Source organism: Tachypleus tridentatus, chromosome 11 (assembly GCF_004210375.1).
Source record: "Tachypleus tridentatus isolate NWPU-2018 chromosome 11, ASM421037v1, whole genome shotgun sequence".
Taxonomy (NCBI): domain Eukaryota; kingdom Metazoa; phylum Arthropoda; class Merostomata; order Xiphosura; family Limulidae; genus Tachypleus; species Tachypleus tridentatus.
In genome coordinates, this window is record NC_134835.1 from 51,118,609 (window position 1) to 51,188,268 (window position 69,660).

Genomic DNA, 69,660 nt, shown 5'->3' on the forward strand with positions numbered 1-69,660 from the left:
TAAAAAAATATTTGAAATAATGATAATGCACAGGACATGTGAAACTTCCAATTATTAAAAAACAAATATATAGCAAAAATGTTTTAGGAAAAATGACTATTCATTTATTAAAAACAAGTACACAGATAAAAATATTACAGGAAATATAGCTATCTATTTATTAAAAACAAAAGCAGAGAAAATACGAAAGGACAAGTGACATATTCATCTATTCAAGAGCTCAAATAGAGAAAGAAAATGTTAAAAGACAATGTGACTGACTATCCAATAATTCAAAACGGAGACAGACAGAATATGTTATTGTTCAAGTGGCACATCCAATCTTCTAAAAAAAAAACACAAGAAAAATATGAAAGGACCAGTTATTTAAAAATCACAGATGAGCATGTAATACGTCATAGAGGAATTGATATTGTCTGTTATTAAAAGGTGAAGAGAGAAAATATGATTATTTTTGTTTATTATTAAGCACAAAGCTAAACAAAGAGCTCTTTATGCTCTGACCCCGACGGATATCTAAACACTGTTCGTGTCAGCGGAAGTCCGCAGACATACCACTGTGTCACTAGGGGATGAAAATATAAAAAGACAAGTGACATAACTAGTCATTAAAAATTACAAAGAAAATAGCAGGGCAATAGTGACAATCCGGATACCAAAAATACAAATAGATAGAAAATATGCGAGAGAACAGGTGGCATATCCAATTATATAAGGAAACACAAATAGGCAGAGAAAGTATTAGTAAACAACTGGCTGGTACAATTATCAAACAAACAAATGCAAAGAAAATATTAGAAGACAAGTGAATACACACTTATTAAAATTTTAAATATACGAATAATGTGTTAGAGAACAAGTGACATATCCACTATTCAAAAGAGCAAATAGACAGCGATAATGTTAAAAGACAAGTAAATATATAGTTATTGAAACCTTAAATGACCATATGTACATGTTGTTATTAGTTTTTTCGTAAATCTTTCAATAAACGTTATGTACTTTATTATTTTAATACAGGTATTTTTGTAAATATTGTTGAATATTTAAAATAACTGTCAATTTTAAAAATACACTTCATCACATTGAATAAATGATTTAACAGCAAATCTAAATGCAGTTAAAATCTGTATAATTTTTCACAGTCTGCGTTTGTATGGTTCGAATCTCGTCATCAAAAATTCTTTCAACAGTGAGGCATTAAAATTTAACGGTCAAGCCCATTGTTCATTGGGAAAAGGGCAGACCGAAAATTATATAAATTCATGATTAATAATTGATTATCTTAGGACATGAAAAGTTGCTTTCCTTATACGTAGTTGTGAAAAAAAGCGGCCATAAAAAGCGCAAAACACAAAATGTAAAACCGTAAATTTGCATGTACCACCACATGCCTGAAGAAACCTGCATAACCAATTTGGTAAAGATTCATCTGCAAGCAACAGAGACAAAGTATTGGAAAACCACAAAAATTACCATAAAATCGCAAAACGCAAAATTGAAAATTTGTTTGCGTCATCATATGGATCCCATAGACCTTCATTCAAAATTCAATTAAAGTACATCAACAGGGGACAAAATGGTGATAAAAATGAAAACACGCCCATAAAAGTCGCAAAACTGAAAAAAGAAGAAAAGAAAATGCAAAGACAAAAACTTCTATGTACCTCTGCATGGACCTAATGAACCTCCATACGAATTTTAATGAAAATCCGATCAAATCCTACGAAGTACTGACAACAGACAGTACAATTATATTTATATAGATGAAGGTTTGTTCTAGGCTTTTATTTTGATTCTTCTTCCTAGAAAGAAGAGCAAAAATATAGTTTCTGAGTATTCTTTTCAGACAAGAGAACTTACGTACATCTCTCATAGGTAAGACAAAACGTAAGTGAAACCACTATTTAGGCTAAAATCCCAGTTTCATTTCTCTCACTGGGCGCCGTACTCACAGCTAGCCCATTACTTAGTTTTACGCTTAACAGCAAATAAACCTGTGAAACCTAAACATTTCTACTAATACTTTGACTTTTTTTTTTCCATTTCGTTATTTTCATTGACATTTTATTAAATTTAATACGATCTTGTTTCTTAAAAATTCTACTTGCATAATGAAGGTTAATTGGACGTATGTCTACCAGTTTAGTGATAATATTTTTATTGAATTGAAAATATGAAGGATTTAATTATTTATGGTGCCAATGTGTAAGATATTTTATTACGACTGTTTATTATCTTCAGGGATACCATTTTCTAATTATATACATAGAGTGCATGTTTTATGTTATATAATAGCTGTTAAACCTGAGAAGTTAAATATAATTATACTAATGAAATCAAATCACTTAGAAATAGTTAAAGATATTTAGTTTCTACTAAAATTTTGGATTTCAGACTTCAAAGATTTTACACTTAAAAAAAGAACAAAAAACAAGGACCACAGACAATCACACGGTAACTGTAACTTAATATAACGAATATATTGGTTTTAGCATAGAAAAATAACAGGAATAACATAGAAAACTGGAGTTTATACAGTTTCCTGGCCCACATTGTTTGATGAATTTGTTAAAATCGATTCAGTAGTATTTTCCTTATGAAATTAATCTACGCTTTCGTAAACGAGAAGCATCAAATCCGTTTTCTGTCACAGTAGATTTGGATCCTGATTGATTGCCCGAACACCAGTGTTGGGAAGCGTCTCCAGTTTTCCAAGATCAATAGCCAGCGTCTCAAGGAAAGCTTCAGGTGTGAGGTGGTACGTCTTACTATGGTAAGACTCACAAAACGGCATACCGTATCCTTCCAGCTATTGAATTTTCTAATACACCCACTACCCCATAACAAAGGAGCAACAGCACTGCCATCTGACGGTTATTGTATCATATTTAAACGCGTGTTCTTCAGCAGAGAAGCTAACGTTAAAACAAAGGTGACCAAGGACAAAGTTCGACAAAGAACACTGCGTGGTGTAAATGGTAGAAGAAACAAAAGAGAGAGATGCTAAGTTTCGAGACATTCATTGAATCAAATATGGGACAAACTTCTTCGTCATTCAAGGTAGTAAAACATATCTATCTGTCTACCTGTTACCTTACGTATGAAAATTTGAACTGTAAGACATATGTCTAAATGATATGAAATAAATTTATAAAGCAAAGCGAATGAGTTTAGCGATGAACTTAATGGACTACGTTTTTATTAATGTAGTTTTAATTACAAACGAATAAGGAAAAAAAATCATACACTTTAGTTTTCTGTTTGCTATCAAAATGTAGTGGTTTTTGTTAGATTTTTTCCTTAGTTCATTTAAACACGTTAATAAGTTAATTTCATAATATACACGATGAATCATATATTATTCAGAATCGTCTAAATACTTACGAGCTTAGGATGTACTAAATGTTTAATATCTTACTGGCCTCGATGATATAAGGTAAGAACTTCAAAGGTTTCCGGTACTATTTTGTGCAATTTGCCATTAAAAACATTAGTATTTGTTGTTATACGTTCTGAGAGCTACCTTCTGAGTTTCACAAATAATGGCTTCTGGTAATTTTTAAACGATTTTTGCTGTGCAAAATTATTTGTATACATAAGACACAAATTCATTAATATTTGTCCCCAACCCCTGTGTTTGAGCGTGAAGTTCGAGTGTATATAATACGTAAAATCACGTGTCAACACTTGTGGGGCAAAGCATGGCCAAGGGTGTTAAGGCGTTCGACTCGTAATCCGAGGGTCACGGGTTCGAATCCCCGTTGCACCAAACATGTTCTCCTTTCGGGCGTGGGGGCGTTATAATGTGACGGTCAATCCCACTATTCGTTGGTAAAGAGTAGCCCAAGATTTGGCAGTGGGTGGTGATGACTAGTTGCCTTCTCTTTAGTCTTACACTACTAAATTAGGGATGGCTAGCGCAGATAGCCCTCGAGTAGCTTTGCGCGAAATTCAAAACAAACAAACAACACTCATGGTTGGCAGTGCACAGATAGCCATTTGTGTAACTTTGTGCTTAACCTTGCGCTCAATCAATCAGCATCTCATTCATTCTTTTGTATTGTAATTAATAAAACTGAGAATTACACATTTCATGAAAATGTTTGAGTTTTAGAGCTAAATGAGTTGATTTTGAATAGTTTAATAAAATAATTATATTGCTATTTCAAACTAGTTTTTATACCATACACATTTTACCATTTTGTTTTTATGAGATTGTTAATTTATATTCTATGCTCCCCAATGGTTCAGCATCAAGCTTGAAGGTTTATTATGCTAAAAATTGAGCTTCGATACCGTAATCGACACAACACAGATAGCCCATTGCGTAGCTTTGAGGTTAACAGTAAACCAGCAAATTATATTTAATACGAAATTTAATTTTTCTGTATTTTACGGAATTAGTTGTTCGCTTCAACTGTGAAATTTATTGTTTTTATATTTTTATGTTCGTGAAACTTTTCTACCGTTTACGTAATTCATGACGTTCAGGTTATTTCATGTTAAACGTAATTTTAACTTCATGTTTTATTATTCTTAGCTTACTCTACAATGACTAAAATTATTAATTTGTTGCTATATGAATGTGACTAAAATGTTCTTGTTTTAACGTATTCAAAATTTATTTCATTTATTTTCATAGTTGTTAAGAAATATAGCGCAGCAAAAGGAATTTTATTGTTTGATAAGTTTTAATACTCCACTAACTAGGGCCCTGCATGAGCAGGTTGTTGAGGCACTCGACTCATAATACGAGGGTCGCGGGTTGGAATTCTCGTCGCACCAAACATGTTCGCCCCTTTAGCCATGGGAGCGTTATAATGTGAGGGCCCATCCCCACTGTTCGTTGGTTAAAGAGTGGCCCAAGAGTTGGCATTGGGTGTTGATGACCAGCTGCTTTCCCTCTAGTCTTACACTGCTAAATTAGGGACGGCGAGTGTAGATAGCTTTGCGCGAAATTCAAAACAAACCAAATCCACTCACTACAATTTAACTATCGTAGAATCTTTTAAAAAGACTAATATGAACCCTGTGCTATGTTTTTAATGGTTTTCGTAGACACGTTTTATTAAATACAGTGTTTGGTTATTTTTCATACTTATCGAAACTTTGAAAAAGATATTCAAGGGCCATTGTGTTAACCGTCCATAAATTAAAGTAATGGTAAAGGAAAGATGACTAGTTAATTAGTGCCATCCAGCGTCAATGTCTGGGCTGTTATAATTAGATTATTGGTTTATTGGTTTAACCATCACTTTGTAACCCCCCACGACTTCGACCCTGTCATCGGAAGATAACTGGGCAAGTACTCTAATCATCATAACATATCAGGTATTTGAAGTAAATATTACGAACTACACTAACTTGATTGGCTAGAGTTTGAGCTTCAATATACATACAGTGTTTTAACTAACAGGCGGCCTGGCATGGCCAGGTGGGTTAAGGCGTGCGACTCGTATTTTAAGGGTCGCGGGTTCGCATCCCTGTCGCACCAAACATGCTCGCCTTTTCAGTCGTGGGGGCGTTATAATGTGACGTTCAATCCTACTATTCGTTGATAAAAGAGTAGCCCAAGAATTGGCGGTAGGTGATGATGACTAGCTGCCTCTACTCTATTCTTACACTGCTAAATTAGGGACGGCTAGCGCAGATAGCCCTCGAGTAGTTTTGCGCAAAATTAAACAACAAACACACTAACACGCACAATTATGTAATCACTCCTAACACTGTTTTGTTTGTTTTAACTGAATAACAAAGTATCTGTGCTCCTTCCACTAGTGTTGTCAGTCCATAAACTTACGGCTGACCCTGTGAGCGGGGAAGGGGAATTCTAGCAGAGAAGTTTCGAAAAATATACATAGTAGCATAATATCATATGTTAGCATATAAGAGAGTGTGCTATCTCTCTCTTCTAGGAATGACACTGACGCCCGTATTGGTTTGGTTTGGTTTTTGTGTTTCGCACAAAGTTACACGAAGTTACCTGTGCTATCCGTCCCTAATTTAGCAGCGTAAGACTAGAACATTACAACCCACAGATAACTTGTAGGCTACTCTTTTACCGACGAATATTTGGATTAATTGTAATATTATAGCACCCTAACGGCTGAAAGAGCAGACATGTTTGTTGTGACGGGGATTCGAACTCGGAATTCTCAAGATTACGAGTTGAGCGCCCCTAGCCAACTGACCTTGTTGGGCGAACGCTCGTATTAAAGCAATACAAAAGTCATCTGTATTCCCTTCTCTACAGGTTATCAGAAGTTAGATATTGAAGAGTTACCTTGTATAGACTCTCTATCGTCGCTATACATGCTGCTTTTCAGCTATTATCACAATATAAAAAAAAACAAAATATGTAAAGCAGGTCATTGAACTTGAAGAAAAGAAACCAAACAAGATAGGGCTGGAAGTGAACATATCACTTGGTCAGGTTAAATTAACTAAAATAAAGTATAATGATGAAAGCTGAGATTCTATTCAAACGTCAAGCTTTCTGTGGACAAAGTGTTGAAGCCAGTAATGTAGGGATTTTTATTTTCCATGTAAAGTTGAGACGTCTGAATCTGCTCTTAGCCGATCAAGTGGTAGGTTCTCTTCCATTCTTATTTTGTTTAGCTCCTTATTTAAGTTCAGTAGCTAGCCTGACATATCTCTTTTCATTTAGTGCTAGAACACAGAACTAGTGATCGCTCTGAAGCAAAAAAAGTTGTCATTGTTATAAAATGGAGAAAACAAATAGTTCTAAAGATATGTTATTAAGAGTGATATTTAATTATCTTTGTGACCACAGGTGGGGCAGTGGCAAGTCTTCAGATTTACAACGCTAACAGCAGGGATTCGATTCTCCACGGTAGACACAGCAGATATTAGAAGTGGATTTGCTGTAAAAAAAAAAACACATGCATGCGCACACAAGCATACTTGTCGTTGCTGTAACGAAGGCGTTCTCCGTAAACATAATTTTTATACGAAACGAGCATTTTGAAAAAAAAAGGCATTTATGCTCTGTTACATTTGGCCGACTCGTTACGCACAGATTCACTTCACACTGTCTGAAACTTTAACAACGCCTCGATACAGCTTATAAATCATATATACTCTCCAACTTTGTTTTTTTTTTATTTCGCGTAAAACTACACGAGGGTTATCTGCTCTAGCCGTCCCTAATTTAGTAGTGTAAGACTAGAGGGAAGGCAGATAGTTATCAACACCAACCGCCAACTCCTGGGCTACTTTTTTACCAACGAATAGTGGGATTGATCGTTAATTTATTACGCCTTCTCGGCTGAAAGGACGAGCATGTTTGGTATAACACGAATTCAGACCACTACCCTTGAATAACGAGTAGAACACCTTAATCACCTGAGTTAGATAATATAAAAACATAGTTCTCCCAAAATATATCTTACCAATTATAACTGACAATAGACGACGATGAAAAAAACTAACCAGTGAATGTCAATTATTACGTGTACTTTGTATGGTGCTCGAATTAGCTAATAAACATTTACCTTCGCCAATATAAGCAGGTGGACAGAAATAGTTATGTTTTGAACCTCAGTTGTTATACACCTTCCTAACTATCGCTCATTCACACAGAGAGACACACATGTAAAATAATTTAAAATGGCTTCCAATTCATTCAGGATAAAAAAAAAACTTAAGGGGGGTGTTTTAATAGATTAGTTTGTTTACACATTTATCCTTCGCCCAGTATTGTTCTTTATAATGCTTTCACCTTAGTCATGTAATGCAAAACATTCAGACAGAAAGTCGATAAGGTGACAAAAGTTATGTATGTATGTTCCACGGTGGATCAGCAGAACATTTATGGATTTAAAGCGCTAAAAGCAAGGATTCGGTTTCCCTTGGTGGACCTATGGTGTAGCTTTTCGTTAATAAAAAAGCAACAACAATATATATATATATATATAATATATGTCTGTTTTTCTGAGAAGATACTTGTCATTACTATATCTAGAATTACAAAACTCAGTATAGTCCTTCTCAGTAGGCTGTTCTGGTTCTTAATGTATACTGATTGTGTCCGAGAAACAGAAAATAAATCCTATTATTACTAAAAGAAGCCGACAAACAGAACACTAAGAAGTCTTTTTACAGTTATCAAGATGTGATCCTAGTCCTAATGAATCACATTTTATCCTTACTGAAATATAATCTGATTCCAAGGATTTAATTATATTAAAATGTATATATTGATGTCGGAACCGGAGGGGGGAAGAAACAGCGTCCCTAATAATTGAACTGGGGGCCTAGTATCGTTGTACCCCCCAGTATTTCGCTGACAACTGTTTTTGTATGGTCTTTTTTTTTTTTTTCTCCATGTAGTCGGCTGACATTGCCAGCCGAAATCAAGGAATATTTTAGTTCTTTGGCAACTTCTAAACGTAGTGCTGTTTGTAACTTTTGTGTGTCTCTATATTAGTTAATAACTGAAACATTTTTATTATTTGTATGACTTACGATTTTGTAGCATACAGCCAACAATTTGGCGTATGAACAATACAGTATTTGTTGTGTGAAATGGTTGAGTAATATTTTAAGGCGGTTTAATTGATTGTAAAACAGTTTTTATTCATTTACGACTGTCTCCTCTCAAAACAAATTTGTATAACTCTGTTACGTAGTTGTTTACTCTTTTTTTTAACAACTGTTAGCAGGTTTTTCTTTTTACTTGAAATAAGCCTTTCGAGAGTGAGTGTATGCAATGTCTTTAATGTTGTGCTTCTGAAATTACCAAAGATAGAGCAATTACAAAGAAAGTTGAAAACGCTAATAACTAAATGTTTAACATTAAAAACTATAATGATATATAATGTTCGTTGACATTTACAAGCAAAGCAACCATTAATACTCTTGATTTTAGCTTTTCCAGGTTAGAAGACAACTCTTAAACATTTTCCATTCATTTCTAAAAATGTGTCAGTCTCTAAATTACCTTACACGCGAGTAATTTTTACCTATTCATTATTATTATTTTACTAGACATGTTTTTTTTTTTTTACTTGACAATATAACTAATTATAAAATGTTTGGATGTTTGTGCACATCTTTCCAGTTATGTCTAAAAATCAAAAAATAATACTGCGAACGTGACAGTTAAGGAAAATTGTCGTTTTAGTTACAATGTATTATTCAATAAAAAAGGGAGAGCGCTAAGAAATAGACTAGCAGTGGGTTTGTTTGTTTGTTTTGAATTTTTGCGCAAAGCTACACGAGGGCCATCTGCGCTAGCCGTCCCTAATTTACCAGTGTAAGACTAGAGGTAATGCAGATAATCATCACCATCCACAGTCGACTGTTGGGCTACTCTTTTACTAACAAATAGTGAGATTGACTCTCACATTATAACGCCCCCACACCTGAAAGGTAGAGAATGCTGGATGTAACGGCGAATCGACCCGCGACCCTCAGAATACGAGTTCAATGCCCTAACCATTTGGCCATACTGAGCCATGACTGCTAGTTCCCGTTATTTATTACGCAGCCTATTTTATTTAGTGCTTGTAAAGTGATATCTGTGATAGTGCTCTCTTTTAGTTATATATATATATAGTTACATGTCAAATGTTGTTACATAGAGGGCTACATCATCAAGTCTTCAAATTGTACACGGACAATAAGTGAAACTCATTATTATTGATAGTAACGAATTTAGAATTATATATTTTGCTCTTAATTAGTGCATAAACAACCCTATATCTATTCACAAGAAAATAATCTAAGTTGTCCTCTCAGGCTACCTGTATAAGATATAGAAATATTTTGGTTATATTTTCACTCTTTTACTTATGTATAAAGGACAGCATGGTGCATAGTTTGTAGCTGATAACACAGGATTTAAATACATATTTATAGACAGAAATCTCGAAATATTTTTATCTGATAGTTTCGCTTGGCTAAGCGCAAATGTACACAAAAACTATCTGTGCTTTGTCAGTCGGAGGGGGAACAAACTCCGAATTTTAGCGCTATAAGTCATCTAGATAACCGCTAAGGCATCGGAATAGTTTGTTTTGAATTTCGTGCAAAAGTACACGAGGGCTATCTGCACTAACCGTCCCTAATTTAGCAGTGTAAGACTAGAGAGAAGGCAGCTAGTCATCACCACCCACCACCATCTCTTGGGCTCCTCTTTTACTAACGAATAATGGGATTGATAGATCACATTATAACGCCCCCACGGCTGAAAGATCGAGCACCTTTGGTGTGACGAAGATTCGAACCCTAGACCCTCAGATTACGAGTCGAGTGCCTTAACAACCTGGCCATGCCGAGCCGGGGTACCCGAAAATATCTTGGTGTAGCAAAAAAGAATACATACTTTTCTCGAACCATATACATTTATGTTACTGTTTTTTACCAAATTTCTCCTCCTTTGATTTGAACAGGAATAAAGTACCTTAATTATTTATTCCTGTGAAATTGTATTTCAAATATAGTTATTACTTAGTTTTGTTTATTAACGAATAAAAGAAAACTAAAAATAAGAAACGTATATATTTATTGCCACAATATACTCGTGTAACTTCATGTTAATTAAATCATTGTGAGTTTCCTGATTTTATATATACAAACTTGTGTTACTTTCTGGTGATAAGACAGAACGTATTTTATTTCATTTTTATGCGTTGGAGTAGTGTGTGATTTCTTTTTGTATTTGTTTTGACCTTTTATTTTGTATGCAACAAAACTGTTGATGTGTCATTTGAGTGAAAACTTTAAAAAATTTCGATTTCATAAAACAGAACAAATAATTTAATAATTGTAAATAATTTTGTTTAAAACATATCGTATTTAAATCTATAATAAATAGTATTTAAATAAGGAACTTATTACCGTTTAATAATCGAAAAGTTTTAATGAAATGAATAAAGGTATAGGCCCTTTATTTTAAGTTAGTACTATTTAACTTCTGGAAAAGACATAAACTTTGCAATATATATTTCAATAAACCTGTTTAAAACGTTCGACGAAGTAAAAGACAGATAAAATATTTAGTTTATTACGCCAATGGATAAAAGTATTTCAAAAGAATATGCCATTTTATACATTTAATTTGATGGTTAATTTTGCTTGAAGCCACTCCAGCTGTTTTCTGATAACCATTCCTAATTTAGAAGTTAAAGACTAGAAAGAAGGTAGCTAGCCAACACTACCAATCATCAACTCTTAGGCTACTTTTTATAAAAGAAAAATTGGATTCACTGTTACATTATAATGTCCCCATGCCTGAAAGGAAAAGCATGAGCGATGATGAAAAACAAACATCTAATGGTTAATCGCATTACATTAGACCCACGCTTTTAATTTAAAACAGTTATAATAATAATACAGTAAAGAATTGATGTAAACTTGTATACTAATTTTGCTTTAATCCTATTTATATATGCTGCACGATAGAAGGAGGTATATCAGAGTAAAAAGTATCTGAGTATAAATATAACTACCTCTCTTAATTTACTCCACCCCGTCGCGCCAAACATGCTCGCTCTTTCAGCCGTGGAGGCGTTATAATGTGACGGTCAATCCCACTATTCGTTGGTAAGAGAGTAGCCAAAGAGTTGGCGGTGGGTGGTGATGACTAGCTGCCTTCCCTCTAGTTTTACACTGCTAAATTAGGGACGGTTAGTGCAGATCACCCTCGAGTAGCTTTGTGCAAAATTCAAAAAAATAAACAAACAAAAAAACATTTACTCCACAATTCACAGATATTTGTTATCAATGCACCAAGCTGAAAATAGTGACTAATTTACTTTGATAATATTTTTACTTTTGAGTAAAATCTAATTTCAAAGATATTTGGTCATTAGTTAACATAATTCTTATTTTTTTGATACCTCTCTAAAACGGTGACGTCATCTTTGCGAACCAGTTTAAATAGTTTTAACAGAATAGTTTCAAAACTATCTACTAAATTGCGTCTGAGTGACTTCTTGAGCGAAAAATAAAATGAAATAAAACATATATGACATGGTACTGTCTCTTAGTATAACGCGAAATATATATAAGAAGCAACGAAATACAGTTTCTTATTTTGTGATAAGTAATGATCCGGTTATTTATTTCCATCACGATATCCAATAACAACAACAACAAATAGATAAATAAATAGTGTTCACCAAATAAAGAGTGCTTTTTACACAGAATATGATAGTAGGATTAAAAACTCTGATTTCGTGATTTTCGTACTTTATATATATATATATGATATATTACTGTCTTGCATCTCCATGTAACAACTTCGCACGATATAAATGGAATTTCACTAAAATTGGTATGGAAGTTCAATAAGTCCATGCGAAGGAACATACAAGTTTTCAATTTTAATGGGTGTTTTACCAATGCTTCGTCACTGTGTTTTAATATTTACGAAAATTGATATGCAGATTCATTAAGCCTATATGGGATTACATATTAATTTTCAGTTTTTTAGGATTTGCGGTTTTTAATGGTGTTTTTGCGTTTTTTACCACTACTACGCCCCTGTAAATGAATCTTCACCAAAATTAGTATGGAAGTCCATTAGGTCAATGCGGGGGTACATAAAAACTTCAGTTTTTCATTTTGCAGTTTTAGAAGTGTGTTTACATTTTTTTACTTCTCCCCTTAAAGATGTATCTTTATCATATTTGGTATGGAAATTCGTTGGACCCTTCGATAGATACGTAAAATATTTTTAGTTTCATATTTTGAGGTCTTTATGGACATTTTTGCGTTTTTTACCACTACTTTACCCATTTTTGATGGATTTTCACCAAATTTGGCATGAGTATTTGTTGGATCCATGCAGAAATACACGAAAACTTGCGCTTTCTTAATTTGTATTTTGCAGTTTTTATGGCCGTTTTGCCGTGTGTTTTTTTTTTTACAATTACGTATAATGGTTTGATTGTTTGAAGTTAAACACAAAACAATATAATGGGCTATCTGTGCACCACAGGTATTAAAACTCGAATTCTAGCGTTTTGAGTTTGCAGACATACCGTTGTGCCACTGGGTGGCACATATGAGAGAAGCAACTTGTCATGTCCAAAGATAACCTTTCATTAATAATTATTTATCGGGTACTCCAGCTAGTAGATATATACATATTGTAATCCAAAGAAACATTTTTTGGCAGCCGACCAAATTTTGTGAGATTAACATAACAAAATGCTATTCTCATTTCAATTAATTATAGAAAAATAACTCAAAATTCTTTATCACATAGTGAGTTGAGTTATTTTTTTAATATATACTTGTACTCCATATCGGGCTATCTGCTGAGCCCACCGAGAGGAATCGAATCCTAATTTTAGCGTTGTAAATTTGTAGACTTACCGCTGTTCTAGCGGGAGCGTTGTATGAAAGAACCATAATATAATTACTAAGATAAATTAAAATTTTGTTTTTTAATACATAAAGAGCTAATTTATCTGACACTGCAGAAAAACTATAACATATAATATTCAATATGCGTAAAATATATATGATCTCACAAAGTAAAATAAAACTTTCGTATAATTAAAGCGGTTGAAACGCGAACGCACTTATTTAAAAGTTAAACTTAAGTAACACAATATTTATCAAAGCTATTTAAGAAGTTAGTTTAGTTAGTTATCACCATTAGATTCCATCGAGGAACGTAGGGCCGCAATCGCTTGCGGATTCTTCAAGAAGTATTTAAGTGAGTAGGTTGTTAGCCCACTGCACCGAGCCGTCCCTAATTTAGTAGTATTAGACTAGAGGTAAGGCAGCTAGTCATCCCCGCCCACTCTAGGGCTACTCTTTTACCAACGAATAGTGGGATTGACCGTCACGTTATAACGCCCCCACGGCTGGGAGGGCGAGCATGTTTGGCGCGATGCGGGCGCGAACCCGCGAATTACGAGTCGCACGCCTTACGCGTTAGGCCATGCCAGGCCCATTTAAAAAGTACGTCACATCAATTTTCCATTTAGAGACCATCTCATGAATTACATATCATTATTGTTGAAAATCGTTTTGGAGAGAGTATAGTTTATCTTTTAAGTGAAATCAGCGTAAAAAATATTATATCAGTGGCATGTTCAAGTAGGAGCTGGAGGGTGCCCAACCCTAGGGCCCATGGTCTTAATGGGTGCCCATCGGTAATTTTATTATATGTAAAATTAAATGGGATGTAGAGCTTATTAAAATTATTAGCACCTAGGCCCATACAGCCTTAAATCTGCCGCTGTATTGTATACGTAATATAAATTAGTAATTTATGTTCTAAAAACAAAAATAAATTTCGTGTAATATAATAATGTATAACTTTGCTTTGAACCATTAAAACAGAGCTATAAACATGTTCTGAATGATAAATTGAATTACGTACTATATAAATATCACCACACATTAAGCTTAAGACGATAAAGTTATTGCGTCAAAAGCACGAGTGTACATTCTCTTTGTCAGAAAATATTATATAACATTTATGTTACCTCCACAACTCAGGAAAAATATGGGCACATTATGACACTGATGATACAGATTTCAGGTAATTACAATACATCTGTATAGATTACCGTTATGGTTTGTACGGATGATTTCTCTAGCTTTTCCATGAAAGTACATGCTTTTTGGTGAATTAACTTCTGAAACTGTAATATGTTACACATTTTTATTTATTAGTATAATGCGTTTTCTTTAAACTATGATTTATAAAAGATAAAACCTGTTCCAGTGAGCTAATGTGTACTCCGATTGTTAACATACAATTCGGTTTTTCGAATTCGAATCACGTTGTATGCCAAACGACATCCGAACATACGATGAGCACAGGCAATATTCTAAACTGTTCTCTGGCTGTTTATGCTTCAGGTATTATCCTTTATGTAACACACGCATTACGTCAGTTGATTCACTAATGCACTATCTTTACGATTGTACTAAAACATAAAATAACATTTAATCATCAAACCGTTTTTAACTTATAGGTTTTCTCGGTGTAATCCGAGTGATACCTCTAGAAGAACTTTATTAGATATTTTTGTGCTGTGAGTACTATTTTATGATTTAGGCCCGTCATGGCTAGGTGGTTTAGGCACTCGACTCGCAATCCGAGAGTCGCAAGTTCGAATCCCTGTCACACCAAACATGCTCGACCTTTCAGCCGTGGGAGAGTTATAAGATGACGGTCAATCCCACTATTTGTTGGTAAAAAAGTAACTCAAGAGTTGATGTTGACTAGTTGCCTTCCCTGTAGTCTTACTCCGCTAAATTAGCGACGGCTAAAACAGGTAGCCCTCGTGTAGCTTTGCGCGAAATTCAAACAACATAGTATGATTTTACAAATTCTCTGGCTTCAGACATCAATATTAAAATCAGTGTGTTTCAATACCGTTTTGTATTGTTCATCTAAACACTTTCCTTTTGATTCATTTAAAGGCTGTATGATGTACAGGAACTCTTCTGCCTTTTAATATAATATGTGATTTTCTCTTTATTATTATTAATCTAAATAAACTACCAGGGGTTTATCGTAGCTATAAGATTATGATATTACTCTACTAGAGTCACATATATACATCAACACCAAAGTTTCAAAATAAATAATATTTCTCTTTCGCAACTGAAAGTGCTTAGCAACAAATAACTGTAATTTACCTCTAATAATTTCGGTACTTTTTCGTTTGTCCCACGGATTATTGTTTTCTACTATGTTTCAGTCTAAGAACAAATTTCCTACAATCTACTGAAATCGTTAAAGGAAGACTAAAATAATAAAAAAAGTAAAAAAAAGTAGAATTCCAAAAGTACCGGAGTACATGTGTCTCGGTGGACATGTTGAAAACAATTGCTTGAAGTGAGAGCGAGCTAAGCTGATAGGTATGTAATATGGATTATCGCAATCAAACTGTGATAGAAAGTATTTATCGTTTGTTTGTTTGAAAGCAACACAATGGGCTGTCTGTGCTTTGCCCCACTGATATCTAAACCTGGTTTCTAGCGTTGTTAGTCCACAGACATACCGCTGTGCCACTGTATGTATATGAGGGGGCGTGTGTTTATCAAAAATAGTTTTAGCAAGTTGTAGATCAAAACTTGTTAGCTTCATACGAATTTTACAGACTATTTCTGAAGTAATTATTAAGATAGCAATCAAGAAAGTAAAACTTGTGATATAGAAGACAGCAACCAAATACGATACGTTTCTCACTTTAAACTAGAAAAACAATGATGATGATTGTTTGTTTTAAGAACTTTGCGCTAGCCATCCCTAATTTAGCACTGTAAGATTAGAGGGAATGCAGCTAGTCATCCTCACCCACCGCCAACTCTTGGGCTACTCTTTTACCGATGAAAAATGGTATTGACCGTTAAATAATAACTTCCCCACAACTGAAAGGGCAAGAATGTTTGGTGTCACGGGAATTCGAACCGGCGCTCCTGAGATTACAATTCAAGTCCCTTAACCACCTAGTCTTGCCGGGCATGTTTTTAGTATAAAGCTACACAGTAAGTTATGTTTGCTCACGTCTACAGAATCGAGCCTCGAAATTTAGCGTTGTCCATCCGTAAACTTATTCCTGATCTACTGGATGACTAGAAAAAGTAACAGATAATTTTAAAAATTAACGAATGTATTAAGTCTATTTATCTTTATTTAAATAAAAATTGCTTTGGTTCAAATTATCATCTCAAGTTACCTAATATTAAAAGCTCTAAAATGTTATTTCCAATTCCAGGTCAACCAAGAAATTGCACTTCAATTTATTATTCACCTCTGAAAGAAAGAATTCGTGTTCCACGTGAATTTTTCTCAAATATTGACTTCGTAAAATTTTTGAGTTTGCACACAAACTCAAATAGTGTTGTCGGTTATATGATTTTCTTTACAAAGGGAAAGTACCATTCATGTTCAGTGTTTGTATAGAAAAACTAATACAAACATCGATGCAAGGTCGGTCCTTGTGTGGAACGTTTCGACTACTATTCGAGCTTGAATAAGTGAATTTTGACAGGTAATGTTCGAAGCACGGTAAAAGTCATGATTCGGGTGTTTTTTTTGTTGTTGCTACTGGCATTCGGTTCAGTAACGAAAACCTTTAACACCTACCCTCCAAACCAGAGAAACATAATCAATCGCATAAACATGATGGTGCAGCCAGAAATGACAGATGAAAAGAGCGGAGCAGAAAATCTAACAAAGCAACACTGTGAATATATATTCCAATCTATTGATATTCAGGAAAACATTTTCAAAGAAGGAGGGTTGTCTGCAAGACTGGAGCATCCTTTTTTAGATCTCGCTAAAGGAATTGTTCCTGGGATTTCCTACAGCGGTAAGTAATTTATTTTTTGGTGTTTGGAGTTAACGTATTAATCTAAAGGTGTATTTCCTTAGTGTTTTATGAATAAACTTTCAAAACAGTTTGTGTTAAAGATAATAATGAAAATAGTGCGATGAAATAATTTGAAAACAAACAGACTGTCATATGCATTGTGAATAAATAAATCCTTAGTTTGAAAATCTGCATATGATTTTTATATCTTGCGTGTTTGTTTGAATTTTGTATAGAAAAAACTTTGTTTGGTTTGGTTTGAATTTCACGAGGATTATTTGCGCTAGTCGTCCCTAATTTAGCAGTGTAAGACTAGAGAGAAGGCAGCTAGTCATCACCATCCAGAGTCATATGTTGGGCTACTTTTTTGCTAACGAATAGTGATATTGACTGCTCATTATAACGCCCTCACGGCTGAAAGTAGCGAGCATGTTTGTTGTGACCAGGATTCGAGCCTGTGACCCTCAGATTACGAATCGAGCTCCCTAATCACCTGGTTGTACCGGGCCTCGCGAAAAACTACTCCACAACTACCTGTGCTAACTGTTCTATGGTTTGAAGTGATAGTCTAGAACGAAGGTAGCTAGTTAACATCACTAACCGCCCACTCTTAGATTACTCTCTACCAATAAGTATTAGGATTTACCGTCACACATAACGCCCTCATGGCTAAAAGCGTAAACTGATTATGTGAAACACAGATTGCTGACTGAACACCCTAACCACTAGGCCATGTCAGACCCCGCTTTCGATATATCTTTTATAATTTTACCTTGAGAGCTTTTGTAACTAATTACCGATTTTCCTGGAACTTGCCTGTCAAATAGAAAAGCTTTATTATTGAACAAACAGTTGAAATGAACATTAATCTTAGATTTGTTTGTTTTATTTATTCTCTTTAAATGGAAACCTTCTCTTCATGTAGCGTGACACAACAGACATAACTAATATCCAACTTTTAAAAAATATTATATTGTTTCGTACAATTTAAAAACAGTATATGTATATATATATATATATATAATTCTAGTAAAAGTAAATAATTATATCTAAATGAAGTTAAATGAATAAACAAAATCATGAGGAAGGACTGCGTTAAAAACAGTAAATCCCAACCTCTGATTAATTATATTATAACCATAAAATTTTCAAGCCATAAACCGCAACACATTAACATAATTTTTCTTTACAATTTTGTTTTAAATACACTGCGCATTTTTTTAAAAATGTGCAGCGTATTGTAAAACAAAATTGTAAAAAGTTTTATGTTATTGTGTTTTGGTTTATGGCTTGAAAATTTTATGGTAATTATATATATATATTATATGATGTTTGTTTGTTGTGTTTTTTGTTGTTGTTGCTAAGCTCGTTTTTAGGGTTACAGACCCAAAAACTTTTCAATGAGCTATTGGGGGGGGGGACTGTTTGATGTCACATAAATAAAAAATAAGAATAAGACATACATTAAATGGACGTATGTTAGCTTATGTTTATTAGATGGGTACCTAACATATGAAACAGCTTAAAAAGAAATGAAAACCCACACCATAATGACAGTTTGAATTATTCACGATGACACAGGGAATTTACTATCACGTAAACATTTATTAACATTAAATATGATATGAGAACAATAAGTCAGATCACGTCAACAGAGAACAGTACAGTTTGAATTATTAACTGTAATTTCAGGGATTTAATATTTATATGAAAAACTATTAATATAAAATATAATATTTAGAATCTATATTTTGATCGATACCCTTTAGTATGAATTCATAGGTTACAATACTAAAATCCTAGATTCGATTCTCCACGGTGGACACAGCAGACAGCGATAATTCACTGTAGCTTTGGTTTCAAACAATCATACAAATTAATCCATAACAAAACTGAACGCTTAGATTATTTTTGCACAGTTAGTACATTGCACAGCTTGGCGCTTGGAAAAAAACAAAACATTCCATCTATTTTCATGAGGGTTAAATAGAGTAATGCGGTATATATACATACGCCTATTTATTATGAGAGTTAGTTCAGTCTCTTGGGCCAACTTTTCATACGGCGTGAAAAGGCACGTGGCTGTCTATTCACTGCAGTGGAACTTTTTAATTACAGTAGAAAGTTTCTATTATGATGCAAATAAATAAACAAAGGAAAATCCAAAAATCAGAATAAAGTGGAGAAACTAAAATTACTTTTAGTTTCAAATAAGAAACAAAACGACATAATAAATTGGTGTCTCATACAGACTCTGTGCAAGTGTAATATGTTTAAAAACAAATAAAAAACTTACGAAATAATAAATCTAACCAAAATGTAGCCATTAGTGACACAGTGGTATGTCTATGGACTTATAATGCTAGAAACTGGGTTTCGATAATCGTAGTGGACAGAACACTGGCAGCTCATTTTTTAACTTTCTGCTCAACTACAACACAAGAATATATATAGAAAAGCTGGAATAGCAACTACGTATAAAAACATAGTTCTAACGATTTTCCAATCAACGACAAAATTTCCAACGCATAAGACGGTGTGAGATTTTGTTTCCGCAGCTTATACCTTTAAATTAGGCCTAGGAATGACATAGCAGTTCAACAAAAATATTTCAGTTGGATCAAAGCGCACTCCACAAAGTGAGGCCGTGAGTGCATTACAAGAGTGAAGGTCAAATCATACTGCATGGTCAGAAAGAGTAACCCAATTCTTGAGAGTTACTGCTGTTGGTCAGCTGCTTTCTTTTCATTCTGTCGGTCAACATGAGAAAAGGCTATGCGCAGTTAATACTTTTATAACCTTACGTGAAAATTTTGAACAGGCGAATTATGTAATTAAATTAAAGCGAGTAACTAAATTCAGTTCGTGCTTATGCTCCTGCCTAATTCATGTTTACTACCAGTTTTATGTATTTTAACATTTTAATCTTGAATATTACTTGAATGACAGTCATTATATAGTATTTTATGGCAGAGATTTTTGCTTGAAACTGGTTGTGAAATGTGCTATTATTTATATAAAATATTTAATTATTTAAACAGCTCTATATGTTGAAGTCTTCTGTGTTGGTAATGCCTCAATGTATAATGATTTTGTTGTTTGTTGAGAGGCCCCGTAACGTTTCCTAAATATTAATTATGCAACAGAAAACGACGCAAGACGCGCTAGTGTGAACACTAACATTTTACACTGAAAGTGTTAAGCTGCGACACAACCAGTTGAACATGAAACTTTGATTTTTCTATCATATGCAATAAGTGATTGATTAATGTTTCATAGAAGGTGACCATACTGATCCATCGATTTTATAGAAGCAGCAAGTTTATTATTGAAACTCGACGCTGCCTTTTCTCTGTGCTGTGATCAATTTCACGACACCAGGTAGACAAAAAGCCTACACGTTCTGAGAAATGTGTACTACTTGGACAATACGAATATTATGATAAATACCTAAACTAAAAAAAACGTGTGCGGTACTTTAATAATCCTATAATGTAACTCTTTCACCTGAGTTTAAATTATTTGAACACACAGAAATAACTTTAGTTCATAATTTCCTTCATCATATGTTAATAACATCAGAATCAAATATGAAATATATTTATAGTTACTTATCTTACTATTTTGTTCTCTGGTACTGTGTTAAAAGTTAAGTGTTTGACCTTATTTGAAACATGTCAATATTTGCATCTAAAAAAACATAGATGTATTTTAACAGTCGGTTTTGTTTGAATTGTCTTTTCGTAGTCATAATACCATTTCCCAGGGTAAGATACCTGTAAAAATTTTTAAACCAAATATTCTTAACTTGCTTTGATGTGTTTTTATATGTTCAAATCTTTATGTTATGCTAATATGTTCATATCCTTAAAATGTTTTGGTACGTTCATATCCTTAAGATGTTTTGGTACTTTCATATCCTTAAGATGTTTTATGTGTTTATTTATTTACACCTAAGTTGGCATGCAGTATTCTTGACTACTCGTGTGTATTATCAAGTACCTTAAAGTCATGTTAGCACAAAGCTGTTATTTTTTTAATAAGATTGCGACGGGCCCGCAGTAGCCAGATGGTTAAAGCACTCGACTCATAATCTGAGGGTCGCTAGTTCGAATCCACGACATACCCACCAGGCTCGCTCTTTCAGCTGTGGGGGCGTTATAAAGTGATGGTCAATCCCACTATTCTTTGGTAAAATAGTAGCTCCAGAGTTGGCGGTGGGTTGTTATGAGTAGCTGCCGTTTCTCTAGTCTTGCACTACAAAATTAGGGACCGCTAGCGCAGATAACCCTCGTGTATGTTTGCGCGAAATTCAAAACAAACAAACCAAAACTAGTGCAATTATTTATAAATACAAAGTATAAATATCAGAAAAAGAAGTGAAAATGAGTTTATTATTCTTTTGTTAAATTTTTCATAACAAAATTGAATATTGAACAGTCTGTTGAATTAAAAACATGCTATTTTGTTTTTTTGTAATCATTAGTCCAAAACAGCTTACTGTCTTGTGAACGAATTGTAACCTCTACTGACATATATTTCATTAATGTCATAGATTGTCTATAATACACGTAAGAAGTTTATTTTCATATATAGATAGCTAACAAGCTGATTTGACCTTTCTGGTCGACATGACACAACACTTGAATGATCTTTATGTTGTTGAGAAAGATTTGTGTTACGTATTACAATTTATTTCGGACGAGTCTCCGATTTATTATGTAATGTACGTTACGTTTCACTATTTTAAATAATCAGAGATTTGAACTTAAATTTAGTGGTTAATTAAATGTTAATGTGTTTTAAATTTACGTTATTTACTAACAAGATTCATATACACAATTTTTCTTTTTAACACAAATATATTGTAAAAAACAACAAAAACAATACAAGTTATAATAACGGTTATAACAAATAATTATTATATATGATGGCTTACATACAAGAGTTTTACGAACTTACAAACTATATTGAATCTTATATCGGTCTAGAACTGAATATTGTTTCATGAACCAAGTCCAGGACGAGCAAATTATTTCTGATTTAATATTGTTACGCCTTGCCTAAGCTAACACAGTCTTTTTCTTGGCTGGCCTCACACCATCTATAAGCCTACTCTTTCCAATAATCACAATTATTGCATCTTAGGCCTATAGGACACTGACTGTAGATAACAAATAATAATAATTATGTTTGTCTCTCAACGTGTCGGTCTTTAAAAACGAATCATGCGAGTTTCTGAAATTTTCAACAATGATTGTTTTCGTAAACAAGTATTGTTGATTTTAACTTTCCAGAATTTTCTACAAGTCTCATGAACAGGCGGGACTTGTGCAATACACAGTCAATAATATATATCACATTCAAAAAAGAAAACTATACAGAAACAAGCGTAGGCATTAAAATAAATGTACAACGGTAAATCTGATTTACACTTATAACCCTTGTCAGTATATTTTTCGGGAATGTCATTGGTTATTTATACTACATGCCAGAAGTATATTTTCATTTATAAATAGATAATACTCACAGATAATCTCACCTAACCAAAGAAATTGTTATATAATTATATAATTAATTACAACTCAAAATTTTAAGCTTACACGCGTATACACACATTAAATTCAATACTCGCTTTTTTAATTCAGAAATTATTAGTACATTATACGGATTTGGAAAAAAATAACTATTAAACTTTTTTTTTATAAAAAACGCAGTACTGACTAGAATTTTGATATACAACACAATCTTTATTTCTCTAGAAAGAGGCAAAAAGGATACGAGCATTGTAGTATACACTTTTATCTATATATTGTAGACGACTTTAATGGTTCAAGTTAATGTATCACTTCAAAGTTTGTTCTTTATGTATGGGTTGTGATGGCGTTAAACAATTTACAGACGAATGATGTACAACTGATGTGTGGTTCTGAAATAAAGCGATAAAGAAAACTCTTACAGAATAATGCTCGAAGCCTACCAAAGCAAATCCAAATAAATCAGTAATAAAAACTACTGGTAAGGCTTAATTACTGATTAAAAATATTGGGAACATTGATATGCCATAAATTATTTTAATGCCAGAATAAGACTAATGCAATCTGGCCGCAGGCCCGGCATGGCCAAGCGCGTAAGACTTGTAATCCGAGGGTCGCGGGTTCGCGCCCGCGTCGCGCCAAACATGCTCGCCTTCCCAGCCGTGGGGGCGTTATATGTTACGGTCAATCCCACTATTCGTTGGTAAAAAAGTAGCCCAAGAATTGGCGGTGGGTGGTGATGACTAGCTGCCTTCCCTCTAGTCTTACACTGCTAAATTAGGGACGGCTCGGTGCAGTGGGCTAACAACCTACTCACTTAAATACTTGTTGAAAAATCCGCAAGCGATTGCGGCCCAATGTTCCTAGATGGAATCTAATGGTGATAACTAATTTGTCCGCAAGTTAAAAAAAAATTATTGTGTGAAAGTTTTATGTGAACGTAATAATTAACGATACTATTAGTTATGTTTATTTATTTTAACGTTCCCCTTTATAACAATTACTTTCGCGTATTTCTTTTTTTCGAATACTTTTACTCAGAGATAATACCTAACATAGAAAATGAGTTATTATCACATTGTGAGTGGTCTTTCTAGACAATGTTGATGTGTTGGTTTTATATGACACATTGAAGTAATCTGAGTCTCGTTCATGTGAACGTTTTTGTATTTTACCATATGTATATACATCCCTAAAAACACCACCACCAAAGTTAATTAGCTGGATTGTAATTCAAACATCTATGACATGCATAATTAATATCTGCAAAGCACGTGTTTTCATAATTAATGTTAGTGTGAATTAGTGAGTATGAAATAAAACTTCCTTTACCTTACTCACTGGATTTAAATTATTCTGATTGATACGTGGGAATTTCCAATCGTTTCGTGATGTTAGTTGCAATCATATTACTTGTGAATGAAATGATTAATATGGTTGTGGATTTTTATTTGCTCTGGGTGTTCATTTTCTAAAACTAGTATCCTTGTAATGCAGTTTTGCGAGAAAAAGTTTTGATGAACTACCTCTGGTCTGCTTATTATAGTTTTTGCCCTGGATGATGTGTAATATTTCGAGAAGGAGGTTACATTTTTTACGAATTATGCTGAACATGAATCTGTGGATTTGTGGATCGTTTATTTTTAATGAAATGTTAAGAGAAAGTAGGCTTCTGTTCTTTGTTTTTGAATGAGCAAGCTTAATTGAATCTTACAACATTCTTCAGGAAATTATGATATTTATTAAGGTTACCAAGCAAGTGGTTACAGATAATAAAAAAAATCATTATCAGTCCTTCACTGTCTCTCTAATTGATAGAAATATCTAGAAAATAAAATATATTTGCAAAGCCATTAGTAACACGTAGAGATACAACAGATACCTTTGTAACTTACAGTGATATAAGTGACACCCATAAAACAAAACAAAAAGCAACGTCGGAATAAGGAGTAAAAGTCGTAAAAATCAGTAGTGCAACGTAAAAAAATCTTTATGAAACGCCCAGAGACTCGTACATCATTATAGAAAAATAGTCTTTAATTTTCGGTCAAAGAAACTCTACGAGACTAAACATACAGACAATCCAAAAGTGACTCATAAAATTCAAAGAGTAGCAGAAAATCTGAAAAGAAACAGTTTCTACCGGTTTCCCAACTCCACACCATGACGTCATAAAATACAGATAACTACAACTAAATATATATCTTAATATCATACAGTGTGTGTTTTCTTATAGCAAAGCTATATTGGGCTATCTGCCGAGCACACTAAGGGGAATCGAATCCCTGGTTTTAGCGTTGTAAATCCGTAGACATACCGCTGTACTAGCGGGGAGCAATATCATACAGAAACAACCCTTTTGGTCCAATAACTACCACCAAAAGTGTCAGCCATTATATAACAAAACATACAATCCATACAACACCAAATAGGAGAAAAACAGCTACAGAAATCTAACAAACAACCTTTCTTCCAATTTAATGATCTAATGAAACGAAAGGAAAATGTTTTGTAATCCTTTCACACCATAATTACAAAACTAAAACAGAAAAATGTTTCCAAAACACAGATATGTACGTGAATATCACAATAATTCAAACAGAAACCAAAACATAGCTAAAGAAAGAATTTTTTTCAGAAACATTACTGAAGCTCGCAGCCGTACCTAAGGACGAAACACTAAATTTGCCTCTGACACTCGGTAACAGAATTATTACTTTAATTAGTTGATCAATTGTTATGACCATATGCCGTCTACGTTAAACAAACCTTTTGATCTGTTAGAGAAACTTAATCATATAAAGGCTTATGTAATAAAACGCTCGAGACTATTCAGTTTTCATGTCGTCTTTCTTTGCTCATCAATTTCAATAGGTGTTAGCTTTACTGCAATCAAGCACGAAGCTCCCAATGGGCTATCTTTTCTATGCCCGCCACGGTGATCAAAACCCAATTTTTAGCGTAGTAAGTGAATTGGAGCATTTCCATGGAAGAAAATATAAAAAAATCTAATTGTAGCTCCTTAGTTAGTTTGTTTGTTTTTGAATTTCACGCAAAGCTACATGAAGGCTATCTGCGCTAGCCGTCCCTAATTTAGCAGTGTAAGACTAGAATGAAGTCAGCTAGTCGTCATCACCCACCGCCAATTCTTGGGCTATTCTTTTACCAACGAATAGTGGGATTGACCGTCACATCATAACGCCCCCACTGCTGAAAGGGCGAACATGTTTGGTGCTATGGGGATTCGAAGTCGCGATCCTCGGATTACGAGTCGAACGCCTTAACCCATCTGGCCATGCCAGGCCTAATAGCTCCTTAGAGAGTGAAAACTAACCCAACTAACGTTAGGCAGAACTCCATTACATCAACATTTGTTGTGAATTTAAATATAAAAGGTATTAAACAAAACGAGTTGAATAGAACTGGGATTGTTTGTATAGAATTATGCACAAAGCTACACAATGAGCTATCTATGCTCTGTTAATCACGGGTACCCAAACCTGGTTTCTAGCGGTGTGAGTCTGCAGACATACCGATGTGCCACTGGGGAAGAAAGTGGCAGGTTTGTCGCCACTGTATTATATAACTATTGTATTCCTCCTGTTAAACATCTCTAGCACTATAATTATCCCTTGCATGACTTCCCAATCGAAAAGAAATAAGCGCTGTCTTTATCATGGTCGATTGTCATGATTTTAAAGACAAAAATAAAATCTGACTTTCCTAACGTAAGTTTTTAATTTTTATCATTGCCGGCTGCGCTGAAAACTTTATCCCAGTGGTGCACAAAGTCCAGCCCGCGACGAGTCGCCGAGCGGCCCGCGATGTCCAACGGGAAAGTCAAACATAGAGAGTTCGCGCCTGCGCGAAGATTAAGCGCTATAGAAGAATATGCATTAGATTAGATACTGGATGGTTTCATATTTGTGTAGAGCAATAAAGAAAATTTAATAAGCAAATCTCGTTGATGCATAGGCATTTAATCATTGGCGCAATGACGTAATATTTCCGTAATTACGAAATCTCACGCGTTCCAATTGTTCTTCGAGATTTATTTACGAGCCCTATTTTGATATTATTTCGTAATAAAAATGGCAGCTAATCGTTGAGGAAAATAGAAGGTGAAGTTGCACTGTATTATTCACCAACAGAACCTGTGTAGAAAAAACTTGGTTTTCAGGCACTGATGGCATTAGTAACGAAAAACCATTAATTTTTCAAATCACGAGGGCTCAATCACCATCAGTTTCGAAGTTTTCTTGAAGAAATTGATTCAGACTATGGCGACCTTGTGTATCACAGTGAAGTATGCTGGCTGAGTCAAGAGAAGATGCTCAGAAGATTCTGGGAGTTGATTGATGAGGTGATAGAGTTCCTCAGAAGCAAGAACAAAGACACAGAAGTGATTTCCATGATTGATCCAGCATGACAAGCTGATTTGACCTTTCTGGTCGACATGACTCAACACTTGAATGATCTGAATTTGAAGTTGCAAGGCAAAAATCAGCTTGTCTGTCAGCTTGCAAATCACGTCTCAGCTTTCAGGACAAAGTTGCAGTTGTTCCGGCAGCAAGCAGCATCAGGCAACTTCGTGCACTTTCCCATTTTTCAATCACAGCTACAGAAGAATCAGGACATTGATACACAAGTTTATGTTGGGAAGTTAGATACCTTGATTCAATCCTTCAACTCACGGTGTCATGACTTTGACCAATACGGATTATTGATGAAACTTTTGCTGATCCGTTCAGTGTGTCAGTGGATGACTTGTCAGCAGAATATCAGCTCGAACTTACTGATCTCCAGGCATCTGATGAACTACGTGTTATTTAACGAGAAAACAGTTTGTTTGATTTCTACAAAATGTTACCTGATACATTTGCTAATCTGAAAGAGAACGCATTTGTCCACACCAGTATGTTTGGCAGCACGTACTGCTGCGAACAGGCTTTCTCGCATATGAAACTGAACAAAAACAACACTCGCAATCAGCTGAATGATGATCATCTGGAAGCAGTCTTGCGTCTTTCAACGTCAAACATCAAACCGGACATTTCTAAGCTCGTAGATGAAATGCAGCACCATCCGTCGCACTGACTTTGTGACAGTTGACGTATCATAACATTTCTTAGAATAATGTGCAAACTCTTTGATGTAATCGTTATTTGTGTTCTTAAATGTGATGTCTATCTTGTGTGTAACAACTGTGGGACGATTTTAATCTTCACTTTTTTGTGGCCCCCAACACGAGAAGTCTGTTTGTGACCCCTGAGTCAAAAAGTTTGTGCACCACTGCTTTATCCGACATGGAAAAATATTATTATTATTATTATAGAGTCGGGAATTAGAGCATCCTGTACCTTTTTAGCGGGTTGTATGCAGAGACTAATGAGTCAGCCGTAGAAGTAATAAATGTCTTTTTATTAGCATCCTTTTCTATAGAATTATCTAAGAGCCTGCTGTGTTTAACAGGAATTACACCCTAAATAGAAAAGTAATAATAAACGAAGAATTAAATAAAATGTATAACGTAAATCAAGTATTTTTGGTACTTCCAAACACTAACTCGAATGCTTTCAAAATGTTTCATATTCTAAATATATTTAACTTTCATTCAATTTCACTTCATAATTTAAGAATCATCTGCGCTAACTGTTCCTAATGAGAAACTGAGAAATTAAAGAAAAGCTAGTCAACAGCGCCCACCACTAACTCTTGAGTTATTATAGTCCAATAGAGAAATTTGATCACCAGTCTTATAACGCAACTAAGGCAACAGAACGTGGAACAGAGATTGATTACCAGTCTAGCACACTATTCTCTATATCACATGAAATTCCAAACAGGGACAGAAGGAAGCTCACCTATCCTATAAGTTTCAACAACAACTAACATTCTATCGACACACAGTTTTACATACAGCGAGCCTTACACTTTTTCGGTATTGTTCCCCGATGTGTCAGTGATAAGTTTACAGACTTACGCTAAAATCCACGACCAGCAGAGTGTAGATATCCCAAGTGTAGCTTTCAACTAAGACAAACAACGATAGATAAAAAGATAATTGTTTGATATATAGTCACATCAAACGTTTATATTGTAGCTGTAAAATGTTAGTAAACTCCATTTGTGACACCAAGTCACATCAGCCGTTTCATTCATTATCAGCACAATCACAGCTAAAACCATAAAAGAGTTCTTAAAAATAACATAGCAATCAGAATAACACACAAAATTAGCATAATTCTCATGAAAACTTTTAGATCAAACTTAACTAATACTATCAGAAATGCAACCTCACGCCCATGTTATGGAAGATAACAGCAGGCAGAACAAGGGATTGATCACCAGGGTAAAGTATGGTAGGGTAAAGGGTATATCAGCTCTGATCATTACCATATCTATGAAGGTCTTCTTGAATGCATCAACCACTGAGGCTTTGGTGAAGCCGTGACTGGCCTAGCAAGTTTACACCGTATTATTACGTATTGATTGCAGACAAAATGGAAGATGTAATAGGGTGACTACCTGCGTAAAATGAATTGAAAACGCATATAAACAATGACGTAGGACAGTGTAAAGTATTTCCACAGACTGGAAGTTGCAACCCCACCCGAAGAAAATATAACATTATAATATGTATTAATACGAAGAAATGAAAAGCAGATATTACGTTTTCTAACAAGAGATATATCAAAGCAACCAAATATCTATTGGTGGCAGAATTACATACGCTCCTCGATAAATTTTCAGGAGCGCTTAGAAGATGGGACTGAAAGATAATCCTTTCGTTCTTGTGACCATAATCAATGAGAAAAAGTAAAATTATCTGAGTGAATCTGAGGATATCAAGAAACAATGAGAACAATATTTTAATGAACTGCTCAAACGTAAAGTTAATGACCGAACCCAAGCTGTCTGTGCACCCGGTATCTTCAGTCACCCAGAACTATCCATATTTGAAGATAAACACAGAAATGCCATAGAGTTCACCCCGATTAATAAAGCAGCAGAAACAGGTTGTGTTGCAACAGAAACAATTATATCCTGTTGGGAAACAAGTATTCAGTAACAAGCAAATAATGTTCAGTTCCAACCTGTAAAAAAACTTGCGTTTATAAAGACTGTTTGAAAGCAATTGTTGTTCTCACCTGAAATTAGAGAAGAAGATAGCATATGATATTACAGAGACATGTCCTTAGTGCTTCACAATAGAAAGATATTTACCAACAATATTGAGAAGAGGTTCTATTTCGGAATAATTTAGACTTAAAAGTGCCATATTTGTACAGCATTAGCTGTGTGAGAAAGCTATTAAGTTTAGCTAAGATGTAAGTATGATATTCCTTGATTAAAAAGATATTTGGCAAGGTGAATTGAGAACAAATATATTTATTTACATACACACAACGTAAACATACCAATATACCATACAGGTTTGATATCCTGAATATGAAATATATCCTTCTTATATAATACTTTATATCCGGTATATTGCTATACTTTATTTTTTGTAAGGATACAATCTTTGACCTCTTTAACCCTGCATCATAAGAATGTCGTAGCTTCCTTATGACTACCAATGATTAACTGTATCTGTAATATCATTGTTTTGTTTGGCCGTATCAATTTTAAAATCTATCTTATCATACACTGCTGAACATAAAGAAAAAATATGCATTTTGCATTGTCAGACTCAATCATTTATTTGAGTAGAACTTCGAAAGATGAAAATAAGAAAAGGGAAAATAAAAATAAAAAACTCTTTTAGCATTTAATAGGAATAATGTGAACACTATGAAATTAGTCTAAATACTAGCTGGTCGAAAGTTTAAGACCGTATTGAAACGAAGCGTTAATCGGTAAACACGTAACGAAATTTAGTCATTTGTGTTCAAGCATTAGCGTTGTCAACATCTCCCACTGACATTTCCTGTGTTACATTAGGTGAAAACATGGCAAAGGCTAAAAATTTGACAGAGTTTGAACGTGGCAGAATTGTCAAGTTGCAAAAGCAAGATCTCAACGTGCCATCGCTGGTGAGATTGGGCGTAGTAAAACTGCTGTTACAAATTTCTTAAAAGACCCTGAGAGATATGGAACGAGAATTTCAAGTGGTCGGCCCAAGAAAATTTCGCTGGCGTTGAGCAGGAGGATTCGATGGGTTGTCCGGCAAGACACCAGCCGATCGTCGAACCAGATTAAGAACAATAAGACGGCATCTACGAGAAAAAGGGTTTAAAAACCGTAAAAGTCTTCAAAGGCCACGCCCCCTTCCACACCACTAAACACCTCGGTTCAACTTTGCTGAGAAGCACCAAACATGGGACGTAGAAAAGTGGAAGAAGGTTTTGCTCTCTGATGAAACAAAATTTAACCTGGATGGTCCAGATGGCTTCCAACGTTACTGGCACGATAAGGATATCCCATCGGAGACATTTTCTACACGGCACAGTGAAGGAGGTTCCACCATTATCTGGGGTGCTTTCTCCCTCCATGGAACAATGGAGCTTCAGGTTATACAGGAGCGTCAAACAGCGGATGGCTACATTGGCATGTTGGAGAGAGCATCCTTACTGACTGAAGGCCCTCGCTTGTGTGGAAAGGCTGGATCTTTCAGCAGGACAACGCTGCAATCCACAATGCCCGCAGGACAAAGGATTTTTTCATGGCGAATAACGTGATTCTTTTGGACCATCCAGCGTGTTTGCTCGAACTGAACCCCATTGAAAATGTTTGGGGGTGGATGGCAAGGGAAGTCTATAGAAATGGACGTCAATTCCAAACAGTGTATGATCTTTGTGAAGCCATCTTCACCACTTGGAATAACATTCCAGCCAACCTTCTGCAAACGCTTATATCAACCATGCCAAAGCGAATGTTTGCAGTTATTCGCAAGGACGGCCGTGCAACTCACTACTGAGACCTATTGTTGGGCATTTCCTACCCTATTTAGGACTTCTTTTAAGTATGGTCTTAAACTTTTGACCAGCTAGTATTTAGGCTAATTTTATAGCGTTCACATTTTCCCTATTAAATGCTAAAAAAGTTTTTTATTTTCCGTTTTCTTATTTTCATCTTTTGAAGCTCTACTCAAATAAGTGGTTGAGTTTGTTTGTTTTGAATTTCGCGCAAAGCTACTCGAGGGCTATCTGCGCTAGCCGTACATAATTTAGAAGTGTAAGACTAGAGGGAAGGCAGCTTGTCATCACCACCCACCGCCAACTCTTGGGCTACTCTTTTACCAACGAATAGTGGGATTGACCGTCACATTATAACGCCACCACGGCTGAAAAGGCGAGCATGTTTGGTGCGACCGGGATTCGAACCCGCGATCCTCGGATTATGAGTCAAACGCCTTAACAAACTTGACCATGCCGGGCCAAGTAGTTGAGTCTAACAACGCAAAATGCATATTTTTTCTTTATGTTCATTGGCCTTAAGATTTTGGCCAGTAGTGTATTTTGGTCTAACTTCTCCATGGGATTACAGAATGTTGATTTTGTAATAACTTTAATACGACTGATGGAATCCATGTGAATGATGCTATTTTTCTTTTCTTTTTTTATCTCAGTCTTCATCAGGTTGCAGTTCTTGTGCCGTTTCTAGGTTCCAGAGAAAGCTTTCTCCTATGGTGGGAGGTATCGCACTGTTATCACGTTTTTTCATTTGTGTTTATGTAATGTTAAGCAAATAGCTACACAGTGGGCTATCAGTCATCTCCACATTGTGGGTATCGACATCTAATTTTCAGCTTTATATTCTCAGACTTACCACTAGTTCATCAGGAGAGCAAGTCTTGCGGTAGCGTTAGTGTTTAAATAAAGAATAATAGTCAACTCAATAACGTTTTTTGTGTTGTCTGACAAGAAAATAAAGTTTTTATTTATTCCATTGTAAATTCGGTTTCTGTATCGTGTTTTCAAGGAAATAAAACCTCTACATTGTCCAACCACACCACAGTTATCACTTTTTGTCTCCTACAAAATATACCGCAAGCCCAGTAAATTCTGCAGTCCTCTTGTAGTGAAGCTAACTTAATTATTTGGATCTCTTTAAACAAGAGTATTATGCAAGTTTGAACAAAACATAAATGTACTAGCATATTTTTTTAATAAATTGACTCTCTCAAAAATGCGGCAAATCTTTTTCTACAGTAATTATATTTTGTCTAATACCCAATAATTTAAACAAATGCACAAATGCTCTACTTCTGAAGAGAAAGGAATCCTAAAATAAATATAGGTAACGTATTGACAGATATTCATTTACACTCGGGAAAGTTTTACATAATATCTTTTCTTCGGCTAACAAAATGAATTAGTTTCACTGTGCATACACATAATACATTAAAATAAATTATAAGGATATTCTCATCAATATACATCTTTTTCAACAGGATTTCATGTTCCGTAATCCGACATACACGTGTGAAGTGTAACTGAGGAAGAGAATCTGAATCAGTGCTTCACAGTTATACCAAACCCATCACAGTATAATCTTTTTATAAATGTGTATAATCGAAACGTTCAGAAAATAAACCAGTTATTCTGTGTCACTGTAGAACTCTTCGTTTATAGTCCAAGTTTCATAAGTATTCCAAGAAGAATTATTACAAAAGCATGTGATGCAGATAAAGGGAGTGTTAAGACTAAATTGCTAGAAAACTGCACCGTCACAGAAGTCATCTCTATAGACATAAACAAAAATATCTTTAATTTACATTTATTAGGTAAAGTACTTTATAATAATGTCTCGCATGTTGTGAACATCTAAATAACAGTGGTGCTGTATAGGTAATAAATAACAACTGAATGCTTTTAGACAAATTATTTAATAGTCACAAAAACTGTCTTTAACGTTTTGAACAATTTGATGATGTATAAATAATTATAACTAAAGTATTTTGTATGCTGGTTTAATCTTTAACAGTATTGACCTTTAAAGGTCTTAACAGAAAATATAATTCAATGATAAATTCATGCTACTTGGTAATTATCTACGTTATGTTACGCTAATTAATATAGTTATTTAATATACCGTTCTAACTAGGTGTATATAAAGTCATGAAACAAATATTTGAATAACTGGAATACAGTGATTCATTAGCAACGTTTTCGACCGCAATGCTAATAGTATCTCTCAAGATTCAGTTAATTTAAGACATTGATTATTCCAAAATCCAAATCAAAACCAACATTCCAGAATAATCAGAACAGTATAGAATACAATATATAATTTGTTTGTTTCCAAGCGCAAAACCACACAATGGACCATGTGTGATGTGCTCGTTGTTGGTATCGATCCCAAAATTTTAGTGTTAAAAGCCCTCATACTCACCGTTGAGTAACAAAGAGGCAAACGCTGTGTGTATGTGTATATATTATTATAATTACACGTTATAATCAATACTATTAATGGAAATAACATTAAAGGATAATATACGTAAACAAATAACTGATTATTTGCTTCGTGTACCGTCACCGATTACCTGTTATTTGAAAAACTTAAAACTTTATCTCATCCTTCCTAACTATGTGAAGTGATCAATAAAAGTTTATTAACCGACTTTGTCAGTGTAATAGATCAGTTTAAGATCTACGATAAATTACTGCAACAGGTTACTGTTAAATTATAAGGATGCGTAGGATAATACGGATAACACAGCGAAAATATAATGTTCACGAGATGAAAGATAAAATAAACGAATAACAATATTGTGCGATAATAATAAAAATATGGATAATTCAACGAAATCGACCAAGTTAACTGAAAAGAATATAAAAAAAATATTTAACATAATACGATATGTGTCCAACATAACTAATATGGCTTTAACTATCCCCCACGCCAGTGATTTTCAAACTGATTTTTTATTTTGGGGAGGGTTTAACAAACTTCAGGAAAACTTTTCGTCTATCTATTTTATTACGGAGATTTTTCCATAAAAAAGTAATATTTTATGTCATGATCTACCGTTTTGAAACGACCACAACTGCGGATATTAGATTCTTCAAAAGTGCCATTCTCATACAGAATATATTGGAGCCCCTTAACTGCTATATACCTGTAGATAGCCAAGTTGTGTGTATTTTATTTAACTCTTAAAACTGACAGAGTTAGATGTATAGTAATGTATTAAGTCAAGGGTTCCCACACTTCGTCCGGAGTATTGGTTATTCGAAGATATCCAATGCTGTTTTGAAGATAAAATTAATTTAAATCTTAAATTGCGCCTGTGACTAAGTAACGATATTTTAAGAAACCAGTATTAGCTAGCATTCCTTTCACGAAACGTGATATTGGTACTTTATATATATTATTTTATACTTGGTGTAAGTAATTCAACAACTCATCACTATGGATGTTATTATACCTGACGTTTCTCGCACGATAAATACTGAGTGCTTCAAATTATCTCAAAGTATATTTACGTATCTTCTACACATTTATTTAAGTAAGTTAAAACTTTAAGCTAAATTATAGCACAACTTAAGTTATCCTATATATACATTTCATGTTTACACGCATCACTTTCATCAACTTACTGTTTAGATTAGTTCAGAGTATCTAACCTGGAAGAGAGGAAGTAGAAACCATGATTACCTTTTCACTAATTAGTAATTTCTGTTTGTTGAAATTTTATCAAGTAAGTAAAATTAAAAAAAAAAATTTACAAGGTGTGTAAAATTACGTGGAAATTGTTTTAGTGCTGATATTTGTAAGGAAAATAATTTCATTATAAAGGCAGTTGCTCGAATAAGTCTATTAGATACACAACAAGCAGCAAGAGTTTTAACATAATTTATATTACCAAGTAGGTCTTTTGAAGAAAGCGATAGTGGAAGACCTTCAACGTCAAACAATGCTCACTCTTGGTTAATGACTGGTCCTAAGTTTGCGTGATAATGAATGCTCATGAACTGCGCCAGGAAACGTACCTAGTTTGTCCTTCTTCTAAGCTAAACAATTTATTCCTCTTCAAGTGCTTTTAGTGTTAATAGCTTTAGACCATCAGTGAACATCAGATACAAGAGCTGTTAAATTACTCTACCAATAACAGTCGAAAACACTTAGTGAATTGAAAGTGCATGTTAACTAAGAAGGGGGAAAACCTATCTCGAAACACATTTACTGTTGTTGGTGTATCCGTTGTTATCGTAAAGAAAATGCAAATGAATGTGAAGTGATTTATTTACTTTTTATGCAAGCAATTCTGGCACTAAATGTGCATCAAAACTTCTTTAAATGTTCTAGTGACAATAATTATGGTAAGCATGAAAAATAAGGCTATACGACGCAATAAATTACCGCCTTGAAAGCTTCTGTAGTAAGTAATTTGAAATTTATAGTTACAAGTCAATGGAAGAAAGTGAGAACTTCGTGGTCACATTTAGCTAAGCTTGCTTCAAACGAAACAAAACTGTTTAAATTTATCTAATTAAGCATCGATTTTTGGTTCTTTACAGTTTTACTTAATTTTATGAAGCATTAGAAATTACTTTAATGAATGTTGTTGTTCTTTATTGGTTTTAAAAATTATGTTTTGGAAGATCTTGAGCTATTAAGGTGCATATTTATTATAGATTTTTACAAGAATGCCTTTATTATAATACTTTTGAAAGAAATATCTAACGTCACTATCTCTCTGTGGTTCAGGGAGGTCAAAGGGCTTATAAGACTAAGATTAGTGTTTTGGTACTCACAATCGGCACAGTATAGATATCCTAATTGTGTAACTTTGTGCTTAATAACAAGCACATAAAGTAAGGTTACACTATTTATGAGTCTGTCAGTATCTGAAATAATGTCGCGTTTTAGCTTTACAATTTACATATATTTTCTATATTGGTTTATAGACACAATAAAACAAATTTAGTAAATGCTCTTAATTTTCAGAAGTTTTTTTTAACTATAATCCTAAGCTTCTTTCATTATGTGCCAGCACATCTACTCGAGTCATATATTTCGTTTGCTTCACGGGTATGGCAGGATGGCGTGAACGTTCGTCAATTATTATGTAAATCTACTAAGTATCGGCTTAAAATTCCACGCTATTCGTGTAAATAACTAAAGTAGAAACTTCCAACTTTGAAACTTTTGTCTGATTTTATACCTATTTGAAGTAGTTTTTTAAAGGGATGGAGAGCTTGAGCCCCATCAGATTTTATCAAAATTGATTCAGCAGAATCAACTTTACACACAAATGTCTGTGTGTGTTCGTGTGTGTGTGGAGACAGTAGGTAAACCGTTGCCTCATAAGAAATTACACTTTCATTGCAACATGTTCTCAGTTTGTCATGATGTTTCTTGCAACCACGCCTAGGCTCGCCTGAGACATTAACTTTGGAAAGTCAGTTAGAATATTATTTTTTCTTCTTATGTTCCATAATTTGTCGTATGTTCTCGGCGATCATTTTACTGAATTTCGCTCCTTCCAATTCATTTCCTTGAATAGGTGACATCCATGAAATTGCAAACAATTAAAATATATCAGGCATAACGTAAAACCGACTCACGCACACCGCAAATATACGGCATCCCCAAACCTCATAAACCAGATTGTCCATTACGACCAATAATGTCCACATATGAATCGTTTAATTACAATCTTGGTAAATACATAGCATGGGCATTCTCCAAATATGTAACATCAGCCAGCTCATTTATCAAAGACTCTTTTAATTTCAAGTCTAATCTAAATCAACTTAATCATAAAGCCTTAATGGCCAGTTTCGATGTTATATCCCTCTTTACAGAAGTTCCAACCCCTGAAGCCTGCAAGATAGCCTTAGAACTCTATATCCGAGACCCTAACCCAAGTATAGAAATTCCCAGTAACCAGTTAGCAACCCTCATAGAATTCACCACGATAAAGATAAACTTCATGTTCAACAACCAAAACTATATACAAACAAATGGCCTAAGCATGGGCAACCCAGTATCACCAGTTCTAGCCAATATTTTTATGACACAAGTTGAAACACAAGCAATTAACACAGCATTACATCCACCACTATACTGGTACAGATATGTAGATGACACGGTTGCGGGATTCAAATCTACAGAACACATACTTAATTTTTTCAATCACATTAACTCTATACATCCCAACATTAACTTCACATGTGAACAGGAAGAAAGCAATCAAATATCATTTCTTAACCTCAAAATTACAAGAACCGACACACAATTCAAAACAGAAATCCACCGAAAAATCACCCATACTAGACTATACATTCCTAGGGACTCAGCACATGAAACAAAACAAAAACTCAACATACTAAATAAACCAAATAAACACAGCCATAAAACTATGCTCACCAGATAAAATTAACGATGAATTAGACAAAATAAAACAATACTTCACCAACATCAATAAGTTTCCTCCACAAACCGTAGAAAACATTATACGCACACACCTAGACAGAAAGCAAAATCAACCAACTAAAGTAAATATATCTCACGAATCAAAAAATCACGAAACCATATACTGCTGTATACCATATATTCCTGACATCAGCAAACAAATAACCAACATTTGGCAAAAATTAGTAACAAAATATGACATTCCAGTTAATACCAAATTTATTCAAAAAACTGAGGTCTATACTATGTAAAAACTACACTGACAAACACCACACCAACATTATTTATAAAATACAATGTGATAACTGCCACGAATTCTATATTGGAGAAACAAGTAGAAAAATGGAAACCAGATTCAAAGAACATAAAAAGTCACCTTCACACGTTTTCGAACACTGCAAGTCAAATAAACACAACATAACCATAAAAAACACTCAAATACTAAATAAAGAAACAAACATAAACAAACGCAAAAATAAAGAAGCCTTACTTATACAACAACTAAAACCCAAAATAAACCAATATAAAGGAACACCTTTATACCTATATTAATATAATAAAATAAATAAAATTGTATATTCAAACATCTAATACCGCCCTCTACATTTCGACACACAGTTACACAACCCCTTTCAAACATGTGGTCAGCTTCCGGTCAGTTACCTCTTTCTTTGTGAACCTGACGATGACCGAAGAAGGTCGAAACGTTGTTCGCTCTTTTATGTAAAATATTTTCTCAACCCAAACGAGCCGTTTTTGCATATAAAAAAGTATTGTTTTTATTATTCACTTGACCATTTATTTGGAAAATAACTTCATTACTGAAGCAGTGTATAGTGTGTCAATCTGTATATTGAGCAAGATCTACCATTAGATTTTAGTCTCACTAAAACGTACCGTATGTTATACTAATTAATATAGTTTTTCAATGCACCATTCTAACTAGGTGTATGTAAAGTCCTGAAACAAATATTTCAATAATTGGAAGACAATGATTCAACAGCAACATTTTCTGCCGCAATCATAATAGTATCTCTCAAGTTTCGGTTAGCTTAGGGAGATTAATTGGTTTGATTTTGATTTGTTTTGAATTTTGCGTAAAGTTACACGAGAGCTATCTGCGCTAATAATTCATTATTTAGCAGTGTAAGACTAGAGAGAAAGCAGCTAGTCATCACCACCCACTGCCAACTCTTGTGCTATTCTTTTACCAACAAATAGTGGGATTGACCGTCACTTTATGACGCCTTAACGTCTGAAAGGACGAGCATGTTTGGTGTGACGGGGATTCGAGCCCGCGATTCTCGGATTACGAGTCGACTACCTTAACCACCTGGCCATGCCGGGCCAGAGATTTATTGTAACCATTGTTTTCTTCTCATATGGAAATAAGCTCCATTTCGTGTAGCTTACGTTCATTGTTACAGCACTCACAACAATTCTTCTAATTATGGTCATTCAACGATCATATCCATATCATTTCCATACGGCCCAGCATGGCCAGGTGATTAACGCACTCGACTCGTAATCTGAGGGTCGCGAGTTCGAGTCCCTGTCACGCCCAACATGCTCGCCCTTTCAAATGTGAGGTGTTATAATATGACGGTCAATCCCACTATTCGTTGCTAAAAAAGTAACCCAAGAGTTGGCGGTGGGTGGTGATGCCTTTCCCCTAGTCTTACACTGCTAAATTAGGGACTACTAACGCAGATAGGCCTGTGTAGCTTTGCGCGAAATTCAAAACAAACCACACCAAACTATAAAGAAGGATCTCACTGTTTCATTTTATTCAAGGCTACATTTTTACTGAGGTTAGTGGTTATATATACATTCATTATTACATACACATATCAAGTTGTGTAGTAACAAACTTATGTTCAATATAAAAGTTGGAAGCAAAGTTTTCAAAACAAAAGTAAATTGAGTAATTAATATTTAAAAGAAGCATAATACTGTGCTTGAATAATTATATTTTGAATTTTCATTACCAGCGAGAAGTTGCGAATGGTCGGCAATGAAAAACCTCCACACTGAAGAAAACGTGCGTCTGGAAGCGCTCACCGGAACTAATAGATCCTTCCATTCTCTTTCAGTATAGAATGGTATTATTCTGTATAAATAATAATAAAATTTTCAACTTCTATGTTGGAAATATCTATACCCATTTTCCATACTTTCAGTTGCATATCATTGTAGCTCCAGTTCTCATCATTCATATCCACATTTCTATCGCTTCAGTTACGAAGATCCATTTAATATTACTTCAGCTCCCATTTAGTCAGGAACTGGAGAAATAATAGAGGTTTCCATATAGTTAAGCATAACTGAAAAGAAGAGAAGGAAGGCTCTTACAATAAAAGATAATGACTAAAATGTCTCCGTATAATTTGAATAGCATGAGAAATAAATACCTTCAAGGTTCCTGTAAGAGAATAATTTATTATTAACTAAATAGCCTCGGAAAGAGACTACGCTAGAGTGTAACACTAAAGATTAGCTTCACTAACTAACAACCCGGTATGGTAAGGTGGTAAGGGCCCTGGACTCACAATTTAAAGGTTGCGGATTGGAATTTCCATATACCAAACGCGCTTGCCCTTTCAGCTCTGAAGGCCTTATTGTGTCAAGGTCAATCCCACTATTTGCTGGTAAAAGAATAGCTCAAGAATTGGCGGTGAGTGGTGATGACTAGCTGCCTTCCACCTCGTCTTATACTGCTAAATTAGAGACTGCAGGCACAGATATTTCTTGTGTAGCTTTGCGCAAAATTCAAATCAAACCAAATAAATTTCTTCAGGCCTAATAGAGCTAATGCGATGAAATATTTTGTTCTGTAATTCAAATATATAATTAAAATTTAACATGGTTTGTTCATCAGTTCCTACGAAAACAAGAGTTAGTGCATTTTGGTAGGCTTCCATACTGTTCAAGAATTTTATTCCTTCGTCTGTTAAGGTACAGTTCCTGAATTTTATTTCGAACCAATGGTGTTTGGCCTAGTCATATTGTACCTTTAGCACAGCAAAATCCTGCCCTCTCTTCTTTTCATCTGTAAGTATAGCAAATTTTCTCAGCATCATATAAGCTTGGAAGTTTATTGTGACGTTGTAATTCTAGGAGGTAATATAATGTAACTTCAAGTGCAGCTTGGTTTTGATTTAACGAGATAACATTGTTTGTGTTTCCTTCGAACAGCAAGCTTCAGTGCTCTTTCTTGCTAAGTCTCATTTTGCCTTTTACCCAGCAGGTCTCGAATATCATTCTTACTCAATTTCATTTTGCCTTTGGTCATCCTGTCTTTTTCTCTTATCACCAAGTCTCATAGCTTTTTCTTGTTTTGTCGTATTTGATTTTTATTTATCTTGCCTATGCTTTTGTTCAACAAGTCTTGGTGCTTTTTAAAACTCTAAATGACTTTCTTCTTTCATACCGTCAGTCCCTTTCACGTTCACTTCTCTATGACCTGACAGTATCATTTTCATTAGCACCACAACCTTTTGTTTTTCTTTCTGTTCATGATCAGCTTCTCTTGCGCACTTTCTCTGTCATTATCACACCATTATTCATTTGTAAAATACATAAAAGAAACAATTTTTTCGAACATCTTATAATGAAGCACACAATGTTGATAGGTGTTGTTATGAGTTGTTTGCCATTCAATGTTTAATTTGTCAAGTGACTGAGATTCGCAAATGAAACTTTTTAATAGTTAAGAATATAAAAATGTTTGCTTTTCCCAAAATATGCTAGTGGCAATATAAAGATTTAAAGTGCTTAAGAACAAAATTATTCATGTTCTCTGGACTTGATTGTTTAAATAATGACAATTTTATTTTCTACTTTAATTTTTCAAATTCAGTTGTAGAATTAATATTTTATCGGTTATGAATGTAAATAGTGTTTCAGCTTTTATTCCAAATATGCCAGTAATGATTGTAAGTACATCCGATAGATCGAATGTTTCACATCTTTACTTGGTGAAACAGAGAAATTTACGAATTGAAATGCGTTATGTTTCTGTCTTATCCACACTATAAAAGTTCTTGGCTGCTGAATTTCAGGCAATTTTAGAAATTTATCAGCCTAGAAATAGAAACATCAGAGCTGATGTATAAAATGTTATGGACACTATAAATTTATTTGATACACTCGCAAGATTTGTGTAGGCGAAAGAAACTTAGAGGTATGTTTACAAGTGGCGAACTACCTAACCTTGCAACAAAATAACTGTACGTCGTCAATTTGGATTCGAGTCATAAAACGGGTCGCCACTGAGTCTGTATTTATTTTAGGCCAGACGACAGAGAAAAAAAAAATTGATCCTATAGAACTGCCTCCAAATAACCCACACAAAAGGAAATGCATAAAAAAGACATGTCGAACGTGGACGTACGACAAAAAGTGCAGAAAAGTCCATAATCGTTTGTGTGTAGACAATATACTATGGTTATTATTGTTATTAACGTGTTAAAACGAAAACTGTTACCTGAATTTACATTTTACAAATATATTAATTATATGTTTGTTCATGAATTTGTTGCGAAAAGTTTTCACGTAAATACGTCCTTAATATATATATATTTAGATAGATTATATTGTAAAATATTAAAGTGTTAAAAAGAAACATTTTGTTGAGAACTTCTTATTATGTTAAATCAATAATATTTTTTTTTACATTTAATTAAGTACAGACACTCATCACATGTTGTGACAATGAGATTCTTCTCCTATTGAACTATAAAAATACTATTTCTGGTAACATTATCTGTTTTTGTAAAACGTAATTGATATTTTACTTATAAAACAAAATAAGCGTTATTAGATTTAAGACTTTGTTACTATAATGTCATGTCTAAGTGTTTTTGTATCAACGCGCCCTCTGATGGCATATTGTGGTTTTAGCAATACACTTTCTGCACAACTTTCGCTTGTCATGGCACCGATGTCTTCTGTTTTCACTTTGTGGAATTATGACGTCACATCTAGCAACGCTCTGTTTTCTTATGTCTATCATGATGTCCTAGCAACGATAGTCTGATGACACTTTTTGGAACCGTGACGTTATTGTCTCTGATGTCTATGACATCATTATCTTTACTCATTTCCTGTTCTGTATCTCATGATGTCTGGTGTGGATATTAAAACTTTTATTACAATAAAGTAGAGAACAACGTTTCGATTTGCTTAACAAATTCGTCATCACGAATTACATTTTCTTTTCTATTCTCTGAGGCCGACACATGTGCGTTATGATGCACAATAAGCCCGACAACTAGTATCCTATTCACACAATTATTTGATCAGTATAATGCGATAGTTTAGACATAAACTTTAAATTCTGTATTTTTAATAATATCGATAGGTAATGATTTAAGTTATTTCAAATAGGTTCGTGAGATGACTCCATGGCCAGTATTTTTTTTTTCAAATAACAACAGACAGCAGCATGACCTCCTCTCGTTTCAGAGGTGTATTACAAAACCAACTTAAATTGCTTGATAAAAAAATCATAAACTGTTGTTTATGAAACCTGCAACTAACATTTCTGAACTCGAAGTTTACAAACTTTAAAATAAAAAGGGTTGTTGTTGTTTTGAATTAAGCAGAAAGCTACACAATGAGCTATTTATGCTCTGCCCACCACGGGTATCAAAACTCGGTTTTTAGCATTGTAAGTCCGCAGACATACCGCTGAGCCACTGGGGGGCAAATAAAAGGGAAGCTAAGAAATACAGATAATCATAGCAAGCAATGAAAACTTAGAGGAATCTTTGATAAAGATATAAATATAAGAAAGAAATAACCCGCAATTAATGCAAGGAAGAAACACTATGATGAAAAATATTATATTGATTCAAGTTGAAACAAAACGATACCCATTCTAGAATGCCTTACTTACTCGAAATGTGCCATGTGTTTTTTCTCGCATTAAAATGTGACTGACATCGCAATACACTGTTTTTTTATCGTGTTAAACTCTTGTATGATTTCAAAATACATCATGTTTTTTATTGCTTTTAATAGTTATTAAGCCGTTTATTGATATTAAGTAGCGTTTAAATAATCATTGCTCCAAGTAGCATAGCGGTATGTTTGCAGACTACGAACCGGGTTTCGACGCCCATAATGGGCATCGCACACGTAACTCGCTTTGTGCTTAACTTCAAATTATATTTGTTTTGTTGTTAAGTACAAATCTGTCAGCAAGCTAATCTTTAACTTTAGAACCATAAACGTTAAATTTTTCGATGTCAATTACGTAATGAATTTTTTTGAAACATTGTGATTATCATCAGCTACTGGAATTGCTTTAGTGATAAATTAATATTTATTAAATTACACGTAAAAATATGCTTAAAGTTTGTTTCAAATCGTATTTAATCATATCACGACAGGTACTGAATATTTCAGTGACAGCAAGTTAAATGCCTCTTCATGTGTGTCTCACATCTCAGTCCTACGAGAAGGTTAAACATTGCATCCAATAGATTCTTTGGAAATCTAATAGACACTGAAGATTGTTCCCTAGTAAACTAATGTGTCGCATTCAAGAATTATACAAGGTTCGTGAAACAAGCTAATTAGGGTAATTCAAATAAACATTTGCACACATAAGATACTGATATTGATTAATTACTACATGGACTTATAATTCCCTATTGGTATCCTTATAAGTCATTTTATTCTTCAAGAGGCTATGAAGTCATTTATCGTAAAGCGTCACACGCCGATAACCTCTAGAACAACTTAATCAGATATTATCTAATTTGTCAATGGCTAAAGTTCTAAACCAACAGGTAGTTAATATAGTGCTTGATTAAACATCCGATGTAATTTTCGTCTGGTATTGTAGAGTTTATAATTGTGTTTCACATTCAGGTGCAGTCACGAGATTTTAATCACTTTAGCAAGTAAAGGCAGGTAATGTATTTAAAGATAACTTGATCAATAATCCATACCAGGCATCCAGTATGGCAGACAATCGAGTAACTTGTAGCAATTTAAAATATTTCAAGCTGAAAATAGTGAAGTATATATTTTTTATTTTCAGAAACCATTTCCAATTGAAGCAAAATGTCTACATCCATTATCTATCATCCTCGCTTAAAATTTGTAATAAATGCAAGAAACTTTTATGTTTTTCTGCGTATTTTTAGCAGCATCTTGCTGAAGCTATTTAAACAACCCTTTTATTATGTCTCAGCCACATTTTTAAGCTAATAGCTACATTAGGGAGGAAAAATTCAGCTTTTCTCTTAGTCCTTATATAAAAAAATCAATACATTTTTGCCGCTTTTTTTTTTACTCCTCGTCAACGCAGGTATTTTTCAAGGATTTGTGTTGGTCTACTGAACTGTGAATACACGATCTATTTCCCTTTGCCGCAAGAAAAATAGTGATTCACATTTTCAGACCGTGGGTGTGTTTGTGGTACAATAATGACGGTTAAATCCTACTATTCGATTAGATTAGCTCAAGAGTTGGAGCGGGTGTTGTTAGCTACACTCTCTTTAGCGAATCAGTTCAAACTTACACACGATAAGCGCAGGTATTTCTTTCTAGCATTTGGCACAATGAATATTCGAAACAAACATTTTATTTTCGAAACCTTTCGTATTAATATCTTAGTTCGTTGTGTTCATTATATTTGTCATGGACGTGCTGAGGTTAGAAATGATTCATAAAATATTTCGTCATTCATTTAATCATTTAACAAGCTTAAAGCATATGGAATTATCTTTTTTTAGTTCTTTGTGTTTATCGTGCATTCATTCAAAATAAAAAGAACTATTTGTGAAATGCCAAAAAGAATATTTTTGGTTGAAAGTTTTCCAAGTCAAACAAAGTTTTTCCTCATTGGATCAATAAGTTATGTATAAATATTCACTGTAAATATGTTTTGCTCTTTTTTCTCTAGGCTAAAGTAAGTTAACACCCATCATAAATCGTGATGTAAAATTTAATTTGTTCGATTAAAGTAAATGATATTGATTTGCGACCTGATCTCAGCCATAAGTAATTTTGCAAATTCTTGGTTGAATATGTCGTATTAAAATGAATTTGAGCAAGTAACTCAGTAGGTAACGTGAAAATAATATCAAATCCTATCCCGGTCACGGTAAGCAAAGTGCAACGTTTTGTAATAGGTGAGAATCCACGAACTCAAAAATCAGTGGCAAAAGCCGTCCACATGCCCTTGGCAACACTATGCAACAACAATAAGAATTCCTATCTGAAAAATGGCACACAAGTCACATGTATACAAGCTGCTCCTATGATATATTTACTCAACTATCGCATACTTCACACAGTTAGAAAATTAAATGGGTTTTAATGCCATTCCATACATGGACATGCCTCTCAAATCGTCGGTCTCAGTGTCCGTAGATTTCTTTGCGATCAAACTATTGTAATGAGGGTTGCGAAATCGTCTTTCTTTTATTCAATAGGAAGGAAGAGATGGTTTATTTTGGACACGACAGCCTTACGACAGAGCCTTTTTCAATGAAAACTACTTTGGAGTTTATTGTCAAGAAGCACAGTTGTTAGGTAGAATATGACTGGACGTAGGTTTATGGAACTAATGATGTAATTGAGCTCCATAATCGTTTCAATATATTATATTCAAACCTCTGTAGATATGTCTTTCGCAGTTCTCTCAATGTTTATGATAAAAGTTCTTTAGGAACGGCTAGCACTGATAACTATATACAGTTATTTGCGAATATTAAAATAACACCAACTTCTAGGTTGTCTCCTAAGGAAGTTTTTAAGAACAAAATATTCAGCTAATAAAAATACATTCTTGAGATACTGGTCATTATTTTACTTGTGTTAATAAAAATGTCTCGTAATAACTTATTGTGTTAAGAATAATAGCACACATTTTAATTTTAACAAAAATGAATTTTTGATTAGGTTTTATCATAGTTTTGCCAAGACATTAACGTCAACTAACAGTATTTATTATTCCTGTCAATACGTTTGGACACTTATTTTATCGTTATTGTTATCTGACGATTTAATTAAGCTACTGCTTCATTATAATCAAATGTTCTAAAGTAATTGTGAGTGTGAGATCATTGTAAGCAACATGAAATATAGAAATCCGATATAAATGTGTATAATTGTTATTATATAAATCAGCTATTCCATTAGTTTTGTTTTTATGTTTTACCAAATCAACATGAAAAAAATTATTATGATAATACAAATCATGTAAACCAAGAAATATATATTTAAAAATATCTCCCGCCTTAATTTACTATTGGTGTTTGTATTTTTTTTATATGAATAAAGAACAATTTACGCCATCTTAAACCTGATTTGTGAATTAAAAAGTTCTCTAAGCTACAACTGAGCCGAAAGTTCATGGTTCACATTCCCTTCCTGCAAAATCACTTTTGGAATTATGAAGACATCGATGCTTTATAAAAGTAGCAGACAAATCCCATTATTCTATTACAGTAGCCCAACAGTTAACAGTGGGGTTTATTAATTGCTATTTTTTCGCTTAACATTTCAAAACTAGGGACTGCTAGAGAATATACCCTTTGTGTAGTTCTGCGCGAACATTCCAAACACGCACTACACATATGCTATATTATGCCATTTGTTCAACACAAACCTTCCTTCTCTGGACGCCATCTATAAGTTAAATCAGCGTTTTCTTATAATAAGCATATGTACTTCTTCACGAGAGGTTTCCTGGAAAGTCTCGTGTCAATAGGGGAAGATATGTGACGTGAGTACTGAAATACCCTGACCATCTAGCTATAACTTTAGTTTTAGTAGCCACATTAGCAGAACGTGTATCTATTGCTTGTTAGTGATTTTCCCATTAGACCTGAAAAAAGAAAAGCTACGTCCTATGAACAGAGCGTGTTGGAACAAACCGTATAACCTATGCTTAGGAAGTAACATAAATTTTCAGATTTGTTAATAAAAGTATTGCAGGAACATATTGTAAGTAGTACGTTAAAAAAAGAATGGTAACATCAGATACAGATAATTTTGAGATTCTACCACACGGTATCATCAGTACAGAAACGTCCGTGTATACAAGTTAATTGAATATTCATAAGTTATTTCAAAATACTATCTAGAGCTTCAGTATTTGTACAATTTGTGTAAAATAATTATTGTTATTCTATATTTATGTAGATTCAAGAAGACAAGTTGATGTAAATTTATATTAAGAAAAACCTTACAAAAAATTCAGTTACAATCATGTCGTTTACAAATTGGTCTTTGGCTAGGCGTGGTTTAGAGGTAAGTTTCGTGTGGATTCAAGGGTGTATAGTTCTTAGACTGTTAGAATAAATAATAGAGCATCATTAGGATGCGTGCTCTTTACTCTTGGACTACTCTTGCGTGAAGAAATAGTGAGATTTGACTGTCATTCTTATAGCTCACCCGTGTCCCCATAATGCAGAGCGTAATTTTGTGCAAACGGTCAACGAACCATGAACTCTCGAATTTATAGTACCATAACGTTACCTATTAAGCCAATTACGTTCCTTTAAAGTTAATGATGTTAGTTGAGTTATAGACAGGAGTTTTTGGGGGAATGCTGAAGTCTCACTAAAATTCTGTTATATAATGAAGGGGAAATGAGATACTAATTTAAAGAATAAAATTCTGTGATATAACTAAGGAGAAGTAAGATACTAGCCTAAAGAATAAAATTCTGTGATATAATGAAGGAGAAATGAGATATTAAACTAAAGAATAAAAGTCTGTGATATAATGAAGGGGAAATGAGATATAATCTCAATAGTTTGTTTTGTTTCTTGTTTTTCGCACAAAGCTACTCGAGGGCTATCTGTGCTAGCCGTCCCTAATTTAGCAGTGTAAGACTAGAGGGAAGGCAACTAGTCATCACCACCCACCGCCAACTCTTGGGCTACTCTTTTACTAACGAATAGTGGGATTGACCGTCACATTATAACGCCCCCACGGCTGAAAGGGCGAGCATGTTTGGCGCGATGGGGATGCGAACCCGCGACCCTCAGGTTACGAGTCGTACACCTTAACACGCTTGGCCATGCCGGGCCATATTTTCAATAATAAAAATTCTGTGATATAATGAAGGAGAAATGAGATAATAAACTAAAATAAAAATAAAAAAACATTTCGATATAACGAAGGGGAAATAAGCTACTAGATTAAAGAATAAAATTTTGTGATCTAGAAAAAAAATGGGCAACTATCCTAAAATAGATAAACATTTTGATATAATGGAAGGTGACATAAGGTACTATCCTGCAGAAGATCTCCATGGTATTATGTTTGGGAATTTCGCACAAAGCTACTCGAGGGCTATCTGTGCTAGCCGTCCCTAATTTAGCAGTGTAAGACTAGAGGGAAGGCAGCTAGTCATCACCACCCACCGCCAACTCTTGGGCTACTCTTTACCAACGAATAGTGGGATTGACCGTCACATTATAACGCCCCCACGGCTGGGAGGGCGAGCATGTTCAGCGCGATGCGGGCGCGAACCCGCGACCCTCGGATTACGAGTCGCACGCCTTACGCGCTAGGCCATGCCGGGCCTAAATAGTTTGTTTTTGAATTTTGCACAAAGCTACTCAAGGGCTATCTGTGCTAGCCGTCCCTAATTTAGCAGTGTAAGACTAGAGGGAAGGCAGCTAGTCATCACCACCTACCGCCAACTCTTGGGCTACTCTTTACCAACGAATAGTGGGATTGACCGTCACATTATAACGCCCCCACGGCTGGGAGGGCGAGCATGTTCAGCGCGATGCGGGCGCGAACCCGCGACCCTCGGATTACGAGTCGCACGCCTTACGCGCTAGGCCATGCCGGGCCTAAATAGTTTGTTTTGAATTTTGCACAAAGCTACTCAAGGGCTATCTGTGCTAGCCGTCCCTAATTTAGCAGTGTAAGACTAGAGGGAAGGCAGCTAGTCATCACCACCCACCGCCAACTCTTGGGCTACTCTTTTACCAACGAATAGTGGGATTGACCGTCACATTATACGCCCCACGGCTGGGAGGGCAAGCATGTTTAGCGCGACGCGGGCGCGAACCCGCGACCCTCGGATTACGAGTCGCACGCCTTACGCGCTTGGCCATGCCAGGCCATCCATGGTATTATGAAGAAGACGTGTATAAGATATCGTTATAAATGAATACAAGCAATTCGCTCTTAATCCTAGCTTTAAAATTATAGCTTGGAATTTACACAGTTTGAATAGGTTTAAGTAAAAGTTGATGCCTAAACGTTATTGAAGTGTAGCAGCAAAACACATGTAAAGATAAACAGACTTACACAAGTAAACGACAGTAGGTTTAGCTCTCGTGTTTGAGGTATAATAAAATAACAAAGTTTAAGACGTTGTAACAGTTATCAGCTTTATAACCACAAATTAAGTAATGAAGAACAAACAGAAATTTACAAAAACGTGGAAATTATTTCCCCGACCAGTTTGTACCTAACCCGCTCATCAATTTTAAGGGTATGGTGTGCACAACGACATGTTGCGTGTGTTGTTTTCTTGGTCTGATTTTTCTAATTTATATTCCGTTGAAAAATATCTTCCATAATGGATTCAGTTGAAAGCCATATCATCATTTATGAGTCTGTCTACATTTCAGTGTATTTCAATAGCTTCTCTGATATTTCTTTGATGAAAATACATAGGTTCTGCAATAAATTTCATTTTTGTGAATTTGATTATGGAATGATTTTGATATACATGAGCGACGGCGGCTTAGTTTACTATTTCCAAACGGCGGCAATGACCTTAACGGTCATTTATTCTTACATTCAATGATAGTTTAGTGTGACCTTGTTTACTTTGTTGCATGAGTTTATTTGTTTGTAATTAAACACAAAGCTACACAAGGGTATTCAAAACCGGATTCTAGCGTTTTAAGTCTGCAAACATCCATACCGCTGTGCCGCTGGGGGACTGTTTTATGAGCATTGGATCAAATGTATTCCTTGTTTCTGGAAACTACTGATGGGGTATTTTTTATTTATTTAGTTTGTTTAAATGTTTTCAAATAAGATTGAAGTTGTTTTGATTTGGTTGTTGTTCAGTGAGTTATCTATTTTGATTGAGGTTTCGGGGTAATAAGTTAAATATATAGATTTTGTTGTTGTGTTTTCCACATCATTTTCTTGTCTTTGTTTATAAAACTCTTTTTAATTTTGTAAAGCACCCTGTTGATTAGATTAGCATCAAATCCTCGTGACATATGTTCGATTCCTCTTTGGTTTGAACAGGTATTGACCATACGCCAAATCACTGTTTCGTAAATACCTTTTTTATTTCTCTTACTTCTATGCATGTTTTGATCTTTTATGGTAATAGGCTAACACTGTTTGGTTTTCAATAAACTTCTATTTAAATTGTGTGGTCGAAATTGCTTGTGATTAATATATCAAGAAAGGTAAAATTATTACCATTTTCGATTTTTGTAAATGAACTGTATTGGAGAGTCAACAAAACTCAATGACTCAAGAAATTTCCTTAGCCAGCAGTTGTATTTGGGTACAAAAGTGAAAGTATCATCCATATAGTGTGTGTAAAAATATGGTTTTAGTAATACTTGGTTGAACAAAGTCATCCATGAAAATGTCACAGACAAGTGGTAATAGCGGACCTCCCTTGATTCTGTTGATTATGTTCATTGTTGGATTGAAAATAGAAGTTATTAAGACATAATTTAAAAAAAGTAAGGATTTCTTTTTCTGCTGGATGTATGCTTATCTCATCAAGTTTTTTCTAATTAAACATCTAGAGTTCCACTTCATGGAACTCTTGTAAAGAAACATTTTACATCAAATAATACTTTCAGGTTGATGTTTTTTACTTTGAAACACAATCATTGGAATTCTCTATAGTGTACTTGTGTGAGTCTTGTAGAAATTATAGTCTTTTGGTTAAATATTTGGCTAAGGAATAAGTTGGACTGCAGCGTTTCAATGATATTAGATGAAACAACCGGTTTAAACTTCTGGTCAAATGAAACCATTTTTCTTTTGCTGGTTAGATACGCAAGTTTCTTTTCGTGATTCATTTTCTTAATAAAGTATTACTTCACTTGGTTAAAGTTTAAGATGTTTTGTAATTAATGGATTATTGACGAATTTGAATATTATCAAATAATCTCCAGTTAACTACGTATAAATAAAACAATTCAAACTCACTACAGTTAAACTGAACCAAATATCGTATGAGAGTGAGCTTGATAAAACTTGATATCTTCCTATTAGAAACTTTCGGTAAACTTGTTTTGTGCTTTAGGTAAAAATACCTCATAGTTCCATCTTATAATAAGTTGGTTGGTTTAAAGAGATTTAATGAAATGACTGTGCTCTCAACTAGTTACGTAGGTTTAAGTTGAGCCTTGTAAATTAAGTGGTCATTACAGAAACCGTTAAATAAATGTAATGCGGAAAACTGTCATATTATTTAGTGTTCTATTTCTTAGGGCTAATTTAAACCAACGCTGGCCGAACCATATAGGATGTTTAGAGTACGGTTCAAAATATCATTAACAGTGATTCAACTAATAATTCAATATATACTAAACGTTTTATGATCTAGGTTTATTATGTATGAATATATGATATTAAGTACTTCTTGTCGGTCAGAACTGGTTCTTAAGTCCTCATTTGTATAATTAGCTTATATTTTAACTAGCATCTAGTAATTATTTCCTCTTAACAATTAAAAATAATTATTAGTAATTACTTACTCCAAATTGTATATAAACATTTTGTAGCTATATTTGTAAGTTATATAAAATATGTTTATTATTACTATAGTTGGGCTAACTTTAGAAGTTTTCAGACATAACACTGAGGGGTTTGTAATTTAAATAAAATATTACTTGACTGTGGAATTGCTTTTTCCAAGTATGGGGAAGTAAACTTTTAATACGTTGATTTTCATACAATATTCTGAATCTAACACCATTTAGTTTCCGGTAAGAAGAAATTACAAAACGGAACTAAAACAGTTGTCTACGTTTCGATTTTTTTCAAATTGAAACTGGTATTCTCATTTTCCATTTTCATGTTTCGAAAAGTTGATTATTGGATGCATGATGGAATTTTGTTATTTTTATATATTAATGGTATAAAGAAAGAAGGAAGTTATGCATATTGTTATATAACAAAGTATGTAAGAAGTGGCTCACAATAACTCGTAAAACAAGATCAACAGAAAACTGAATCCATAACAAAAGAAATAAGAATATTATTGTTGCAATACACTTGTAAATTTCTTTTGTAGAAGTACTTCTGTCTCTGTTCTAAATATTTTCTCACACGTTGAAGTGCATATCTGTAAATTATAATATTAAAATCGTCATATTCGAGAGAATATTTGAAATATTTAGTGCAGAATGAGGAAAACATCAACCAATAGTGATGGTAATAACTCATTTTCTCTCTACAAACAAAAAAGAACATGTTTCGTAAACGTAACAACTAGTACAGGAAACGATGCCTAACCAGATAAATAGAATTTTTTGTTTTATTCTATTTGGTTCCAAGGAAAGGAAACGTTGATTTGGTGATAGAAAATGTGACATATCATTACGCCCGTCTCACAATCAGTTTTCGAAGAACACCAGCAAGGTTTAATATTTTTATTTATGATAACGGAGATTGCCTATTTTTTCCAACACAGATAATGTACATGACTGTAGTTATTAACAAAATAAGAAAACACATTTCGATCTTTCCATTTAATTCCGCTCTAAATGGACTTTATCGGATATGCAATAAATATCACAGTAAAAATTAGACTTCACGTTTATGAAACAGTTTCTACAACAAGTACGTTTGAATAGTGTTTGTCAGGTTTTAAGCTTTTAACCGAAATAATAATTATGCTAAATTTCCCAGAATAAGGAAGTTATTCCTTTTCTGAATAATGTTCCTTATTAATTCTTCTAATATTCTGTATAACGATGGAAACAGATTAGATTATTTTGATACGTACAAAAAAGAAAAGTGTTAATCTCACCCGTACTGCATAATGAGCCATTTAATATACGGTAACTTAACGATAAGTATTAGGGCTTATAACGCTAAACACTGGGTTTCGATACCCGCGTAGTCTATTGTGCTTAACAAAAACAAATAAATAAACAGAGTTATTGTATTAATAGCTACACATTGATACATATACCTACACGAGCTTAAAATTAAAACAAAGTGAAGGAAGCACAGTCTAACGTACATGTAGCTTTATTCAATCTCAACGAAAGGCAATATGATTTTTGCAGTTAATACTTGTCTACCTTTACATTTTACTTAACGTACATGTAGAAAAACAAGTAAATTGGGATTTTTATCTGACGTTCTAATATTTGTGGTGTACGTTAGATAATTTATCAACTTATATTAATAAGCACGTTTAGAAAGCTACAAATTGTTAACATAGTGAATGTAAAAAATGTGTGTTGATGTTTTCATTTCTAAGTTATACGTACCACAAAATATCTTTTTTTATTTTTCAATAAGCAATAATATTGCGCCATACTTATGTATATGTGTGTTTATGTATATATAAACTTTATTTTGTGCAGGCCAGTTCACAATGGATTCAACCTGACGATTTAAGTCTAACTGTGATATACTTTGTTATAATTTTAATGAAATTCAGGGCTTTTTTATCTCGTAGTGCACTTTGAGGAAACTGACAATAGTGCTATGAGCAACAGGCCCACCTTAGTTCTTTTGAACTCCAAACCATCAGGTCTTTTTATTGAAATACCACCTTGGGCCATACCTTGTGTGGATGTCAACGTTACTGATGCCATCAACGGATCTGCAACAGCAGTATTATTCCATTACATACCCGGGAGAACACTACAGTGGATCTCTTCGACTACTACGTCTGAAATTGAAATTTCATTTCAGTGAGTGATTGTATTATTTTGTTATCGATTCGTCATATATATCTAATAGTTATATATACACACACACACACATAAATAACGACATTGAATTATTATATTCAACATACACTTTTTTATATTTTTTGATAACGTTATAATTTTGGATTCTTACATGTTATAGTATTTTTCAGACATTAGTATTTAAACGCTAACTTGAACAGAACAGTAATTTCGAAATCTCAGTTTAATGATATACAATCATCAAGATTTATAAAGTGGCAAAAAATGTATAAACTAGATCAAGTTAGAATGTTTTATCAGCATATAATTTCATCACAGTTGTTATTAAAGTAATTACGTGTCACTTATAGTCAGTCACACGCAAACATGGAAATAAATTTATTAGTAAGTAAAACAAGTTTAAGCTAGTTGAAAACACTTTAGTGAAACAGTATTACACAGCGGATATATATATAGGATATTTTCTGTGGCATACAACTTGATTCATTTTATCTATACGACAAAAAAGTAGTATTATTTGTTACAAGCTTTTGCTCTACCTCCTTAATTGATGTTTCAATTATTAAGTATACAATAAAGAACTGTAGGGAAAAATTGAAAGTAAAGATCCGTGAGTATCAATATTAGTAATTTAACTACATTATTAAGAGTCATTGAAAACAAACTAAACCTAACATTTCTAGTGATGAAAGCTGAGAACCGTTTTTGTGTAATTAACTTCGTTATAATGCTAGAAGTAATATCTAAGTTGAAATGTACGTTTATCACAAACCGTTATGATAGTTATCAATTAATATTTTGAGTTTATATATTTGTGTTTCCTTGTAAATAAAATAATGGTAACATAAAGAATAACCTTAAAACTAACATTAATTTACATAAGTCCTACGTAAAAAAATCTTGAAAATAATTCCTCTCGTCGTGGCATCTTCATAAGTTCATGGTGTATTCATAATGAAATAATAATTAATATAAACTGCTTCTCATTCTTGGAAAGCTATGTTATACAAAACAGGCTTGAATGTTAATAAAACAGCCGTTAATTAGGAGCTTTAATCGCATATTAAACGACGTGAAAAAATTAAATAAATTGCGTTTCAAGTAATGATTTTGAGAATTATAAATCGTCAAGATTTTTTGCTAAAGTTTCTAATTAAGTATTTCAGCTTGCAAAATTGTTCTTATAAATTTGTAGTTTTGAGTTAGAAGTCAATGTGTAACGGCATTTTTTACACGTATGCGTGATTTAGTAAATAATTAGTTTAGAGAGGAATTTTTAAGTCAGAGAAATAATGTGTAAAAGTAACTGTGTTATGCTAAATACTAAGTGAAAATAATCTCGAGCAGTATGTTTTGTTAACCAAACACAGTCTAGCTTTAAGGCTTAGCATGGCCTGGTGGTTAGGACCCTCACCTCGCAATTTGCGGGTTGCTGGTTCTAATCTCTGTTAACAAACATGCTCGAATTTTCAGCCGTGGGGGCGCTATAATTTGACGGCCAATTCCACTATCATTTAATAAAATATTAGCCGAAGAGTTAACGGTGGGTGGAGTTGACCAGCTGCCTTGGTAAATTATGTTCGGCTAGCACAAATACTCTCGAGTAGCTTTGCATAAAAAATTAAAATAAAGTAAAGAACAACAGCTGGACTTTAATGCAGAGATAACAGCAGTTTGGTCAAGTATCACAGTTTGGCATGAACCACTAACGATAACAACTAAATAAATTAAATGTAAAAAATATTAGTTAATTTGCAAGTAACTCATACTGTTTATGTACCAAACTACCTCGTAAACGAGTTTTCGGTATAATCTAAGAAATATGACAAAAAACAACTCAAAATGTTGCCACAGTAAACTCGAAAGAACAAAAAGAAAGAAACCGTAAAATATTAAATCCCATAAAAATATTAATGGAGACATTGGTATGCATTATAAACCAGATAAATACATAACTTTATAGTATTAAGAATTGGTTGAGATTGGTATTAAATGGCCTACAATCTGTACAATGTAACTGAGTACTATGTTAAAATCACATCATCATATTCACATGCGTCCATTTGCTATTTTAGTGTGACTTTTAGTACTTTTGGTTAATTTCTATAAGCGCTTATCATAAATTTCATGAGGGAAATTCCATCCTTTTATTAAACCTACCTTTTGCTTCATTCTTTTTGATTATGGATTAAGTTTTCTGTGTGTCTATGGTCTAAGTTTTCAAATTTGTTTAAGTCAATCATTATACGAGTGCTTTAGCCACCTGGTCATACCAGGCCACAGGCCAACTAATTACCGGTTCTCTGAAGATATAGAAGTGCACCTATATACAGCATGTTTGTGAAAATATCGTACATACTTAGTTTGATAAATAAAATATGCCGGATATTTCTATCAATTGGAATTTCGAAGAATGTTTAGACAAGGTTTGAAAGACGCACTAGTGAAAGAAAATACAACAGTTATATTAGTATTACTGTCAATAATATGACAAGTACAAAAAGTACGGTACAAATTTTATAGATTGAGTATTGGTAGAATGTATTTTAGTAGGAGGTATATTTGTGCAAGACGTATTAACAAAATGGTGGAATTACATTGTCTTCTAGGTTACGTAACATGAAGCTAAAACTAGTGGGCTTCCGAGCTTAAGCCCACAGTTTTCCACAGCAAGATCTACCAATAATCATCTACAACTATTGTGGATAGATAGCTGTTTCTAATGGAATAAATAAACAACAAAATAGAAACAGGTTACTAAAAATAAGCCTCTGGGGCGATGGCTTAAAACGAAGCTTCTGAAGTTCATATATTTCATTATAATGTTAATATTATTAGTGTAGTGAAACTTGTAGCCAAGTGAATTCTTGTTTGGTTGTGTATGTATATATGTATATAGTTTTATTTTCTTGTTTAAATAGTGAACTTTACTGTAGTGTATTTCTAAGTGATTTTCAGTGCCCCGCTAGTACAGCAGTAAGTCTCCAGATTTACAACGTTAAACTCAGGCGGTTCGATTCCCCTCGGTGGGCTCAGCAGATAGCCCCATGTGGCTTTGCTTACTATAAGAAAACATAGACTAAGTGTTTTTTGTCCATATTATGTTGTTCGCGTATTTTTCTTGTATTTTTTGTGTAACAGAAGACGTGAGAACATGTGTCTAAATATGTTCAAATATGATATTTAAAACAGGGAAATTCGATAAAAATATTAAATATTCACTCGTACACTCTAGGGAATATGTTTTAAAGGACCATTATACAAAAGTAAACTCTTTGCAGCGTAAATGTATGATATAGGTTTGATAAGCAAAACATACCTCAGGTACTTTAGAATTGCCTTAGTTGGGTTGAATAAACAAGTCTTTTCTAGGACATGCTTGGACAACTATGGCTATATTTCGTAAATAAGGTAAACAAACTCATTACATGTTTGGACAATCTTAATTTGGTTTCAGACACAAAACAGATTTATTGCAAACTTTAAAGAGAGAAGTTTTCTGAAAAATACATGTTTAAGGTAATTGTATCAAAACTATAATACTACAAGATACAAATTAAATGAGTGACAAACAAAACACCGTACGTATTGTTTGTTACTCGTGTAATTTTTATGTTGTAATTTCGACTAAATTACGGTGATTACAGAAGTAACTTATTTAGGAATAATGTTTAATATTTAGGATAAGTTTGAACAAACTTAGTTGAGATTCATGTACAAGATAAGTTTCTAGAATGTTTAGATGATCTCACTTAGATTTATGAACAAGAACCATTTAGAACATGGTTTATGTGAACAAGAGATAGTATGTTTAAGCAGCCTCAGTTGAAGTTCACAGTTATAAAATATGATTGGCCAGTCTTATTTAAATTCCTAAAGCAAGACACATTTATAAATGTATTCTCAAGATGAATGGTTGGGGTATTAAAACTGTGAACTTGAAGATGACCAAAGTCTAAATGTTGTTTCTGTACTTTATTTTAATTAAAGTTTTAATACTCACACCAGCCGTCTTGAGAATGCATTTTTTACTTCAAATGGGTTTTTCGTCATCACGAATTACACTTCGAAAGTTTTTTTTTGATTATAGGATTAAAGTTATTCATGTTTTAATTTTTATACGTATCAAATACTTACGATTAGTAATTTTTACACTTATCGGACATGTTAAATCGTACATACCTATCTATTATTTTGTTCAATAACAAGCACCGGTGAGAATCTCATTGAATGAATTTGTTTTTATGAAACTGGGGAAAGGAATTGTTGAAAGAAAAAAAAGGGTTTGAATTTCACGCAAAGCTACTCGAGGGCTATCTGCGCTAGCCGTCTCTAATTTTGTAGCGTAACGTCTCTAATTTAGCAGTGTAAGACTGGAAGGAAGGCAACTAGTCATCACCACCCACCGCCAATTCTGGGGCTGCTTTTTTACCAACGAATAGTGGGACTGACCGTCACTTATAACGCCCCCACGGCTGAAAGGGCGAGAATGTTTGGTGTGACGGGGATTCGAACCCGCGACCTTCGGATTATGAGTCGATTGCTTTAACCACCTGATCATGCCGGGCTAAAGAAAGAGAGAAAAGGAAAATAAAGGTGTAATAATACGACATTTTTGCAGAAAGTTTTATTATTATAGAATTGGTGAAGAGGTGTAATCCTTCCTTCAGGCCCTACATGGTGATTAAGACGTTCGACTCGTAATCCGAGGCTTGCAGGTTCGAATCCTCATCACACCAAACATTCTCGCCCTTTCAGCCGTTGGGGAGTTATAATTGACGGTCAATGCCACTATCTGTTGGTAAAAGAGTAGCCCAAGAGTTGGTGGTGGGTGGTGATGACTAGCTGCCTCCCCTTTAGTCTTACACTGCAATATTAGAGACGGCTAGCGCAGATAGCCCTCGAGTAGCTTTGAGCGAAATTAAAAAACAAACAAACGAACAAAAAATCCTTCTTTCGTCGAATGCCATTGCTCTCATCGGCTATGATTTACATAAACTTATTGATCAAAGGCTTCGACATAGCTACAAAATTTTCAGTAATATAAAACGTATGTCTGACTGAATGATTGCGCTTCAAGGAAATGTAGGAAGACGAAGAAGATGGGATATTAAAGTACTTATATCTTATACTCTACAGAATTAGCCATATTTTTATTTACGTTACATAACAGCTTAATATTGATCCTAAATGAAGTTAATTTTGATTTATAGCTCAGATAACATTTAGAGTTGCTCCATCTATTCAAATTGGTGATTAATAATCTGCTCATTACCAAATTTAAAGTAGCACACATCGAGATTTGAGAGGGAGGACTGTCCCTCGAAAAAACCCTTGCTTGTAAGTAGAGAATTTCACCGCTTAGTAAATAAATTGCACTTTCCAAAGTAAATGCGTACGGATCAAGATAATTAATCTGGTTAAATGTAAAGAAACATTTTCCAATTCACAACTAATTATTTTCTACAAAAACATTCATTAATTATACATTTTTATTGTTTAATTTTAATTACTTTTACCGGCTGCCACATATTCAAACTGGTTGTATATGTATGACGACAGGAGTGGCCTTTAACTCCGATCATTTGTGTGTAGATGGATCTTATTAGTGAGTTCAAAAACTTTTTGGTTTATTGTTTTTACTTTAGGTATTTCTTATTAGAGTATTCATAATAGTATTGATACTTTCTGGTTTATAGTTTTTACTTTAGGTATTTCTAATTAGAGTATTCATACTAGTATTGTTACTTTCTGGTTTATTGTTTTTTTCTTTAGGTATTTCTAATTAGAGTATTCATAAAAGTATTGTTACTTTCTGGTTTACAGTTTTTACTTTAGGTATTTTAAATTAGAGTATTCATACTAGTATTGTTACTTTCTGGTTTATTGTTTTTTCTTTAGGTATTTCTAATTAGAGTATTCATACTAGTATTGTTATTTTCTGGTTTATTGTTTTTACTTTCGGTATTTCTAATTAGAACACATACTATGTTCAACAAAAGTCTAGCAGCGGAATAATAGAATTGGCATAAAAAGAACGTGTTCATATAAATAAAAACGGATAAATAGATCGCATAATAAAAAGTAAAAATACTAGTATGAGATCTATTTATCCGTTTTTATTTATATGAACACGTTCTTTTTATGCCAATTCTATTATTCCGCTGCTAGACTTTTGTTGAACATAGTATGTGTTCTAGTCATTTATCGTGAACATTGAGCTCTCTTAAAGTTATACTGTCAAAACCATTTAGTGGTTTTCGTTGGCCATTATGCACTGTTAGGAAGGATAGAATAAAATTGTGAGCTAAGATAGCCCATTGTCTAGCTTTGTGCTTAACAACAAATTTAGACAAAGAGCTATCTTTGCTCTTCCTGTCGCGGATGTCAAAACCCAATTTATAGCGTCACAAGTCTTCATAATAACTGCTGAGCCACTTCGGGGGATGCTTTTCAAGAGACGAGGAATCAGTGTCTTGTAGGCGATATTACAGTTTATTATTAATTTGAAGTTAGTTTCATTAACACACATTGGATAGAATGTTTAATGTATAATATATTAAATCCTATTTTTATTACATACATATATTATGAGGATTAGTTTTCACACCTAGCATTATGAAATAAGGATTAACGTAAATTTCCTAATCTGTCTAAACTGTATGGGATATTGTTAAGATTACGATCAAAACTACCAACGACAGGAAGAGTATCCCATTAAATCAATGAGTTCTCGTAATTACAAAATTTTATTTTTGACAATGCATACTCCTACTTTAGACCGATGACATAAATTAGCTGCGCTGTTTTCTGGGTTAATATTTAGTTATAACCTGTGTAGGTAGCTAGCTTTGATCAGAAGTTAGTAACAAAACATGTTACCATAGAGAAAATACTATTTAATTTGTGCGTGTATATACTTTCGGTGCGAGTGTACGATTTTTCCAATTATTTTGAGGAAATTAATACGATGTATGTAAATAAAGATTATAGATTTTTTATTGCAAATTATATCAAAAGCTGTTCTTTTTTTATTAGCTGATATTTTTATTTTACTTTGAAAATTATTAATTTTTTTTTTTTAATTTTGCACAAAGTTACTCCAGGGCTATCTGTGCTAGCCGTCCCTAATTTAGCAGTGTAAGACTAGAGGGAAGGTAGCTAGTCATCACCACCCACTGCCAACTCTTGGGCTACTCTTTTACCAACGAATAGTGGGATTGACCGTCACATTATAACGCCCCCACGGCTGAAAGGGCGAGCATGCTTGGCGCAACCTGGATGCGAACCCGCGACCCTCAGATTACGAGTCGCACGCCTTAACACGCTTGTCCATGCCGGGCCCTATTAAAATAATGAAGCCGTAAAGTAAAATTGCCAAGGCCTCAAGCACGACTTTTATTTATAAAAAAATCAAACAGCATAGATTCTTCTTTAAATTTGATCACACTATAAGACTGTTTTTCTTCAGTAAAATTTTGTTGCTCCTGACAAATTAGTCACAGATAAAAAAATCTAAAAAGTAGCAGTGGACGGCTTAGACCACTTCCTCTGATCTCAAAAAAAAAATAAAAAAAATTATTACCTCCGCCATCTAGTGTGGACGGAGATAAGTTTTCACCCCCTTGTTTGTTTGCCAGAAATATTTCTCAAAAACAGCTGAAAATATTTGAAGGAAAGCTGGTATACATTTGGAATATGACTCGAACTAGAAAAAATCCCTATCTGTTAACATGGGGACCGTTTTTCGCACTATTTTTGCTCTATAATTATATGATCAGATTTTAATTATTGTTGGTAAGCTTATGTTGAATATTATTTCTTATTAACCTCTCAAAAACATGATCAACGATACATGGTGGAGGTATGAACTATAATAAGCGTCCCTCTAGCTTTCTACACATACCAAAATATAACTTTCGTGGTATACGCTTGACTGCATAATCGTGACATCAGTGACTGTATCAGATTGATCTTGAAAAATCGCAATTTAAATCAATGACATTTATATGAACATTTTATTTAGGCTTTACAAAGTTACAAATTAGTGTCGGTATGTATAATCTTAATATCGTTTTCTGAGTTTTAGTTTATGAATACAAATTAGGTTATTACCCCCAACGGCATAGACGAAACATTTCATTCGCTCTGTTCTTTCACAAATGTTGTTTTAAATAATAAAGGAACACACGAGCATATGTTTATATACAAGGTGGCTTTAATTTACACTACAACTTAGCTTTATACAATAAAGAAACAAACAGCATTATGTTTATTTCCCAATGGTCCAGTTTATAAGCAGGCCTTGATGGATTTATGAACAAGCAAACGTTTTGGTGTACTACGATGTTGTTTGCAGTATTGTCTAACTATTATTTAAGTGTGATTATTTCTCTACACTTCAAAAGTAAAAACTATAAACTATTCATTGTTTTTGTTTTTAAAAACAGACAAATTAAACTCAAATCGTACTTACTATCTTATCCACGTCGCACCAAACATGCTCGCCCTTTCAGCCGTGGGGGAGTTAAATATGATAATCAATCCCACTATTCGTTGGTAAAACAATAGCCCAAGAGTTGGCAGGGGGTGGTGATTGTTGCCTGCCTTTCTTCTAGTCTTACACTGCGAAATTAGAAACGGCTAGCGCAGTTAGCCCTCGTGTAGCTTTACGCGAAATTCAAAACAAACCAATCTTACTATATTACTGCTATCAATCCATAAGATATAGCTTATTTTCTTCCGAAATTTTGACATAGAACAACCCACCTTTGTGATATGCTTTTAACGTTTTAAAAATCAAGAACCACGCTCGTAAATCTTTGCTCAAAAGAAATAAAAATTGATATAATTTGTTCATCGGAACACTTAGGTACAGGAAAATCATGCTTTGTTGTTTACACACTCCACCTGTGACATGTACTGCATTAGAAACCTTTTTATATGCTTTATGTTTAGTTTGTAAAGCTGAAAATGCGAACTAGGTACGGAGTTGTAGCTGTAAGGATGAAAAATAAAATTATGTTGTTAGTACTGTTCCAGAAGTTATTACGTTTAAAGATATACAAGAGATTGTGGCTGGCCTCGGTGATCACATGTCACATATCAAACTTTCAAAATGTTAACGTTACTGGTGATTAGGAATAATAATAAGAGAGGTTTCACCGTATCACAGTCGATCATAAACGTGTAATGGTTGAGTGTGATTTAAGAGTTGTTTGATCGTAAGCCAAAGACCAGAAATACGAGGAACAAACATTTATTCAACAGCTAGAAGATCAATATTTTGGTCTAGACAGTGTTAAAACAGTGCTCTTGAACTTGGAATTTATAACTCTCATAAAACTGTAAATGGATATAAAGAAAGATATTAACAAATAACTTTTATTATACTGATCTACAGAATGCAAATAAGTGCAAACGCAACATCTTTATGTAAAAGGTGTAACATTCTGCAATATATGATTTCCACTTCGTGTGTAAAGTTACGTCTAACAAAATATTTTCCATAAAATACCGACTCGAATCTTCAATAGCCCAAACGATAAAACATGCTGTTAAAACAAGCCAATGAAACTTAGAAAATAGAAAGCATGAAATCCAAAAATCTAAAACTTCCAAAAATTAGTTTTTTAACTCTAATAAACTGTTAAAGACGTGATCTAAAATATTTTCTGCATTATTCTAATACTTACAAAGTTTAAATATGTATAATTTGGAAACCATGAAAATAACAAGTAGTTTTGTTGAGATCTTTCAACAACTGTCAATGATTTGACGAACAAGGTTATTGTACAAATTTTGACACTCAGTTTTTGTATACTAAATTTTGTTTAGATGAGACAATTCAATGAGCAGGATATTTGTTTTTTGAAAATAGTGCAATTGTATCATAATACATCTAAATTACTATTAACTGTATTATGTTACATCTAAACCACCATTCATTATATTATGGCATACCTAAAATATCACTGAATTTATTATGACACACCTGTTGCATCACTACACAGCTAAATTATTCACAGTGTGAAACAAGATGGAGGATGATAGTTGTTTCTCACGAAGTCTAAGCAGAGAAAAATATGTGTTACCATATTTGCCCGAATATAATGAATACTTTTTCTTCCAAATTCTTCCCAAAAATTTGATTGCACATTATATTCGCGCACGTTCAATTTTGTTTGGTATTTACTAGAAACTACCGCAGAAAGTAATTAATGCATCATTAAATATTTCAAAAAATGTTGCGTATCCAGTGCAACGGATGAGACGAACGTTAATACACTGTTGGAATAAGAAAGTGGTGAAGCACAGATAAAAAAAAAAGAAATCTGACAATTATAGATTATGTAAAGGTCAATGATAGGCTTTGTGTATTACCATGTACAAATTTTTCAATAAATTTTGTAAAATCAACACGTAAAATATCAGTAAAAGATTTCCAAAAATGATTAATACACCGATAATTTTGTCGGTTAATACAAGGATAATAATATCCTTGTACCAAATCTTGTGTAAGTTGGTTGATTCTTCGTCGCGTCAAACATGCTCGCTCTTTCAACCGTGGAGGCGTTATAATGTGACGGTCAATCCCACTATTCGTTGGTAAAAGAGTAGCCCAACAGCTGGAGGTGATGACTATCTGCCCTCCCTTTAGTCTTACACTGCTAAATTAGGGACGGCTAGCGCAGATAGATCTGTGTAACTTTGCGCTAAATTCAAAACAAACAAACAGTTAGTTAATATATACATGAATAGTTCACAAAAAACGAAACTGCGTTTTCCTCTATAAAAAATTGTACAAAGGAGAAAAAATCCTAATTTCAAACAAAAAATTAAAAAAATTATAAAACTACAAAATAAAACATGTGAAAGCGCAACTTTGCAAGTATCTTTGTGTGATCACAGCAAACTTCCACGCCAAATTTGGAGAAGATCCAAAGAAATGGTAAAAAACGCCATGAAACTGCAAACCGCAAAGATGTTTATGTACTCTAGCGTCGATCGTATGAATCTCTACACTAATTTGAGCAAAGAGCCATCTATATTCTGCGAAGTAGTTACACGGAAATACAACAAATAACAGGCAATGCTAATACACAAATCAATAGGTAGACATGTCTTTCTGCGGAGATATAATTATATGAGTAGCACATAATTTAATCGGAAGTTTTACAACGCATATGTAGCAAAATAATGAAGGTCAAAAGTAATTAACACAAACGTGTGCAAAATAGAAACCCAGAACTACCCAAACATGTTTTGTTTATGAAAATAACTACAACACATACGTAAAAGACATTAATTTTGTATAACATATTTCACATATAATTTCTATTCTGTATACGTAAATTAGACACAGAGAGTTTTATAATATTATTATTATAGTTTAGAATTTGTCTCTTTTTATTAGTTCTAGAGAGTTCTAGACTATGTACAAAGCAATGGAGTTTTGTAGGATATGGTAAAGTTGTATTAATTAATTTTTTTACAGAGCCGTATACCAAGGTAGGGATAGTAGTTGGAGAGTGTCACTAACGTCTGTGTCCCAGCGGAAAGGTAAAAATAATTGAATTAATATTTTTTCTAAACAGGTTGCACGCACGTTACCCATATCCTGGAAAGCAGTAATATAATAAAAATGTGAGACTTGTCCTTAAACCTAACCTATGTTAGAAAGAGTTTTAACCTTGGGTTTGTGATCTCATTTCACAAGCTTTACCCAGAAACAAAAGAGACATGACAACTTAATTATGCTTACGGTTTTATTATATGGATGAATGAATTGCATGTTGTTTGTTTTTTAGTTATGATACGGCTATAAGAATCTGTTGTACACCAGACTTTAATGAAGTCTAACCAGAGTTACCCTGCGTGTTAATGAGTGTATGATTGAATGTTAATTACACATTTCTATATATTTTTATAAAGAGACAACAGTTCCACTTTAAAATTTTACTGCGACTCAAAATATGACACTTTCATAACTTTAAACTTGTTCATCAGCTTTTACAGAACAGATTATGTATTTTTACCACTAACTTTTACAGAACAGATTATGTATTTTTACCACTAGCTTTTACAGACCAGATTAAGTAACTTCAAGATTCACACAACTGTCTGCTCTACTTTTGTTTTTGTTGATATCTGACACATCACTCGGTTAGAAACTTGAAGTGTTAATCTATTATTTGTATTTAATGGTTGCGTGAGTGAATAACCAAAAAAACATATTTATATTATCAATCTTTAGATGTTTTACACGATGTTGTTCAGTATTCCTCCTTAGAGTATCGCCTACTTGTTTTCTTCTTCCATTGCCTTCACTAATTGTCAAACACAACGTGCGTGTACACTAAATAAAGTACATTTGTTCATATAAGTATGCTTACCTATGCATTTATATATATATATATATTTATATTATATAGTGTACATAAATATTCACAGTGGAGAAAACAAAATTAAATAGATCTAGATATATACTCTTCAAAACAAGAAACGCAAAAGGGATATTTTTGTTATTTTAAACAGAAATATATGTAATAACGTTACAAGCTCAGAATATGTGACGTTACACGTGTTAAGGCACTGATTGTCAGACCAAAATGACAATAAAAGTTGTGCACTTTGAAAACGGAGGAAAACATCGAATTTTTCGCCAAAACGCCAAAAAATTTGAGAGATTTGCATGTTCTGCAAGTGCAACATGTGCAAAATTCCTATAAAAGTGACGGGTTCTTGGTTTCCATAGCTCAGTGTTAAGCCACCAACACGCAATACAGTTACGCCAAGACTGACTGAAGCACAACGCAACAACACCATTGGTCGCTTGAAAGCAAACAAATCTCGATTAGATGTTGCCAGAGCTGTGAATGTCCACCCAAGCACCATCAAAAGGCTATGGAATCGTCACAAACAACATGGATCAACTCGTGACCGTCCACGATCTGGCAGACCTCGTGTGACCACGCCCGCACAAGATCGCAACATCCGGTTACGTCACCTTCGGGATAGGACCACCACTGCGACGTCTATTGCCTCAACCATACCAGGGCTGCGTAGGATTTCCGATCAGACCGTACGCAAACGTCGACGAGATTCTTAGGCCCAATGTGCAACCCATCATGGTGAACGTCAACGACGTTTTTCAACATGACAACGCCCGTCCTCACACAGCCCGGCTCAGCACTGTCTACTTGAAACACCACAACATCAACGTTCTTCCCTGGCCCTCCAGATCACCAGATTTAAACCCCATCGAACATCTTTGGGTCGAGTTGGACCGACGTCTGCGACGGCGACAACCTCAACCGCAGACTCTACCTCAGCTTGCAGCAACCTTGCAGGCTGAGTGGACAGTCATTCCACAGGATGTGATTCGTCATCTCATCGCTTCCATGGGCAGGAGATGCCAAGCAGTTATTGATGCTCACAGGGGGCATACTCGTTATTGACGTTGAGTGACGTTAAACTTCACCTAGTAAGCGTGGACTTCACCTTTGCAGACTTTGGATGTTCAGCAGTGAATGTGCAAAGTTTCACACATGTCATACAGAACTACCCGGAATAAACTTGTTAACAATTTGTCTCATATTTTGCCTTTTGCGTTTCTTTTTTTTGAAGAGTATATTTATAATACTCTTTTTATCAACTTGAACAAAACTTGTTGAAATTTTGTTATTGTTTTACTCAAACATTACCATAAATGAATAAATAAAAACGTCAGTTTTGGATTCAGTTTGAAAGTTACACAACACTAACACTTTCATCCAGACAGTGCCTTGCCAACTCGCCAAGCTCTCATCAACTTAATCATATCAACTTTTTCTGGAGTGATATACGATAACAGCATTCCATACCTTTTCATTCTGTAGCAACTATATGAGATTCTACTTCTTTTTGTGCGTTTTATACAGAGTTGTAAAGTTTACATGTATTGAACATTTGCTCTTAAAACCCGGATTTCATTCTTGCACAATCCAAGTGTTAAAAAAAAGAGGTACAACAAATCGTTACATATTGATAAATAGAGATCCGAATATATTTATCCTGAAGTTAATGATTGCTGATGGATAACCTTATTACTCTACTTTAGTACGTAGTTGCCCTTCAGTTTCGATTATTATTCCATCCAGTAATTTCCTAAGGTTCCAAATGTATAAAGTCATTTCTTTTGTTTGGATATCACGTTTCTTCGTGAATGGGAACTTTTATAGTACTTTATAATTATGTATCAAAAATAATAAGTTGATGATCATGGAAAACTGTACTACTCTTTTATAAATAGAATGTATACAAATGAAGCTAGGGATACACTTTTGTGTTTCTTAATGGTACAGATTTATTATTTTGTATTTTAGGTTACTGAATGTTTACTAGAGTCATTCATTGCGTAAATAACCTGTATATGCTGTTCCAAGTTATTGGTAATGGTCTTTCTCGTTAGTTTAGTAAATATTTTGTGTGAAACTGTAATGGTTGTTTCTTACCACGAGAAACTTGAAAAAAATAACCCAGCAACAA

General features: G+C 33.9%; 1 protein-coding gene across 1 annotated transcript; it reads left to right on the forward strand.

Annotated features, from left to right (window-relative positions):
• The first annotated feature begins 2,938 nt into the window (after positions 1-2,938).
• Positions 2,939-32,716, forward strand: LOC143231487 (uncharacterized). The gene is made up of 3 exons (XM_076466027.1): positions 2,939-3,063; positions 16,722-17,318; positions 32,430-32,716. The coding sequence occupies exons 2-3, from the start codon at positions 17,024-17,026 to the stop codon at positions 32,462-32,464; spliced, it is 330 nt and encodes a 109-aa protein (XP_076322142.1). The 5' UTR covers positions 2,939-3,063; positions 16,722-17,023; the 3' UTR covers positions 32,465-32,716.
• Positions 32,717-69,660: the final 36,944 nt, after the last annotated feature.

Bases quoted from the DNA above. Each gene is read 5' to 3' on its own strand.
- LOC143231487 (XM_076466027.1), top strand. From the start codon at position 17,024: ATGATTCGGGTGTTTTTTTTGTTGTTGCTACTGGCATTCGGTTCAGTA. The intron at 17,319-32,429 runs GTAAGTAATTTA...TTTTTATCTCAG, and splicing joins TCCTGGGATTTCCTACAGCG to TCTTCATCAGGTTGCAGTTC.